Source organism: Cornus florida, unplaced genomic scaffold (genome assembly GCF_030987335.1).
Source record: "Cornus florida cultivar Cherokee Brave unplaced genomic scaffold, ASM3098733v1 CherokeeBrave_3.0.0_Hap2_Chr01, whole genome shotgun sequence".
Classification (NCBI taxonomy): Eukaryota; Viridiplantae; Streptophyta; class Magnoliopsida; order Cornales; family Cornaceae; genus Cornus; species Cornus florida.
Genome location: NW_026775571.1, coordinates 50615218 through 50687306, shown reverse-complemented (window position 1 = coordinate 50687306; position 72089 = coordinate 50615218). Strand labels below are relative to the sequence as shown.

Sequence of the window (72089 nt, the reverse complement as noted above, 5' to 3'; positions counted from 1 at the left end):
ATCACCTGCATTAGATGTGATGGTACAGTTCAAACTGAAGCACTAGTTTAGACCAGGTGCAACCATTTGAATGCACTGGTTCGGACCAGTTACACCCTTTCATGAAACCTATTTAAATAAGGCCAGCTCAAAAAATTAAATTAAGTCCAAACACAGGCCCAAATTCAAAATTCCGTTTAGTAAAAAGAATAACTAAACTTTACAATTAAGCCCAAGCTGGGCGAGGCACGCGTGTGTGTGATAAATGGTTTGAACCCAAGCTTGCCTAAGTCCACCCCGTCTTAAAAACTTGGGTGCCCTTAGGCCTAAACCCAAATCTCAAATTTGGCTTATTTAAACTCTAATTGTTTTTATCATTTTTTCAATGTGGAACAACTATTATGCATACCCATTTAGGCTTATCAAACACCTTATTTTGGAACTAATTTCTCATTCACCCGAAAACGAATTTAAGAAAGTAATATACCACGATCATCTCCTTACGGAAAGGAACGCGTTTATCTATAGATCCATAAATAATTCTTAGCTCGGGACCTACTCAAAATCTCGCCTAAAGTTTCTGTTTTGTATGCTTCGTTTCCAACAATTTTTTGATTACTCAATTAAACGCTTAATTTTGAATCTATTCAGTGTTTATTCAATTAAGTTCTATCAAGTGGGTTAGTAAAAAGCTCTCGCTCCCTCTCTCCACCTCAATTCTATATATTTATCTTGTAATATTAGTAGAAGATTACAATAAATTATTACACAACATGTTATCAGCACGAAGGCTCTAACCAAGTGAGAATATAGATCTTATATACTTTCTTTCTCACATCAAAAAGTAAGAAAATTCAGATTTATTTATTTATGTCTCCAGGCCAAATCTGTTTACTTCTGCTTAGTGGTTGAACTTATGACTAGTATTTATTTATTTATTTGTTGCTATTTAAATAAAAAAAATGACCTATAATTATTAACTTTTACTTTCAGGGCGAACATGGGTGTATTTATTTGCTTCCGCTTTTAGGGTGAATACACAACTACTTTTAGGGCGAATAAAACTGAAAATTAAGCACTAAAAATTTCAAGTACTGAATTTTAAGCACTGAAACTTTAAGTGCTGAATATTGTATTAATTTGAAAACTTGTTTGATAACGTTTTAATTTTAAGCGCGGAATTCATTAAGATTGTTTGTTATACACAAAAACTGAAGTCTGAAAGTTGTACACATTACATTTTTGCCCTCAGTATCTGATACTCATAACAATTTTATATTTATAATACAAAAATATTAATAAAACAACCACATTCAGTCCATGAAATATATCAATTTAACAATGAATATTAATGTCAAATCTAATCATAAAAAAATATAAATTCAAACTTAAATATTTAATATTATTCAAGCAGTACTCATTAAAAATGTGAATGTCTCAAAAATGTTACATTAAAATAAACATATAAAATTTTAAACTCGAGAACTAAACAAGTCATTTGCAATTTAGTTATGCAAATTAATTATAAACACTTGATCGGATTGTGTGGTGTGAATTTAAGAGGATGTCAAATTTTCAACTATATTAGGTGGGTCTCAAATTGCAAATCCTCGGTCTCATATCATTTAAAAAAGTTCATCCTTTACGATAGTTTTTCGAAGGTAATTGTGAAAAGAGTGTTAAGAAAGTACGTGAAAGACAATTCTAGTGTTAAGAAAGTACGTGAAAGACAATTCTTCTCTGAGAATAGAATTCTATTATATAAAGAATTACATAATATTCATGTATGGTATAAAAATGGTGTTAAAAATATTAAAGAAAGTACTTGAAATTGAATAGAATTATGTTATATAAATAATTGTTTTCTGTAGTGAATCAATATGAGTGGTAACCAAAAGGTTATATCCATGTTTAAAATACATCAGGTAGAATTATGTTTTTTATTTTTTTATAATTTGTTCCATGTAATTTATTTTCATTAGCACCAACAAGCAACCAAATATATATTAATCAATTTAAATATAACCAAAAGGATATTGTAGGTAAAATTGTATTTTTCACGAATTTGTTCAATCATGTAAAAGTAACAAAAAATAATAAAAAATTACAACCAACGAAATATATATAGAAGAGTTTTTAAAACGAGAGAACTCACCTTATTTTCAGACGCAGAGAGAAACCCTAAAAGGGAGAACGCGATTATATGATGGTAGAATAGTCATTAAAAAGTTATTTTTAAATCCAACCACTTACTGTCTTCTGTGATAAGCGATAAACAACCTTCCCCGTGCTTAAAAGTTTGGCCTCTTTTAAACGGTATTTATCATGTTAAGCAGTATCCTAAAATTTTATCAAACAAACTTATTTTTAAAAATCATTTACCATATTCTACATTCAGTTCTGAATTAAGAAATTATTGGTTGAGGTTTGCCTTTTTAATGTCAAGTGCTTATCAAAAGGGTTCATGGCTGTTCATTCATTATTGGTATCTGTCACAGGGGTATTTAAGTCATTACACTTTGTGTTAATGAAGTACTCTTCCTAAATACAGGGGTAAGTAATGGTCATTTTTTGGTTTATACTCATACACACAAGTGGCAGCAAATACATCCCTGAAGTGAGGGCATTTCTAGGATTACATTGATAATTCTGGTGCAATAAAGGACTCATAGCATTGTGCCACGTGCACAGTGGTCCTAGAGTGAAAGGACAATGACAGGAAAATGAAATTCTTAGTTGTATATATATTAACATTGTACAATGACAGTATAGGCTGCAGAAAAGGAGTTTTTGGTGAAAAATACTGAGAGAGTACGGGGGTAGTTTAGACCATTCACAGTATATATCATCAGAATATTTCCTATCTAATGATTGGTGGACAATGACTCACACTTATCCACACTAGGGCAGCAAATTCAATGTATAAATATACTGTTATAGAGCAGTAGCAGCTGGGTGTGCACAAGATAAAGCCCTTGGAGGTACATTAGAGCAGCAGTGAGTGAGAGGCTCAAGATCTACAAAGATGAGTGACTTTTAGTGTGATGAATTGAGGTTTTGAATTCTATTTGATCACTAAAATCACCATGGAAGTGCATTGATTCAATGAAGGAAGAAGCAACTTGTGAAACAGATTTTCTGGTAAAAATGGAGGCTGCAGAAGGTGAAATTGTGTTATGGATATATCTGAGGCTGGTTTGAGGTTTAAGCAAGTATATAATGGGTTTTTACATCTGCATAAGGCTTCTACATAACCTAACTTGGGCTGGTATCAATTCTCACCTCTCAAACCAGCTATATATATTTTAATTTTCTAATGCATGGTAGCTGTTTTAAGCTTGATAGTGTGATATCTTGATCTTACATGAATTATGAACTAGTGAGCATGCTTAAAATGATGATTAAATACTGTACAAGCTAATGGTTATGACAGAAAAGTGGTATAAGGTTTTAAGCCTAAATAGGCCAACCATGTGGACTGACTTTGTATTATCTTGCTAGAACTGAGTTAATGATCATCCAAGCAAGCTATACTATGCAAAACAAGGTTGAGGGAAACTTTTACAGACCAGGGTTATCACGAATTTCCAAAATTACCCTTTGACAGTAGGTTTAAACAGAAATTAACACTGAATAGTTTTTGGGGCTGAATTTGATATATGTCTTGATGTGCTTAACACCTGTGCCTCTGTGTGAAGATGAATTGAGTATGTGAGAGTATTGTCCAGGCCTGAAATAGTTCAAAATACCATTTATATCCTTAGAATAGAGGTGTCACAGCTACAACAAATTAGACCCTGTAGTGAGCTGTTTGATTTCAGTAATTAATCTCTATTGCTCTCTATTTGCTTGTATTACTTGATTATGTTACTAAGCAAGTTTCATATACTGAGTTGATGCTGTGGAGCTGTTTGGTTGAAGTGGTTTTGAATTATTTCAGAGAGGTGTTTGGCAAAAGCTGAAATTTAGGGTTTTAACCTTATTACTACTGTTGTGAGCTTATACAAAGCTATACCTTGCTTATTAATTTGTTCTTAATATCTGAGCAAGTGTATTTAACCTATTATAAACTAGGGGAGTGAAGTTTGGGCTGTCCTTGAAGCTACATTACTAGATTACCCTTTGAAGCTACAAAGCTAGGGTTTAATTGGGGTTTTGTCCATTCTGAGATTTTAATGTCATACCTTGTTGTTTTAATTGTTCCTATCAATTGAGCAAGTGTATTTTATATATTGCTCACTGAGGGTGCAAAGGTTGGTGTGCAATTGAGGCTACATTACAGCATTACCATTGAGAGGCTATATTTGGGGTTTTTGAAGGATTCAAGGCTGTTCTATTTCTTCATTGCTACACCTTACTAATTTCATTGAGTTTCTCTCTTAGGCAAGTGTATCTAAGCCTGTGACAGTTGTGGAAGACATTTGCAGACCATTCTAAAGGCTGCATTGTGAAGTGACCACTATAGCCTTGAATTAAGGGTTTTTGCCTTGTGTACTTTTATTGTGATCTACCTCACTTACAAAGTTGTGAAATTTATTCAAGCAAGTGTTATTGGCTATGACAAGGCTGTGGGATCCTAGTATAAGTATCAGTTGAAGCTGCATTGTGTAATTAAAGAAGTATCCATTGATTATAAAAGAAAGTAAGTTAGGATTTCACTTTGTTCTACTTGAGGCTGTGTATTGCATTCCTATATTGTTGTTGCAGCTAAAGTTGTATGTACTTGGTATATTGACACCTTATTATAAATGGTAGTGAGGCTTTAAAGTCCAAGCAAGGTTGCTTAGGACAGGGAGAGTGCATGTGTGCACTGTGGTAAGCTAATGTGTGAGTATTGGTTCTGAAAAATAGTGTCTATTCTTGTACAAGAGAATGTGCAGAGAGTGAGACAGCTGAGTGTGTAACAAAGTACTTGCAACTAGTGGATGGTTTATTGGCTGAGACCAAGAACCAAGGTTTTTCCCTATTGAGAAGGTTTCTATGTATATCTTGTGTTATGTGCCACATATGTGTTTGTTTGTTTTGAATTGATTAACAAGAAAATTGTTAAACAGACCAATTCACCCCCCACTTGGTCTAAGAGAAATCAAACAGGCGTACGAGCTCAAGTCCAAAGCGGACAATATCATACCATGTGGTGGAGTGGGTTGTTATAAATGGTATCAGAGCCTGACTCAGCCGGAAGTGTTTCGACAGGGATGTCAGGCCTCCAAGGGGGGTGAATTATGATGACCATGTGGGTGGATGCGAGACACTGGCAGGCTACCACACTGGCGAGCTACGGGTGCACAATCCCACATTGTTTAGGTAAGAGAAAAATGAAATGTTTATATATAGGTGTGTCACTCCAATTGATACGAGGCCTTTTGGGATAAATCCTAAGTGTTTATTTATTTATTTATACTTGCAGGGCGAAAACACGACTAAGTGTTTATTTATTTATACATTCAGGGCAAAAAAATAGTCAATTGCTTTTATTGATGCAAAAATCCTCGCTACCCAGAACAGCGGCGTTTACTTGCAAAACAATGGAATGGCACCGATGGGGTGCCGACAGAGGACCCTCCGACAATCAAGTTAGTACTTGGAATCATATAACAAAAAAGTAATTATGTATTTAATGTTTAGAAGTTTTTTTTTCCTCATACCTCATTAATTGTCACACGATATATTTATTGTCGTCCTCAGGATCAAGTTGGTTACACAAATGCCAATCAGGAATATTTGAATTAAATGGATCGTGATCTTCATTCACCAGTTGGATGATAGAGTCGTTATCATATTTACCTCATGCATTATATGATTTGAAAAGTTGACTCCACGGTTATCTTAGTTGGTCAACCTCAAATTATTTTATCCTCATCAGATGCCCCTATTTCTTGTTCTGAACGGACAAGTAAATATCAAAGTTATTTATTTTTTTTTTTTAACCTCGGAATACTATTCCCTGGGTGATTTTTTTTTTTTTTTTTTATCTCGAGTTATTATTCCCGACGTTGCCAAACATTATGAAAGGATGTGAGTTCAAATCCTACCTTACACAAATTTTCGTTGAAACACGACATATTTCTTTGAAATCCATATATATATATATATATATAAACTTTGAATTCCACAATTTGTAAGAGGTAACGTGATCCCTCGATTATCTTTGGAATCCAACATTTTTTCACCTTGGTACGTTACGTCCTTACTATTCCCAAGGTGAAAATACGTGACTTTTTTTTTTTTTTTTTCTTACCTCGGGTTACTATTCCCGAGGTATCCAAAAAAATTCACGTGAAAGAGTGTGAGTTAAAATCCCACCATCACATGATTGTTTAATTCTCTTTGAAATCCAATTTTTTTTTGTTACCTGGGTTAGAAATTCCCACGTGATCGCTTTATTCTCTTTGGGAATAATATGTCTATGGTGTCAGTTCTACCTCATGCACTATTCTCGAGGTGAACAATAATATTTTTTTTTTACCTCGGGTAATGTTCCCGAGATGAATAGTTCTACCTCGGCTATTATTCCTGAGGTGAACAACGTTTAAATGGCATGTGTTCAAATCCCACACTCAACAACACCGATGTACGGTGATAGTTGGATTCCCTTTGGCAATCAACACACTATATATATGTGTTTTACGAGTTTCACTTAACACGTCCCTTTAATAAGAGAGTAAAAAAGTATTTCACTCAGCTCATCCCTTTAATAAGGGGAATAAGTTTTACGAGCTTCACTCAGCTCGCCCCTTTGATAAGGGAGTAATAATTACCCAGCCTTTCTTTTAATAAAGGGTTTAATTTTTACTAGTTTCACCCAACTCGCCCCTTTAATAAGGGGTTTAATTTTTATGAGCTTCATCCAGTTCACCCCTTTAATAAGGGAATATTTTGCCCGAGTTTCATGAGCTTGCCCTTTTAATAAGGGAATAAGTTGTTGTTGGCTTTTTTTTTTTTTTTTTTTTTTTTTTTTTCATGAGCTTGCCCTTTAATAAGGGTGTTGTTTGTGCTTAAGGTTGCCTTTGTGAGGTTATAAATTAAATCATGTAAGACCCCAATACAAAATTAATTTCATTAGCATAATTTAATTTTAATTAGACATGATTTATATATGAATATTTTATGGGGTGGGCTATTTTGTGAAGTTTTTGTTTTGTGTTAAAGCTTACTAACTAAACTAGTAGCAGCCAAGTGAATGGAAAAAGAAAAAATAATAATAATAAATAAGCAAAGTTGTTACATGTTGGTATGGGTGATGCCATATGTGGTGGGTTTTTGTTGACTATAAATACTAAAATTGTTATATTTGATGAGTAATTTTAGTATATATTATTATAAAAATACTTTTACATTCAAAGCTTATCTTTTTATGTTGGTGGACTAAAGATGAAGCTATCAGCACAAGACTCACACTTACACAACACGTATACATAAAGATAGATATAACATGTAGATATGCAAAAGTTTTTATATGAAGCTAATTTAGGGGTTGGCTTTGGGGGTGTACACTGATTGAAGAAAAATAAAGGAAAAAAGAAGAAAGAAAGGAAAAAAAAATAAAAATCAGCAGCTTGGGACAACCAGAAAGAAAGGGGAAAGGAGAAAGGAAAAAAGTTTCAAACAAAATTATTGGGTGCAGGCAAGGAGAAGGAGCAGACAACTTTGACAGTACCAAAGGATAAGTGAATAATTTGGGGAGTAGCCAAGGTGGTGTACTCACTGGAAGTTATACACTTGAATGTGCTAATTGAAGGATTGAAAATGTTTATATGAATTGAGGATGCTAATATAATATGAATATATTATATAAGGTCCATACTCTGGCCTAGAAAAAGAGTAATTATTATATAAGGTCCATATTCTGGCCTAGAATGAGAGTATTCTATTATAATGCTTACCAAGCATGAAATTATATAGTAGTGAAGTTTAATTGAAGTTATCAGATAATATTTGTTTATATTAATCTAATATAATAGTGTTGCATTCACTGGACTTTAAGCTCATTCCTTCCATATCTATATTTTTCAGGTACAAGGTTGGGTTGTTACTGCCAAGTCTAGAGTCTTGGGTATGAATAGGAAAGGAACATCACAAAGTCTTTTGTATAAGATGTAATTATTGTAGTAAAATGTGGTAGTATAACTTGTAATTAACAGTTTTGTTTTGTTGGAACTCACATAATGAACTTATAGTTTGTTTTTAATTGTAGACTGTTAAGCAGGCACTTTGATGTATGATGACGTCACATATGGATGAGGTTAATACAGACGGTAGATGCATTCCAATTGTAATTTATTAAACAGTGTAAATTGGGTTGGGGTGTGTCAAATCATCTGTCATGTTTCCCTGGGGTAAAGTAGTAATTATGTCTGACACCAATAGCATGGGTCAAACATGGGCATTGACTTACCTGCAACCAGGGGCGGAGGGGGCGCGTGCCCCCCCTCACTTTGCTCCAACCTACTATACATAGGTAAATATTTCTGGTATATATATATACTTAAATGGTAATTTTAAATAGTGGCCCCCTCAAATTTTCAAATTCTTTTAATTTCCTTTTGAAAAAAAAAAAATTACATATATCCCTTCTTCAAATATACAATATATTTTTCCTTTTCTAATTTTTGTTTCCTTTTTCAAAAAATTTCTTTTTTCACTTCTGTATAATTATGTATTTTTCTTTTTTTTAAAACTTATTTCTTTTTATCGATGACATTTGTGATTGTATTTAATTAAAATATTATTAATTAATATTTTGATTCTTATATTTGTAACTATATTTTTTTTACGGTATTTATTTAACATATTATTTTACAACTAATTTTTTCTTATTTGCCTTTTTGATTTAAAAAAATTATATTGTCATATTTATTTAAAAAAAAATTAACAAGTGCATTGTGCCCCCTCTGAAATAAAATCCTGGCTCCGCCCCTTCCTGCAACTATCTCTGAGATGTTAGTCATACTATTCGACGGGGTCGAGTGCACTTCTCTGCATAATTGACCAATATTAACCTGGTCGAATGGCTTTGCAAGGTTACGGCCTCCCCCAAACTAGCCCTATTCTGAGAACATGTTTTGAAATCTTTTGGCTTTGAGGCTTTGGATTTTCTCATGCCTTGGTCTTGGATGACCAAATCTTGGTGTATCTTAGAAAACCAAGCCTCGGCTGCGTGAGGGATTGGTGACTGGCTTTGTGTACTGAGGTTGATGCACCAGGCTTTTGAACCTTACCATTATATATAGATTGTTATCGTAATTGATTGTTATCACGTGATTTACTGCTCTGCCTTAGTGTGATAAATTGGGGGATCTTGAATTGGGACCCATTTTGTAGGTACACAACTCGGCATCCTAGACGGACGATGGCCTGGTGACCTCTAGATGAGTACCTCGTTGGATGTGGGAATCACCCTAGACTTAGAGAATTCCTTGGGCGTACAGACCACCTTGATGGCACAGATGAACGGAGTAGTGGGACTTCACTGTTGGTAGAAACTTCCTTAGTGGTAGAGGCCTCATTGATTGGTAACAGTCTCTTTGGTGGATAAAGACCTACTTGTTAGTGGAGACGTTGTATTTGGTAGAGGCCTCATTGGCGGTTAGAGATCTTCTTATCTTAGTTAAATCTTGCCGTAGGAGACTTAACGGCTTTGGTGAGAGACATTGTTTGGCCCTTGTGGAAGACCTACTTGGCCCTACCTTAGTGGGAGATGTCGGTACAAGACCTCCTGCTTGACATGACCTTGGGAGACCTGATTCGTTTTGACTTTGTAGGACGACCAAACCTTAGTAGTGAAGGTACCAAGCACCGCCAAGTGGGAGACACCAGACATGTTGGTCTGGTGCCCGGATCCATATGCTAGAATTTTGAGTATTGCCGTCATACACAGGGTGGCATCATGCGACTCATAGTTTTTCCCCCCAGTATGATGGATGGGGGAATCTTGATGTAGAGACCTGTCCTTCTATAAGAGCGGGGAACCCATTATTGCGACACTACGCAACGGATGCTTTTACGATGGTTTCCATGATCGAAAACCTTCGTATTGCCGTTCGAGTTGAATCACGTCAGAATGGCTATTTCTTCATGGAACTAATCATTTCCCACAGACGACGCCAGCTGTTTATGCGAAAATCCTCACTACCCGGAACAACGGTGTTTACCTGCAAAACAATGGAATGACACCGATAAGGTGCCGGAAGATGACCCTTCGACGATCAAGTTAGTACTTGGAATCGTATAACAGAAAAATAATTATGTATTCAATGTTTAGGGATTTTTTCTCATACTTCATTAATTATCACATGATGTATTTATTGTCGTCCTCGGGATCAAGTTGGTTACACAAATGTCAATCAGAAATATATGAATGAAATGGATTGTGATTTTTATTCACCAACTGAATGACAGAATCGTCGTCATATTTACCTCATACATTCTAGAATTTGAAAAACTGACTCCACGGTTATCTTGGTTGGTCAACCTCAAATTATTTTATCCTCATCAGCTTTATTTATTGAGAAAACTACACTTGCATTAAGTTAGGAGATCAAAATAGTCTATTTTAAAATTTTATTTTTCACTTTCAATGAATTAACCAAAATAATTACATATACATTGAAAATCATTATTAAGGTCCAAAATGCCCTTAAACTCTTATTTCAAACTACTAAATTACCCCAAAATATTATAGATCCACCCACTGAAAATTAGTGTACATAACAACTAGTTGTTTGATGTATTGGTTTAGGCTTGATTTGCCAGATTTAGGCTGAAAAACAAAGGGCTGCCTGAAAATTGGACATATTGTGTTAATATTTCTTTGAAACCTCATTATTTAAGGGGAAAAAAAATATTTAGATAATCAATTTTTTGTCTCGTTTGTTATAATATCTACTGCTATGGTAAATCACTGAATATATCCAATGTCATCAAATTAATTTTGCAAATATAAAACCATTTGATTGAAGTCCATAACCAGTTTCTGCTTTTATTTATTATATATATATATATATATATATATATATATATATATATATATTTTAAAGATAGCAATTTACTGATCTTATAGTAGAAAAGGAAAATTATAGTCTGGAATTCATAATTGATCTTCCATTCTCTTCTCACACAGATAAAATGGCAATTCACTCCGAGCAATGCAATATATATATATATATGCACACACATAGAAAAATTGCAACAAGGGTCATTTATCTCACATTGGATCTGGATGAGGGGTTAAAATAGGTGGGTATGCAGTACTACCTAACAACTTGAGTTTTTAGGTAAATGGGCTAGTGCCCACCCATTACAGTTGGTATCAGAGCTAGATCCAGTCCTTGATTAGGTGTTACGCCAAGCGTCTTGTAATGACCCGGTCATTTCCCTTCCTTTTCATTTTCGGCAATTTATTTTTTTCGTCTTTTCCCTATTTCGTCCTTTTGTCGTTTTTCGTTTTTCCTTGCATAATCCCACTTTTTGTGCTCGGATTTGACTCCAGCTTTGCATACATTCATAATATTAGAATTCTAGGATATCTACATTTACATTTTTGTAGAAAAGTATGTTAAATGTTCACTTTCCTTGTAAAGGGCATAAGTGCATAACTTTTGGTAATTTCCTCAAACTTGAGGGGTTTTTGTGTAATTAAGTAAAGTAATTATTTTTTGTCTTAGGGACCATTTTGTAATTTAATTTGGAAGATATTTTCAAAAAGGACTTTTTTGCAATTTTCCAAAAATGTGACAAGTGTCACATTCCTAAGGTGCCACTTGTTGGCTTGGTTGTGAAACCACTTGGAGTCACTATCCCTTAACACATGGAGGGTAGAGATTCACCCATTTGTTGGCCTAAGATTGGAACACATGTTGACTTAGATTCATGACAAGTGTAGGCTAAGGATTTAGTATAGGGAGACAACTTGGATTCATGATAAGTGTAAGCACAAGATTAAGTCTTGCAAGTGTATGTATGAGAGGTGATGCAAGAGCACTTAGTGAGTGGAGAAGCCCACTACCTTATTTAACTTAAGGTTTGTATTTCTTCTTGCATATTTCATATTTTCCTCTCAAACCCTAACTTGACCACCATTAGAGCAAAGCTTGAGTCATGGTTTAAAGCTTCATTTTGGTGCCCTTCCATTTGCCTAGATCATTGAGCTTGGAATACAAAAGTCTTGCCTCATCATCATCTTCATAACCCTAGAAGGAGAACTTGAGTTTCCTTTGCTTTCATTGGATTCAAGAGGGTCAATCCTCTTGTGAGGTAGGGGGTGTTCTAATGTTTATTTTTCAAGTAAATCATTGTCTTTTTAGTGATGTATCAATTGTATGCATGTCTAGTACTGACTTGAGAAATTGAGGGTTTAATTGTAGCTTGCATATAAATCACTTTAAACCTTGTATATGGCATGATCATGACTTGAACCATGATATATATCAAGTTGGCATGATTTGAATAATCTTTTAAATCTAGAGAATTAATTAGTATGAATTGATTTAAATACTACTTAATTGTATCATACTTGAATTCCATCCTAGACTTGAAATATGACATGATCATGACTTATTCATTGCTATATATTTAATTGGAATTATTTGGACAATTCTTGAAATCTAGAGAAATTATTTAGTTGGTCTATTTAATTTCTATCATGTTGATCTTATGATTAAATCATGTAATTCACGGAAATTATTGTGTGTTAATACATATTATGACTTGTTGCTCTATATGTTGATTTTGGGAACTTGGGATATCATCAAGAACTTGACATGGATAGAGCTTGGTTCTAGTACGGGGGATTGTCCTCTTAAACTATAGTGTGCACTAGGGGAAAGGTACCGATGGGTTAATAGCCCTAAAGTGATCTCAAGAGTACGGTTTTAGTCCGGGCGATATCCAAGTATCCACCTTAATTTGATTTCACTCTTTAATCCTTAGACTTGATAATCTTGTGATATTACATTTCAATGTGCCATGTTAAAATCTCAATGTCATTTTAATAGCATGGACCAAATACTATTAAATTACAAACTTTGTAATAAGTTAATCATGTGCATGCTCATCCCCTACGAATAAACTTGTTAGTCTTGTTTATTCACCCCGAAGTTACTGGGTGTTTTGCAGGTAAAGAAGCTTTATTGTGGGATATACAACACTCTTAGACAAGCTAGAGGTCTTGAAGTATTTTTGGTGTCATTGATAAGCACTTGTTAGCATATTATGATCTTTTTGGTGTATTGTATAAAAACTTGTATTTGGTTGTCCTAACTATGTAATGTGTACTTAAGTACACATTTTGCTACTCTATATATGTGTATTGTAATGAGGCCAAGGGCCAAAGATACTTTAAGCCATGTATGCTACTTAATTTTCATACTATGCTTATGAAGTATGTGAAAACTCATCCATTGAAGGGTCAAATTTTGCATATAATATGCCATGAGGCCGTTGGCCATTTTAGTGCGTTTGAATCATCATTTTACACATGCGTGCATGTTCATATCAAAAAAAATACATTGAATCCAACTTTTGAACTATTTTGGAGGAAATTATGAATTTTCATGAAAATCTCATGCATTGAGCATCATTCAAGGTTTTCTTATGAATTAGCATGTAATGGTTGTTCAATTAAGGTCCAATGATGTTTTGAAGCTTGTCTGAATCAATTAGAAAGCATGCATACCCTTAAAAATGATCCTAGCATCTTTCCCCTTGGATTACAGTGAGTATAGCAGACATTTTTAGCAGCAGCAGGTTCCATCGGTCGGCTGATGGCAATCATCAGTCGACTGATGATGGTCTCGTAGCATTCCAGTAGCCATTTTAGAAAAAAAAGAGTTATCAGCCGGTTGATGATTGGGGTTCAGCCGGCTGACGATTGACTTTCGGTCGGCTGATGATGGAGGTTCAGCTGACTGATCCTCCCTAATGCATGGTTCACTCTCAGCATCTCGGACAGAATTCTTGGGTCAACTTCAGAGGGCCATAACTCATTCATTTCTGATCCAAATTAGGTCATTCTTGAGCCTAACCTCAAGATCTTGAAGTCATATTTCCATTAATACCAAGAACACTCAAAAACTCCAACCGTAGTGAAAGTTATTACTATTTTAGTGAGATAGGTTCCTGGAATCTCCAAACCGGAGAATGCTTCTTATTCTAAAATTCATATCTTTTCCGTCCGGATTCTGAATTAGGTGATTCTTGAGTCTAAATTCATTAATTTTTTGTTATGTTTCCAATTGTGTACCTGGTAGCATTCAATTCTATGTGAAATGACCATAATACCCTTGGTCCATTTCTTATAGGATTTTAAAGTCTTTGTTCTCTTCTTACTTCCATTGAGTCTTGGGACTTCTTAGGAAGCTATCTTTGTGTCTTAGGGATGATGTACATCTCTAGAGGCCATATTTCACTTTAGCTTCCGCATTCTTGAATCATTATTTGATTTTTATTTGGTTTGTCATAGGACGCACTGGCCTAAAAACCAGGACCGTCACACGTTCGGCCTTGAAAGAGTCTGGGTAGGTAGGGTGGCCCGAGCCGCAATGAGGGCGTTGCAAGTTTGGGTAGGGGAGAATGTAACAAGGGTCATTTGTTCCACATCGGATCTGGATGAGAAAGTGATTGAGTATAAATGAGTGGGTATGCAGCACTACCCAATAGCTTAAGCTTTTGGACAAATGAATAAGCATCCACCCGTTACAATAATCTTATGAAAAGTATATGTCTATATATAAGGGCAAGGGATTTCAATTAATTAATTACTAGAAAAAATAGGGAAGCATAGTTTGTACCTCGAAGGGTACGAATCGATGCTTCTTATTCGGTATTTTTCTAAATTAAATGATACCAAATTATCTAATTAAATGATACTCAAAGTGGGTTCGATTTCTATGAAGGCCCGAATTTCAAAGAATCCGGTGCTTAAGCGAATAACCCGAAAACTGATCCGATATTGAATCTCAAACGCGGAAGCAATAAAAAGAGAAGGGTTTTCTACAGATGGACTCTACCTCTAAGACTCCAAAGTGACTTCTTAAGAAGTCACGAGACTTGAAAAGAAACAAACGCGGAAGCTAGGGTTTAAAACGGACTAAGAATTGAACTAAGGGTAAAATGGTCATTTTATTCAATGGTAGAGAAATTTTACTCAAAACAATTCAAATGAAGTGTACTCAGTCCAATATAATCAATTCATAACACCCAAGAGGTTCTAAGACCTTTAGTAATGATTTCCCAAAAATATCTCTTCCCGGTCAAGTGATTTCCCGACACTGTCCCACTAAAATAAGAATATCTGTTAATAGGAATGGAATCTGAAAATGGGATTGATACCATTGAAAATTTAACTCAAAATCCTTGAGTTTAGACTTAAGAATGACCTAATTTGGATCTGGGATGAGGGAGATATGACTGTTGCAAAATCGGGTGAAAAATCTGTCCAATGCATGAACAATAACTTTAGATTCTGCCCAAGGACTGAAAGTAGGCTGCTGAAAAGGTTTCGTAAGGTCTAAATTAAATATGCGGTGTTCAAATACACCAAAAAGACCCCTGGATGTCTCGGAGTGGTCGGTACGGTTGTCGAAAAAAAATCAATGAACAGTAACCGTGACCAAAAAAGAAGGGAAAAAAAAAAAAAAAAAAAAACTCAACATTGTGTACATTGTTTCCCCTTGCCCAAAACTGATCCCTAAGGCCTCTAAGGTCAATCCCAAATAAAATGAAGTACGAAATTTGATAAATACATACATATTAAAGTAGCATCAAATGAGAGTATTAAGGTACTTATTACACATCCAAAATTGGAAGTAAGGCGTACTTCTAATTACATTACATATTGTCAACTTCAAAAGACAGCTAAATCATGCCAACACTTGTATGCCAAAAATATACAAAAGATGATTAAAATGTAAATACAAGTCGAGCTATGGATGGTTCGCATCCAAGAAGAGTGTCTCCTTGCCTGAAAAACAAAAATCAACTAGGGTGAGTAATCGAATTACTCAGTAGGATGATGCATATGCATATAAACTAAAGTTTTAAACGTCTTGAAAGTGTAATATAAATGAATACATGCGGATCATACTCCCTAATGTTTAAGTTCAAGGTGAAGCTAAGGGATCATCCTAAAGCTACCTTTAAAACATTTTAAACACAATCTACAATCAGCAAAGAACTTAAACAATATTGGAACCTCCAATGCTAACAACAAGTTACAACTATCTAGTATTGTCAACTTGAAATACAATACGAAATCAAACAATAGGAATATACTTGCAAGAATAACTACCTCAAAGTTAGAAAGATAACAAGGTTTACACCACTCCAAGAACTATAACTCAACCCATACATAGACTCCGCTATGATATAACTCACGCATATGACTCTATGATGCAATATGATGTTATGTCGGAAATCACGTCCGATTAAAATGATTGGTGCACTTCCGCACCCTGCCAAGTGTGACTAGGGATTTTCATCCCTTGGACTTGTTGTCCACTTCTCAAGTTCAGATAGCTTTTATCCTTCAATCATGTCATGCATGTCTTACATTCACAACCTATAATACCATGAACTTCATGAACAAATGATGACCACCATGCTCCTAAGGCCGAAGTGGCACACACACCATGATTCACTCATATTGAAAACATATCAGTAATGTCATAATACTAAAATAATATAGACTACTCCATAGCCACACAATCAAGTCCTTAATTTGTACACACTTATACTAACATCGTGTTATTAACATAAGGGATTAAATCATGTTAGTATTGTGTGCCCTAAACATGCAACTACACAATCCCTACACTAAGTCTTCAAAACTACAATAACATTTATAATACAAGTTCTCAATGAGAATGAAAATACACTAATACAATGTTGCCTATTTTAGGTAATTCATTCATACTAACACAAGGTAAGTCTCAAACCCTTAATTATACAACAATATAGTATCAATTTCACAATTAAATTATTGACAAGATTACACAAGAATTTCATAATTACAACAATTAGAAATCACTAGAATTTAAATCACCTCCAAATGAAATAATATCAATACAAGAGGTAAATCACATACAAGCCTTTAACAATATGAAACCGTAGGTTAGTTGCATACAATATTCATCTATATGCAACCCTAGAATTTAAATAACATGCACACAATGTATATTAACCTCAAAGGACACATTAAAACACTAGAGGTATAAACATAAAACATTCCCTACCTCACTAAAGAATTGTATCTTTAGTTCTCAAAGAAATGGAAGCAAAATGAAAATCCAAGCTAAGGTGTGGTAGACAAGAGTGTGAGGAACCTTTTGTTTTCCAAGTGCAAGACCAAAAGGTGAGGGGAAGAGATTTGAAATCAAGCTATGGATGCTAGGGTTCTAAGGCTTCAATAGTGGCTTAGGTGTGAGAAATGAAGAAGACAACAATTTCTCTAGATTTTCCACTAACCTAAAAGGTTGTAAGTCACACAAACCTACACTAACACCACCTCTCTTACACACACACACACACACACCCCACTCCCTCCACTTGTCACAATCCTAGGCATCCTCACAAGACTTCATCATTAACCTACACTTGTCATCATTCTAAGTTTCCAAGTGTTCCACCCAAAAGTCAACAAATGGCCTAATGGAAGTGTGACACTTGTCACACTTTTCAAAAATTGCAAAATGGCCCTTTTTCAAAATATTCCACAAAATAATTGCAAAAATGTCTTTAAGACAAAATATCTCCAAAAGTTAATTACACAAAGTACCCCGAAAAATGAAAATATTCCGAAGAAACTATGCATTCATACCCCTAGAAAAATAAAATAAAACGAGCATTCTTTTCTACGTAATTAAATCATGCATTGACAGTAAAATAAAATAAAACAAATGCGTGCGGTGCTGGAAACCGATTCCGGACACCAAACCCTACCTCGGGTTCTATAAAACTCTAAGGTAACGCGAAAATGAATAAACAAATAAATAAATAAATAAAATATGCCGAAAAAGGGGGAAAAAAAATAACACGGTTATTACAATTTTTTTTTTTTTGAATTTTTTAAGTGAATGAATTATTTAATTTAAAAAGAGTTGATACTTTAAAATATAAGTTAGGAGAATATTTTGGACTTAAATAATTATTTTAAATTTATATATAATTATTTTACTTAATAAACTTTTAATACAGATTACTTTGTCATTTTAAGTTACCAACTTAATGTGAATGTAGGTTACCTTATTTATAGTACCTTTTCAGTACAAAAATACTTTAATCATTCCACTAATGTTATGTTTAGTGTGATTTTTTTTTTTTACTCATCAGTCAACAAAAGATCATATCTATAACATACATATTGCGGAAGGATCTCAGTAAGAATAAAAATACAATTTAATAAATTGATACAAAAAAAGGTAATTTCATGACATAACAGATGTTTGTTTTTTTTTTTTTCCTTCAGACATGACAGATGTTCGACATGCTCGAACGTTAGGAATTACTCATCTTTTTAAGTGCTGAAGCGGATGAAAGCCGGTCCAGTTAGACTCTCCTTCCCCCTCAGAACCGGTCCGAGAAACAATTCTCTCCCCCATTTGGTCCCACCCAAATCGCAGTCGCTCGGAGTTTATGGGTATCTTCTCTCCGGGTACGTCCTGTATTATTTCCTACTCCCGAGCTAAATGGAGAGCTTCTCCGTGTCTCTATCTGTATATGAAATTTTATCTTGATCTACTTATTTTGGATGTTATGTTCAAATTGTTCTTCTTGGGTTTGTTTTGATTTGATGTGTGATTGTGATTGTTTTCCACTATAGATTGCGTGTGTATATATATATAATATTTATCTTCCAGAATTTGGGTTTTTTTTGGCTCTAGGGTTGAAGTCATGTCTTTACTTGGATTATTATAATTTGTTCATTCACAGTAAAAACAGCAATTCTGGGCTGAGTTAAGTATTTCTTTAGATTGATGGCTAGAATTTGTTGGCTAAATAGATTGGGTTGGGTTTTGGCTTTTGTAGAATTTGACAGCTAATAGATTGGGGTAAAACAATGCCTTAGCTTCTGCCTTTTAATTTTCTAGGTTGATGTGATGAAATTGTGTTGCATTATGATTTATTTGAAGGATTAACACAAAAGTTCAACACCCTCGTTGTGAATATGATATGTTATTATGGAAGAATGAGAGCAATAATTGGTCGAATGTTAGCTGTTAGCATTTGATGAAGGGAAATATAAAAGAATTACAACATAAAAAGATTAGTAACTTCTAAGCAAATTCTGTTTGTAGAACACTTCCTTTTAGTTAAATGAAAAATTGTAGTTTTAATGTCTCGTATGCATGTGAGGTGCACTGCCAAGGAGCCCTATTTAGCACCGAAAGCATCTGTTCTTTAAGAGCCTACATGGTGGTGTTGCTTTCATTATTACTGAATTCCTATTTGGCTCATGCTGGTCTTTAAATGGTGTTTGGAATATGTTGTCATCTGGAGAAGAAGAATATAATATATGGATCAGGAGAATGTGATGATTGAGATCCAGAGAGGACTTCTTTGTTAAATGGACAGGAATTCAGTGAAGGCGGTATGTTTTAGAGACAGTTCTCTTGTTGGTGATCAATGTCCAAATTTACTCTTTACTTCTAAATGATGGGAAGTATCCAAATCTATTTGAAACCGAGCTATCTGAGATTCACACAATATCTACGTGTGCATGTCTTTAGTTAATTTTCAGATTGCACTGAATCGAGTAACAAAGCTAGTTGAATGTTCCATGCATGGTTCCTCCAATTTTCAATATTCAGATGAAGGAAATGATTAATCAGGGAATGGGAATTAATGCTTTTGTATGAACCTATCCAGAAAGTAAATGCTGTAAAAACAACGGGAAGGAGTGGCACCCAAAGACATTTTTGGGTACAGGAATCACGTAGATGTTTTCAGGAAGCTTTCACGTAAGGGTGGTTGTCATTGTGATGAGTAATTGGCCCAAATTGTAGCGGCACTGCTTATCATGTTGCAAATTAATGGAGAAAAAAGGCATGCCATAGATTAGAAAATGCAATTGTACCTCCTTTTAAATTTTGAAACATGTTTGTTAAATAGGAATGAGATGTGGTGGTTAGGAGATGCTAGGTTTTACTTCATTTATTAATTAGATTCATATTCATATAAGTTGTTAGTCTAAATTGGTTGGGTTTAAGAAATCAAATGATTTTTATTTATTTATTTATTTATGTTAAACAAGATAGGTTAGGCTAGAATTTTTTTTTTCCTAGTTGGTACTCAGACACACATGTCCACCGAGGTTCAAACCCCTTACTTCCTTTGGAAAGTAGGGGCCTGGTACCGCTAAGCCAAGGAGGTAACTTACCATATTAGTCGAGCTATGATAGGTTAGAATCATGGGATTTGGCTTTATTTACGCATATGTCTAAGCATAGAATGCGCATTGATTTTATTCACTTTCTATTCTTGTAATATTAATATATAAGTACCAAAGCTGTGAATGAGAGTGAAAGTATTCGTTCAAGCCTTTACATATTTCTATCTTGTATGTTTGCGCACTGTGGTTAGAAAACTTAGTATCTAGGTTAACCTTGTGAATTTTGTAGAGAGTATGTTATTGTAGCATAAAATTGCTTTAAGGTTAATTTCATCCTTGGTAATAGGGGATGCCAAAATTAATCTGGTCAGGTCTCCACAACTCAACATATAATCTTGCTAAATGGGAAGTGTATTACTTTCATGATCCTTTTGTGAGACATCAAATGTTGTCTTTGATTTTTGAGTTTGTTAATACGGTTGGGATGAGTAACAAGTTTTCATTTTTTGAAACATTATTGGAAGTTATTTTCAATCTTTTGCAGTGTGCCAATAAAATAGAGTGAGTTTCACTCTTTTGTACTAGTCAATATGTAATTCAGGTCTGAACTGTTTACACAATTTTAGTGAGTTGCTAGTCATTATGATATAATCTAAACTTGAGCATTGTCTTCAATGGGTGTGTATTCTTCCTCAGTTCTCACTTTTACACAACTAAAATACAGTCGCAAGTTATTATTATGTTTAAACTTTTAGAAGACTGAATTATGTAATTAACTCCATAATTATTTGAATTGTGAATATCAAACTAGGTCAATATTGAATTTGTTGTTTTATATAACCAAAGTTTTGTATCAAAGTTGTAGAATGAGTGCAAAGGACTTCCGACCATTGCATGCTGAATCATCAGTTTGTACTTTTTATCTTTCTTGTTTGCCTACCATTCGGTGGTTGTAGGCTTGTAACTGCCTTATTATGCCATTTTTGCCGGCCTTCTGAGGGTTTAATTATGTTATCTTTCATGCTTGCCTACCATTTGGTGGTTGTTAGCTTGTAACTGCCTTATTATGCCAATTTTGTTGCATTATGAGGGTTTAATTAAGTTGATGTTTAGAAAGCTGGATTACCATGATATATACCGTTCAATGCTACCTCTATTTTATTAATTTGATTATTTTGATATAGAAAACAAATATGTTTTGTGAGGTGGAATGTCAAGTATATGTGCGGATCCCCACTGAAAACCTGGACAGAAATTATTTGGTTCCCCAGAGAACAATTTTATCGTGTCTTTTGAAGAGCATGTTGATATGGAAGGCCACAAAGGAGCATGGTTACTTCCTTGCCGTAACTAAATTGAAGAGCATAGGCAAGGGAGAGTTTGAGGAGTCATCAAGGAGTATCTTCTTCCCGGTAGCTTTCTTCTTTCGCACCTTCTTACCTGCGAATGGAGAGATCATGCATGGAGTCGTAAACGTGGTGCATAGACGCGGGGTGTTCTTAAAATGTGGACCCATTAAATATGTCTATCTCTCGGTTCGAAAGATGCCAAATTACTACTATGTTGGCGGGGAAAATCCACACTTTATCAAAGATGATCTCTCGAGGATAGAGAAAGATGTTGTGATCCTTTTCACGGTATTCGCTGTGAGATGGACAAAGAAAAGAGGGGAAATTGAGAGAGAGTTCATGATTCTTGCTAGTTTAGAAGGCAATGGTCTCGGACCAGTTTCCATGGCAGGATATGAGGAATTGGATTTGTAAAGAAGTCGCGTGGATGTATCGTGGATGGTAAATGTTAGATAAACTTCTGTTTACTTTGTAGTTTTGCTACAGTGTTAATGGATGGTAGGTCATATCATACTTTTGTTTGTTTACTAGACTATTAACTGAAAATATAGTTTTAGATTAACCAAAATGTAAAAGATTGGGTACTATTTTCATGGGTTTATAATTTTATTTTTGTGTTTATCCATGATTCAGTGATTTGGGATTATTGGCTTGGTTATCATGGATCACACTGGATAATATTGGATGAGATGAAAACCTTAAACTGGATATAAGACTCAATATATTAAAATATCAAATTTTACGATATACTCAAAACTATCCAGATGTGTTTATTTTATTTTAACAATTAAAACAAACACAACTTTTCTTTAGGGGGTCAATGCTTCATTTTGATAGTTTGATGGCTTAATTGGTGCATTTTATAATTTAGATTAGGATATGAGGAATTAGATTTGTAAAAGGAGTTATGTGGAATGGTAACTATTAGGTGGTAATGTGATGTTTGCTGTACTGAACTTCTGTTTATGAATAATGGCAAATGGATAGGAGGGTCATAATGGCAAATGGATAGGAGGGTCATATCATACCTTTTGTTTGTTTACTAGACTATTAACTGAAAATATAGTGAACCAAAATGTAAAAGTTTGAGTACTATTTTTATCAGTGATTTGGGATTGCTGACATGGTAATCAAACTATCAAGATGAAAACAAACAAATTGTATCATACACCTCAAATCTATCCAGATGAAATTAAGACGTGTTTGTTTTGTTTTAACAATTAAAACAAACACTGTACCATAGACCTTAAATTATCAAGATGAAACTACTATCAAGATCTGTTTGTTTTATTTTAACAATTAAAACAAACACTATACCATAAATCTCAAACTATCAAGATTTGTTTGTTTTATTTTAACAATTAAAACAAAGACGTGATAATTTCAAATAGGAATGGCAATCGGTAGATATAGATCATCTACCGATCAAATTTGCCTAAATTCGTATCTGTTTAATTATTTAAATTTCACTATCTATATCGCCCCATCTACACTTGTTTTTTGTTATCTATATAAATAAATTGATAAAATCTATAAATTTCATACAAAAAAACATATATAGTACATAATGGTGTGTATATATAAAAATATATGAATTCAATAATGTGCATATATCTATAACACGCAAATAAATATATATATATATATTTAAAAGTAAAGTATATAGGACTGGGTGGGATAGATGTTTCTTAAAACTCGTGTCCGTCCGTCGTAAACGTGGTGCATAGACGGGGTATTCTTAAATTGTGGACGGTGGACCCATTAAATATATCTATCTCTCGGTTCGAAAGATGCCAAATTATTACTATGTTGGCGGGGAAAATCCACACTTTATGAAAGATGATCTCTCGAGGATAGGGAAAGATGATAATGATGTTGGGATCCTTTTCACGGTGTTCGCTGTGGGATGGACAAAGAAAGGAGGGAAAGGGAAAATTGAAAGCGCTAGTTTGGAAGGCAATGGTCTCAGACCAGTTTCAATGGCAGGGTATGAGGAATTGGATTTGTAAAGCGTGGATGGTAAGTGTTAGGTGAGTATGTGATGTTTCATAAACTTCTTTACTTCTGAAAATATAGTTTTAGATTAACCAAAATGTAAAAGATTTGGGTACTATTTTCATCGATTTATAATTTTATATTTTGTATTTATCCATGATTCAGTAATTTTGGGGGGATTGCTGACTTGGTTATGGAGTTATCATGGATAACTGGTGGATAATATTGGATGAGATAAAAACCTTAAACTGGATATAAGACTCAATATATTAAAATATCAAAATTTTGGATATACTCAAACTATCAAAATGTGTTTATTTTATTTTAACAATTAAAACAAACACAACTTTTCTTTTGGGGTTATATGCTTCATTTTGATAGTTTCATGGCTTGGTGCATTTTATAATTTAGATTAGGATATGAGGAATTGGATTTGTAAAAGGAGTTGTGCGGAATGGTAACTGTTAGGTGGTATTGTGTGATTTTTGCTATACTGAACTTCTGTTTATGAACCATGCAAATGGATAGGAGGGTCATATTTGTTTACTAGACTATTAACTGAAAATATAGTGAACCAAAATGTAAAAGATTGAGTACTATTTTTATCGGTTTATAATTTTATATTTTGTGCTTATTCATATTCATGTTTGGGATTAGTGACTTGGTAATCATGGATCAGTATGAGACGAAAACCTTAAACGGGATGTAACGTTCAATATATTAAAATACTGTCAAATTGTACCATACAACTCAAACTAACAAGATAAAATAGGTCAAATTGTATCATAGATCTCAAACTATGAAGATGATATTAAGATGTGTTTGTTTTATTTTAACAATTAAAACAAACATTGTATCATATACCTCAAACTATTGAGATTTAACTATCAACATGTTTGTTTTATTTTAACAATTAAAACAAACATAGCTTTGCTTTAGGGGTTCAATGCTTCATTTTAATAGTTTGAGTACTTGTGAATACCGTGATAATTTCAAATATGTATATAGCACAGGTTTGCCTAAATTCGTATTTGTTTAATTATCAACCAATAGTTTAAATTTCAATATCTATACTGCCCCGTTTACAATTTGTTTTTGTTATCTATATAAATAAATTGATAAAATCTATAAATTTTATAAAATGAAAATACATCGTACATAATGATTGGTATATATATATATATAAATATATATATATATATATATATTTAAAAATAAAGTATAAAGGACTAGGTGGGACATATATTTCTTAAAACCCATGCCCGTCTTGTAACCCAGGACGAATTTAAAATTTAAATCAATACCACTTCTAACAGTACATAAATGATTCTCATACTTAGCACTGGACGGGTATGTACTTTATAATTTATTTTAATATATATATATATATATATATATATATATATATACACACACACCAACCATTATGTATAATGTATTTTCATTGTATGAAATTTACAGATTTTATCAATTTATGTATATGGATAACAAAAACAAATCGTAAATGGGTGGTATAGATAATAAAATTTAAACAAATACGAATTTAGGCAAACCTGCTCCATATCTACCGATTGCCATCCCTATTTGAAATTATCACGGTGTTAATTTTAAAATTCACCAATTAAGCGCTTAAACTATTAAAATGAATCATTGAATCCCAAAAGCTATGTTTGTTTTAATTGTTAAAATAAAACAAACACATCTTGATAGTTTGAGAACTATGATACAATTTGACCTATTTCATCCTGATAGTTTGAGGTGTATGTTACAATTTGACCTATTTCATCTTGATAGTTTGAGCCTCATCTTTAAAAGTTGATTATTGGTGTCGAACTTCAATTAAGCTCAGCAGTAATATGTTTTTATTTATTTCTACTTTATTTTATGTAATCCTCTATTTCTTTTTTCAGGTAAAGTTCAGTAGTAATATGTTAAAGTGATTAAAGTGAGAAGTTGGAAGGATGAAAACCTCTGGGGAGGGGCAACTCGAATATGGGGCTGAAATTTTATCTAGAAGGGATGTGACTGGATTCTACTGGTAGAATTTGTGGTATTTGTTTATGGGATGTGAAAAAACTATCAAGGTTTGGAAGCTATCCCCTTTACTAATTATTATTAACCCTCAACTTCCATAATCTTGGAGGGTGGTAGTCTAAATTGTGTTTGAAATGGAGAATAGAAGACAATTTCATCGTTTGAACACCTAGAATGTCAAATTTGCACGCCTACCAGAATATCGTACCTAACGCCTTCTCCAAGCATAAATAAATTCGACATGAAGCCAGGGACATGAATCTAGTTTTCCCCACCATAGAGACGAGTTCTTGTGGTGTTTGTGCGTAATGCAGATGGTGTAGTGGAGTTGGCTGCTCTTTTTCACCCAAGGTAAGGGATCACCTCATTTTAGTTCATTGGAGGATATTAGAAGATGGATGCATGTCCTGTTTTTCGGAACCTTCAGTGTTTTTTTGTGCCTAGATAATGTAATGAAGTTGCACATAGGGTAGGGTTTTTTTTTTTTTTTTTTTTTAAATTGGGATTTAGGGTTACTAAACCTGTTAAAGAGATGAAATATAACGAAGGCATATCTTTTGGAAAAATAATATTTTAGTGACCAAAATTAAACAATTAGTCTTGATCACGTTCAGTTGACATATTTGCAAATGTTTTCCTTTCCAATTTAAAACTCTGCAATCCTCTAATTATTTTGCTTTCCTGTGTTGCCTGCAAATACTACTTCATCACTTCGGAAAACCTACATTCACAGAGAGCATATTGTGAACCACTATAGAGTTCCCTCATATGTTGATTGAACCATAAGACTTCGTTTTAAGTTACTATCATTTCTCTTCAATTTTCTTCTAACTTGTGGAAAGATAGCGAAGGAGGGATTTTGAGGGTAAGCTCTCTCTCTCTCCAAATCCTTTCATTTCTCTCATTAATAATAAACCAAACATAAAAATCACTATTTTTATTTTTTATTTTTTATTTTTATTAATTCATGATCTGGCATGTACATAATTTTTTTTTTTTTGGGTACTAATTCATGATCTGGCATGTACATAATGAAAACTTTATTTTTAATTCTATGAAAATTTTTATGTAAGCCTTTTGTTTGCTTATCTTCAATAAAAGTTTTATTTTTCTAAAATGTATCTTAATTTTTGGCCTGATGGTCGATTCAACTTCTGATAAAAAAAAAAAATATGAAAAAATTATAATTAAGTGACCATAAAGTAATCAAATTTAAAACTTAAATGCTGTACCAGAGATCATTTGTAATTTATTCCATAAAACACCTTTTTTAATATTTTTTTACAAAAAAAAACTAGGACAAAACTACGCAAATGTATTAAATTTGAGTCAATAGTCTACCCAAATTTCCATCCTTATCTCATCCTGGAAAATTCAGTGACCAAAATGCTTGTCATGAAAATATAAGGTCATGCTATTTTCTTGATCTGAGTGTCCAAACCTGAGTCTGTCATAGCCCTACTGGTATGACCTAGATATCAAGAAAATAGTATTTGCCTTAAGTATTTGGGCTGGTGTCCCTACTCCAATCGGTGGAGGGGACCGAAACTGAACGCGTTGTTTTTATTTTTGACTAAGGCATTGATTTGTTCAACTATAAAATAATTTATTACAACGGCATTAAATAAAAAAAATGGTTACTTTATAGTAATATTATTTAATTTTAGTCACTAAAGTATAATTTTTCTAAAAATTTGTGTTTTTGTTATGAAAATTATTTCTAGAATTTTGTCAAATATCAAATAAATAAAAAATAATACAAATATTTTATTTGAATTTTTTTTAATAACAAACCAGCACCGACCGATGAACTTATTGATTCTGTCAATCAATTGAAACACGTTATATAATTAGAATATTATATAAAATCAGATTTTTTCGGTACTATTTTGATAGGTTTATAATTTTAAATTTTATGATACATATCATAAAATTTTAAAATGAATACGAGACTCAATATATTAAAATAAGTCTTGTACATACATTTCCAACTTGTTTGATGGAGAATCTTGCTTAGTAGTTGCATTTTATAATTGATACATTCAATATTAGCGCAATTCATTACGATATCTATCTTAATGTGTAATATAATATTTTTACACTGGAATTTTCACTAATATATGAGTACCTAAATAATTTTGGAGTATATTTGTACATAAAAATAATCAAACACTATTTGAGTTTAAATTTTAAATATTCGGAGAAATAAAGTTTCCTGGTTGCTGTGGACTAAAAGACTCTGCGTACAATTTCCAAGGTATTCTAGAATTTTGACGCGCCAAAAAGATCGATCAACATAGTGTCAACCCTCGATTGATTGGTCAATCAATTGAAACAGGTGATGCACTTTCGTATTTAGAATATTATGAAACCCCTAATTTTTCAAAAAAAAAAAAAAAACAAAACAAAAAAAAACTCTCTCTATACATATAAAAATGGATTTTATGAGTGCATAATCAAATTACATTTATACCCTCAACTTTGAAGATTACCATTGAGACCGTGGCTGTAACTTCACTTCTGATTCTGTCCTTGGACAGGAGGTAACAAACTTGAACACCAATCAACTATAAAAAATCTAACAAAAATAAAAAAATAAATTTGTTTAGTTCTACTTGATCACGAAATATAATTAACAAGATCTAGGGCATTATAACTCCGAATGCAATTAAATCATATCCGAAAAAAAAAAATTCTAGGCATTATAACTCCGAGCACTTGTCAAAACACAAGTTAACTTTTTTATTATTTTTTTCACTTGGAAGTCAAAACAGAAATATATCTATAATTATATATGTATGCAAGAAATTGTCTGTTTATATTTAAAAGACAGAGATTTCCAGGTCAAATGACTCAAATCACATGATAAAACTAGAACAAGAATTGATTTCTAACCAAATCAAAGAAATTTATATCAGAAATTAGCAGTCTATATATAAAGAACAGAGCTTCCATCACATGATAAAAATAAAAATAAGAATTGATTTCTAACCAAATCCAAGAAATCCAGATCAACATTACGCTTAAACATTATCGTACCTGTTATGTAATTATATGCGTACCTTTTCTGAAACAAGGCCCAGCTTCATTAACATTTTGCACACTTGCCCATCTCTTCAATAATCACAACATATGCTCTCCTTTTGGATTGTGTTCCAAGCATTTTTATAATTACAAGTTTCTTTTTCAGCTAATGAGACCTCCCCTAACATGCCTTTAAATACCCATAAAATGGAAATAACTCTTGCTAAATTACACGAAAGTTAACTAAATCTTAGTATTCTTGTATATATTTCCAACCTCGAGCTTTGAACCCACAGGTGCCAAATTGCTCGAACCTCTGAACACAAATTTGTTTCAGGCTTTTGGTTGAAAGCCTAAGCCTTCCCCACACAACAGACCCCGAAATCACCATTCAGCATTAACTGTCTTTTGCTCAAGAAAGTGTAGGCTGTATGTTGCTCAGGCCATGATGATCCTAAGTTGCATTGCAACCATTTATCGTCCTTCGAATAGCCTGACTAACACAGCCCAGTCAACCACCATTTTTGGGTCGTGCAATTCCCTGATCCTCCCTGGGTTCTTGTCCTTGATCACTGTCATGATCATTCCGGATATCCGATGGCGAAGTCTCAGCATTTGGGTTAGAAACAACCACCACTGAATGTCCTGGAACAACGGTTGTCTCCTTTTGCTTCGAAAGCTCATCCTCATTAGTTGTGTCTACTGAAGCAACATATGATATGCCAAACTTCTGCCCATGACTTAGTCCTGGGCAGAGTCCCTGTGTACATAAAATAAAAGTCTCAGAATGCAATGAAAACATATCCAGTTCCGAAGCTACCGACACAGTTTGAGCATGTAAAAGAAATGCAAATATTGCGAATGGGGTGGAGTCCTATGAAATCACACCGCAAACCTTTAGTTTATTTTCCTCCAAATTACCGTGCGATTAATTTCAGTGGAATTTTCGACTCTACTTCTACTCTGGTGAATCTGATACTGAAGAAGTACATGGTAAGTTTAGCATATACATCCGAGGATTGCTAGTATAGAAAGAAATTTAATAATATCATTCCAGAAATTTTTTTTATGAAAATATACAAGGCTGCAAATTTCTTTGGCAAATTTTGTTTACCTTCTATATAGAAATCATCAAGAAGAAAGGTTTGGAAAATAAGTTGAAGAGAATCTGCAAATGGATTGTTTGGATATTTTAATATACATTTCTATTCATTTCAAATGCTTATTTCAAATTCTCAACATTCTCTTTGAGATCCCCATGTACATTATGTTAGCCCCAAGATTTCAACCCAAGAGAAACTTGGTAATTTTAATGATTACAACCTATTTATGTGTGTATTCAACAGCGTACTCGGGTGTACTGAATTTTAGGAACTATATTCTCTCATAGATGGTGCATCAAGCTATATTCAATTTAGAGAGCATGGATTCGACCGTATGGCTGAACCCATCACGTGGCAATGAAACTGAAACTAAATATACTGAAGATCAACACCATGGGGCATTTGGTGTTGGTGAGTGTTATAATCAATGTACAGTAATGATTATGTTTCTAACTTGCTAGATGATTTTAAGCTCAATTATAGGAGATAATAACCGGACCTAGGCTAAAAGACAAACTGTTTTTTTGGTCCTTAAGGTTATATGACTCAGCTCTTATGATTCAGTTCACATCTTGAAGCAAGAGCAATGAAGTCGTCAAGGGTCATTGTTTGGATTCACTTTAAGGAACCAAATTGCTTTAATTCAAATTAAAGTGAGTCAAAGGAATAAAGACTTGAAGCAAGAGCAATGAAGTCATCTAGGGTCATTGTTTGGTTTTAAAACATTTTACCGATTAGCAAAAACTGTTTCCAAACAGTCTCAAAGTCCTCCAACATCTATTCAAAAGAGACCATTAAAGAAAGCTTTCCTCACTTATTTTAAGCACATAAGCATTAGTTATATCTGATCAAAATCTTTAGATAGCTCTTTGAGAAAAACTAAAAAAGATTTTCAAACTTCATCTTATCCTTTGAAAAAGCTTTCAGGGAAAAAAAAAAAAAAGTATATATATCAATTATCATTGAATATTTGAAGAAGTCCTCAGAAATCACACCCTAGAAGTTGAGCTAGATTACTTGCTACATCCATTCCTGAAGAACTTCAGTGTAAAAGAGCTGATTGTATATCTATCTTTTGACAGAAACATTGTAGTGATGATTTCATTGTATTGTGCTGATGGCACTCCTCATGAAAAAGAGATTGAAGGTGTGTGGGTGCTGCCGCTCAGTAGGAAAAGATTGCCTCTAAGCCTGTAAAAAAGAGAGTTGATCCTGATCCTTTGTTCTTCTTTACCCACTCATTTAGTGAGATTGGGAATCCTCAGAAGGCGCTTCTGAGGCGAGGAGTCAAGGACGTAGACGGGCGCTGAACCTTGTAAAAAATGTTGTGTCTTGTGTGCTTGTGCGTTTGCATCTTTTTCACTCTTAGCTCTCTCTCTCTCTTTTATTTATTTTTTATTTATTATTTTCCTGGCAAACTAGGGGGAGGGGGACTCGAATACGGGCACACCAGCTCAGGGAGCTGGGCGGCCTACCAACTAGACCACTAGGTAATGCCCACTCTTAGCTCTCTGTTTACTATGTTTTTTTGTAAACCCATATGAGTTTATTTAGTTTTCTTTCAGTTAAGCACCACCCAAGACCAAACTGTTTGCCTAAGCTTACACTCGCAGTTCTTCACTCTTATCTGAAAGTGCTAAGCTAGAAAACAGAGCACTCAAACCAACCTTTAGCTAACTATTCCTTGATTTTGAAGTTAGCCTCTGTTCCGCATTTCTTCCTTAGACAGTCTTAGTGCCTTTGCTTCGAAAAGTTAGTAAGCTTGCTTAAAGACCATTCACACCCCCTCCAGCTCCTCTAGAATCATTGTTAGGGCACATTCTCTAGGTTTCAAAGCCAATGCAATGATCCTTTTACAAATGTAATTCATTATTTTTATTTATAGAAGAAGTGGGCCCATTCAAATTCCTCACCATCTCATGGGCCTTCTGAAAGAAAAAATAGCAACTCAGGCCCTCGAAGTGAAACAAAAAGAGGATTGTAATATATTTCTATATGTTTTTCTTGTATTTCAAGGTCCTTGTTTTCTTTTAATGTTTTTTTACATTAACCTCTAAATTAAGTACAATGATTTTTTTTCTTTTAATAAATAAAATATCATTAAAGAGCGCTCTAGAGGAGAGCACATCCCAGACTCAATTGCATAAAATACTGATAAGGCCCATCATACTCTTAAACTATCCTCAATAAGGCCTGTCACAAGTTCGAAACAAGGAAACAACCTCTACCCAAGTGTAGGTAAGGAGGCATACATCTGACCCTCCTTGAGACCCTGCAATGGCAGGAGCATCGTGCACTGGGCTAGCCCTTTATACTCTAAAATTATCCACAAATTCCTTCAAAGATTTATAGTTCCACCCATGAACCTAAAAAAATAAAAACTTAGAATGGAGAAGTTTGGCACCTAAATAGGAATCTCCTCTCCATCAAAGGACCTCCTATTTTTCAAATTCAACCACAAGCAAAGGGAGGTTTCCCTCCAAGCATCTCAAGCTTGATTGCCCACTATACATCCTTTCTAAGCCTCAAGCATGCCCTTCGTGGAATCCAGCATGACACCATGAACACCAAAAATAGTAAGAAAACATTACCCACCTGTCCCTAGCCACTGGACAATGCAAAAGGAGATAATTCACTGACTCCCAATACCTTTTACACACACAACACCAATTAACTACAAATTGAGGCCTCCTTAGATTACCAGATCGTCAAATCCTCCCCAAAGCTATCTTCCACCCCAAAAACAAAAGCCACTTTTAGAGGAGCTTTTGTTTGCCAAACTGCTTTCCAAGGAAAAGAAGGCCGCCAAACATCTAGAAACCCCTAATAAAAAGACTGCACTGAAACCGGCGAGATCCCACCTAAATCCACTCATTGAGGGCCTCCTCATCCACATACTGATGTCACACCAAAGCCAACAACTCTACTGTATCCTCCACCGCCCAATCATGAAGACACCACTCAAGCTGCACAGCTCATGTCACCGTCTTGCTATCAAGATAATAACAACCGACAGCTGAAATCTGCTTGCACTGCAATGCTTTAAAGTCTCGGGAAAGTACATGTAAGAGGCCTATCACCACACCAACAATCAGTCTAAAACCAACCCTGTTTTTTAGGATTTGGCGTGTCAAAGTATCTGCATCCTATTTGTCTGTATCTATGATACTTAGAATATACATATAAATCTTTTTCCATTATATAGTATAACAGTACTTAAAAAGTAAACATAGAAAATACAAATATATGGGTGCACACAAAACAAAATTATAATATAAGAGCTTATATTAGAGGTTCAACCCTAACATACTTTATACTGACTAACCTTAATCAATCCAGTTACAGAAGTGGACTTCTGAAAAGTGGAACCTGATGAAATACTGGTGAAACCCAAACCTCTATAAGATCTACTGCCATTAGTTTCCTGAGAATCCATTCTGATGTCTGGAGTATGGTGTTCCTGTCTCACATTGATGCTTCTACAGTATGCCCCAAGATATGAACAATGTTCACGTACTAGAGATATTTGTGGAGTAGCTGGCAATAGATGCCCTTCGGTGCTGAAGGTGTACCTGCAAATGGAGATTTTCTTTCAAGGAAATTGGTAGAAATGAGAAAAAAATTTGTGTCATCAAAACCAATTTTTTTTCAACTGCTAGATGCATTGAACTTACTCGAAAATGATATAGACAAGAAAATTCATAGTACTTACTTGTATGGCCCATTTTCTACGAGGTTATCTGGACCCGCAGCCAAATCAAAAAGCAGCCACAAATATTTAACCTAAATATGTTGATATGTTATTACTGTCATGCTATATATACAGGATGTGAAAAAAGAAAAGGACGGTTTAAGAAGGAAAACAACACATTCAAACACAGTATATGGCTATATGACAGGAATGCATGAACCTAAACTAATATCATTTAGTAAAAGGGACAACCTACCTTAAATACTTTCTGCACAATCAGCTGTTACCTCTGTCTCCTTGAGTTTCAAAGTAGGAAGGGAACCAACCATACATTGCTATATCCATATGGTATATATGAGGAAACTGTCTACCACCACCTACTAGGTCCAAGAAAGAAAATCTTCTATGAAGTTGAGAAGTCAAACCAACATGATCATGTTGACCTCGTAGAGGGTCATTTTTTTTCCTAATTGGGATACCGCAATAGTTTCGGGCTCATTTTGTGTTTAGGCTAAAACATTAATACACCAGAGTTGAAAGGTCACTCTGGGATACCACATTAAAGCAAAAGATGTTTAGCACATTTCAATGACTTGGTTTGGGCAAACCCAATTCATATCAATGCACATGAGTTGCAGTCTTACTGTTCCTTTCCTCTATCAGAGGTTAGTAGATATGTGCAAATTTCAAGGAATTAGAGTGAGTTACTTCAATATTAGGGCCCTTGACATATTGAGTGCTACTTTTGAGCCACATTTTGCTACAACAGAATGTTTGTTTTCTCAAACTAAAGGGCAAAACTGTAGGGCGACAGAACTGGCAAGATTGCAACTGGAGGTGGTGGCTCCCTCGCCTACCCATCAACGGGGAGGCTACAGCTTGTCGGCAACAAAAGGGTTTTATTTCAAGGTTGAGGAAGGGGGTGTGTGGAAGTGGCAGGACTTCTAGCAATCTTGTCTTGTGGGTAGGTTTGACAGAAAGGTGGGCTCTCCGGAACAAATTGGGGCATGAGCAATGAGAACTTGGAAGGTGGCAAGTGGTATCGGAGTTTCATCTCTGTCAGATTCTCTGTTACTGTTTAGATTACCCTTGTATCAAGAGGCAATTAGGGTTCCAATAGAGGGGAGGATGGGTGTGCCGTTGTTTAGGGTGGGCTGCTCTAGGATTTTGAGGAGAAAGGAACAAAGTGTTCCAGCTTAGGGCTCTTCAATTCATGTATGGTGCCAGGCCCAATTGAAGCCATTGGAGATGCGTGTGGGGGCTTCAAAAAAGTAGGGGAAGATTTGAGTTCCGACGCTGAAAAGTGCTGCTCGTCGTGAAAGATGGTGGTCAAGTTTTTGAGCATGTAACGGTGGAAGATGATATGCTGTGCTATCTAGTGGCACTGGTGGGGGAGAGAATGTCAGAACCCATGTCAAAATTAACCTCACTTGAGGAAGGGACAAGAGTATGTTGATCCTAGACGGTGACTAATGGTGTAGGAAGTGTAATAGCCATTATGACACTGGAACAAGGGTTGTGGTTTAGAGGGGGCAACAAACCGAGTTGCAGAGGGGGAGGGGGAGGGTGTCGAGAGGTAGGGAAGAAGTGATCATAACGTGCGTGGGCCGCATGGAAGGGTGAGGACTAGAGGGGTACATGGGCAGAAATTTTCAAAGGCAGGAATAAGTGGGGTGTAGATGGCTTGCGATGTGGCGATAAGGGACTGGAAAGGAAGGACGGTGGCACGTCACATGATCAAGGGTGGAGGATTTGAACCACAAAGGGCGAGGCTGAAATATTAGAAGGGGGAGTGGGCTGCATCAGTCTAGCTTAAGCGTGCAATATGAGAGGTTAAGGAAATGGAGTAACATCCATCCTCCTAGGCCTGAGCAACGTAAATTAGGCCAAGGCCAGACAAACAAAAACCAATCTCAGGGCAAAAAGTGGGATTGGGCTGCAAAAGAGAAGTGGACTGCTGAGCAAGGGGGTTAATAAATAGGCGCAACTCTTTGTATTAGGGACGCGTTCCCCTTTTGAACACTTTTCTAACCAACTTTTACTTATAAAAAGAAATAAATAAATAGGTGCAACTCATATACTCAGGCCAAGTCCAAGGTAAGAGATTTACATTCAAGACCCAATCAATCTTACTTTTCCTCATCTACATTTAGATTGGTGAGCTGTTGCAATTGAGCGTTGATACAGATGTTGTGCTACATCGAGTAATATTCAATACTGTTAAGAGAAATCTACCAAATTCTCGTTCAAACAGACTAGTGGCATAAATCAATTACTGAAGTGTGCTGAACGTTATAGATAGATCAGTTGATGACTTGGAGATCTTCGAGGGTACTGAAGATTTGGTATTAACTATATCTACAGACCAATTAGGAGTCTGAGGGTACTGAGCTGTGAACTGATTGTACATCTCTTTCTGCATAGTCGATTGATTTGTCAGACTAGGTCACACGACTTTTTAACCCTTGTTAAGAGTTTTCCAAGCTAAAATCTGGTGTGCACTTGACTGCTTTATTATTGTTTTATTATATCTCTGTTTATTTGATTAGCATAATTGGTCTTAAAGAAATTCAACCAGATTAATTGTGAATTTATTAGTTGAATTTAAATTACAAAGAAGATCGACAAGACCTATAACCAACCAAAACACCCCCCCCCCCCCCCCCCCCCCCCAAAAAAAAAAAAAAATAAAATAAAATAATCTCCCCTCCCTGCATTCTAGGTGATCAGGACAATCCTTGCGTATTTTATATTTGATTGTTACTGTACTGTTTCAATCGAATCCTATCAAATAATACTACAGTATTCTGTGAGGTAGGGAAAGACCAATTGAGGTACCTGAGATGTGTTGGTATGGCAGTGTCTGATCTCAAGTTTAACATCAAGAAGAGTGAGTTGGTACCAAAGCTGAAGGTATGAGAAATGGCTCCTGTGGCCAACATTTTGGCGTTTGGCATTGGGGTTTTCTCGAATCTTTTATGGGCTTGCCGTTAGGGGCTCACTCAAAAAGGGTATTTATTCAGGATCCAGTTGTGGAGTGGTTTGAGAGGAGACTTGCGGGTTGGAAAAACAATACCTCTCAAAAGCTAGTGGGTTAACTACTTAACTCTAATGAAAAGCACTCTTTTGGGTTTTCCAACTTAATATTTATCTTTATTCCTGATCCCTTCCTCAGTTGTGAAGAGGATTGAGAAGTTGAAAAGAAACTTTTTACGGGGCGAGATGGGAGATGAATTCAAATTTCATTTAGTGAAGTGGGAAACGGTGTGTAGTCCTATCAAGCTAAGGGGTTTTGGTGTTAGGAGGCTTGATTTGTTCAACAAAGCTCCGTTGGGGAAATGGCTTTGAAGGTTTCAGGTGGAGAGATCCAGATTGTCGAGGAGGGTCATTCCTGGCAAAGTTAGGGAGAGTGGTTGGAGCACGATTGAGGTGAGATCTCCAACAAGAGTGGGAGTTTGGAAATTCATTCAGGAGGGGTGGGATGAGTTTTCAAAATATATTCAATTCAGATTGAGGAGTGGGAGGACAAGCAGATCTTGGTTTGCTAACTGTTATCATCTTGATAATTGAAGGGTGATTTGGGATGTGCAGTCGAAGCAGCATCTTCATGATTGGAAGTTGGAGGATATTGCAAATTTTTTGGCCTTGTTATAACATTGGAGGGTGAGGACCTTGATGAATGGGTGTGGATGGTTCCCATCATGGGAGCTTTCAGGTGAGATCATATTATCAGCGGCTTATCAATGCTTAAGGACCTTCCTTCCCTGAGAAGGAAGTTTGGCGTACAAAAACCTCTCTATAAATGACTTTCTTTGCATGGACGAAAGCCTTGGGAGAATCTTAACAATCAATAATTTGAGAAAGAGGCGCCAGATTGTAGTGAATTGGTACTGCATGTGCAAAATGGATGAGGAGTCAGTGAATCTGCACTATCCAGTGGCTAAGGATGTTTAGGCCATGATCTTTACAAATTTTCTTGTCCATTGGGTTGTTCGGGTTCCACAATATGCATGCTTTGGTTGGGGGGGCATCCCCGTCCTAGTTTAACACTTAAAACTCATTCCCACCCAAAACCGTTTTATCAAAAGACCCCCGCACTCCGTTCCTTTCCCCATTTAAATTCTCCCACCCGCCCCGCCTCATTTAACAATTTTGCTTATTATTATTTTTTTAATAAAACACCAAAAAGGATTTGAGTTTTTGAAATGGTAAAGGGATAAGATACTAGGGTTTTGTGTTTTAATTTGTGAAAGGGTATTTTAGTATCTTAAATATTATATATGGATATTTAAGTAATTATGCAATATAAAAGAGGCAAGGGCACCTATCGCTGTCCCACATCCACGCGGGTTTTTATCCCCTCACCCTGTCCCTTATTAAAGTATTAAACCACCCCAAACCCATCCCAATAGGGGTGGGGTGGGACGGGGCGGGTGCCTTCTGGGTGGGGTAATTTGCCACCTCTATGCTTGAGGCTTGGAGAGGTTCTATAGTGGATAGTCAAGCCTGAGATGTTTGGAGGGCAACCACCCTTTGTTTGACGTGGGAGTTGTGGTAAGAGCAAAATAAGTAGTACTTGAGTGGAGATTCTCATTTGGATGTTAAAACATATGATATTAGGCATTCTATGGCTCCTCTCAAAGTGGCCTTCTTTGCTTGGACATTGGTTTTGGGGAAGATCTTGACCCAGGATAATCTTAAGAGGAGGAGACAGGTTGTGGTCAATTGTTGTTGCATATGTTTGAGAAATGAGGAAACAGTTGATCATTTTCTTTTGCATTGACTAGTAGCTTGGAACTTTTGGGTTCTGATGTTGACTTTGTTCGGGGTTTAGGGGGTTATGCCCAGGTCTTACAAAGGCTTGGTTAAGGCTTGGAGAGGATGTATAGTGGGGGCCCAAGCTCGTAACTTTTAGAGGGTCACGCGGCCACGCCTTTATACGTATGGTCGTGCTTATGGCTTGAAAGAAATAGGCGATCTTTTGAAGGAAAGGAGACCCCTATTGGCGCGCTGAAGTTCTCCATTATTAGTAAACTTTTTCTGTTGGGTTCTTGGGAGAAATTGTAAATTCATAGATGAGTTTGTTGATTTTTTGGACTCTCTGAGAGTTTAGAGGCCCTACTAGGTCTTGTATCTTTTTATGGGATGCGTTCCCCTTTAGAAGGCTTTTTAATACAACTTTACTAAATTAAAAAAAAAAAAAAAAAAAATAGGACTGTATAAAAAAGCGATCAAAAGGGGATTGCATCCCACAAGAACTACACAAGGCCAAATAGGGCCTCTACTCTCTCAAAGAGCCCAAAAAATCAACAATATCCTCTAAAGATCTATAATTTCTCCCTACAACCCAACAAAAAAGAGTGGTAACTTGGCATATGCTAGATGTTGTGGGGTCCACTTGGAGTCTTGAATAATTGGGGATTTTGGGAAGTTGCATCATTTATGAGCTTGGTGGGCATTATGATGCAATTAAGCTGGCTTTTATTTGCTTTTATATATGTTATTAAGTCATGAGTTAAGAATTTGAAGAGTTGAGTCTTATTGATTACCTAAATTATGAGGTAAGTCCAAAAGTCGCAAGTTAACTTCCATTTAAGTCTAAGAGACGACATTGGCAGAATCCTATAGAGGGATAGGGTGTAATATTGGTTGAAGAAATGAATGAATGAACAATTAAATATCTTATGACATTTTGTAAATTATGAGGTAAGTCCAAAAGTCGCAAGTTAACTTCCATTTAAGTCTAAGAGACGACATTGGCAGAATCCTATAGAGGGATAGGGTGTAATATTGGTTGAAGAAATGAATGAATGAACAATTAAATATCTTATGACATTTTGTTGGGAGTGATTCACAAATTATGAGGGTGTGAGACGTTCTCTATGTGTGATGCCTAGACATGTTGGTGTGACTCCAATAGGCTGCTCTTATTCTATTTCTTTTCTCTTTGATTTTTCTACATCTCTACTATCAAACCTCAAACTCCAGCCCAGAGCCACTGCACTCTTTAATTTTCAAGTATTTGAGACTGCTCCTAAAGTCCAACATCATTAAGCCAAGATGATCTCGTGAAAAAAACCCTTTGACTAGCAACCGAACTAAACCCCAAACCACACGGCCAGTGTACTGCCCATTTAAGAAGAAGGCATATTTATGCCCATTTTTGACAATGATAATCCTTTATATCATGATTCTTTCCTTTGGCAAGAAACACATACATCCATTCGTAACCTATGGGGACTTGAACCCTCACCCTTCCACTTCGGGAGGTAGAGGAAATATCATTAGGCTACAGCACTTCATGGTTATTGTGATCATTACTGCTATTGAACTTTAGGTAAGGGCTTGTCCTTTAAATACAACAGAAAGCCAAATTGATGGGTAAAATTTTTAAGACTATTCCTTACCGTCTCTGCTAGAAAAAAGCTCTCCATGTGATCTTCCTGTTTGTGAAACTCAACATCTGAAATATGACAATATCCACATTTACATCGGGCTCTAGATTGCAAGCTGGAAACCATGTCCCGTCCGACGTCAAGATATCTGTATAGAAAGTTTACACAAGGTTTCAATTTGCATGTCAAGAGAGTGCAGACACAACATCATAGCCATGCTAACTTGCACAATGGATCAGACTGTGGAAGTCAGCCACCAGCATAGACATCTTCCGGATTACAAAAAATTAAATCTGTTTCAAATGATATTTTATTGCCCAAAAAAAATTATTTTCTTTGATTCCTCCACTTCATGTTTCAGTTACGGAAGGGGAGTTCAATGCAGAAATGAGTTCAGAAATCTAGCACAGCGTATACGTCTTTGTTATTGAGGGTAATTTTAAAAGCCCTTTCAAATAAAAACGGCTTAAAAGATGTCAAATGAGATTATTAACCTGGAAAAATTACTATGGTCTATCTCATATGTCTTCTTTTTATTTATTTATTTTTTATTTATTCATTGTATGAAACATTAAAATGAAATATTAAAGTTATGAAAACACATTTCAACTAAATGATTGTTTAACTTCTAAACAGAGTTCTGCCTGTTCCTAAAAAAAATGGATTAATTGTTTCCGCAATCGATAGCAAAAGAAGTTTAAATAGAAGTTATTACTCCTCAAGGTTGCTTCCCCAGAACACCTATTTCATAATCAAGCCATTAAAAATCAGTCACAACTATTTATGCTATGATGGGAAATTCATGATTTGATAAGAAAAAGCGTAGGTGTAATATATTATGAAGTAGTCTAACCCAAACTGTTCAGCGACATGTGAAAGTGCCAATTCACAGGTCAAATGGTTTGACTTACCCGTTCAACAGTCTTGATGCAAACTTTAATGATCACATAATAAAACAAGATTACAAGAATAATGTAAATATTGGTTAATATAATAAATCGAGAGAAAATACTTTAAATTGTTTTTTAAACTGAGAGTCACAAAGCCATATTTCATTTCTGCAGCTCATTCCGGATTTCTAGAACTTGGTTGGGTGGGGCTCCCAATTACCCATTTATGCAAAAGAAAAAGTGAATAATCCAAAAATGTTAAGTTCTAGAAGATATGCATGCTTATTCGAAAAACATTATTCACATGCACCACTTTCAGTATGTGGGTGCACAACTAATAGAAGAGTTTTCTCATTTTTTAGTTCAAAGGCTAAAACCGCAGTTTGGTCCTCATGCTTACATAAACAGTTCTTTCATATAAATGTAAATATTTTTCTTCGTCTTTTTGTTTTATGTACTCTGGTTTTGCATATATGGGTAATTTGGGGTCCCTAACTTCACAGTTTAACAGTTTTCCCAGAGAGGCTTCCTTATTCCCAGGAAAAAGAAACAGAAATCCAGTAAAATGAAATGAAATTATTACATACTGATGTAACCAACCTACTATATTGAAAGGTTCTTCCCAGCTCTATGTGTTTTGAGCTATAATGTTTTGCATTATGTATAACAAAACAGAAACAAAGAACAAAACCTTTGGAAATGTGGCCATTGCCGAAAACTTTTAGTGAACTATGTTTATCTTGAACTGTAATGCTTTTAGTTTACATGATACAGCTAACAAAACAAACAGACTGCACTCAGCATCTCAGTTAAATATTATTATCAGCAAGTAACTAATTTAAGTAAAGAAAAACAGAGAAAGAGAGCCAACAAGCAAACTACAAACAAAAGGAGAATTTGAATCTAGTGAAATAGAGAGCCAAAAAGAATTATAGAACCGACCTGGGATCCCTGGTAGCTTTGTAGAGCCAATATGTGCTCTCTATTAATTCTGGACGCAGTGGGTAGCTCTTTTGACCATGCTGAATACAAATGTAGTTGCAGCAATTAAAATATATCCAGTGATACGATAATATGACAAAATAAGAAACCTTTTATCAAATAATACAACACAGCCATTGTTAAAAAAAACCATCATAGGAGTGATTTAAGCCTATGATAGAATATTGATTTGCTAGAGAATATCATTGTAGATCCATGGACCTTGGGCAGCTCAGCCTTGGGTCCCGGTAATAATGTTTCACGCATGTTTTTTTATTAATTTTGAAATCTAAAGTCCATACTTTTCTTTCTACATTCATCATTTGCATTAGCTTGGTGAGCATGACCTCTATTGCTGTGACACTATTATGAAGAGTTCAACACCAATTTCAATGTATTCATCAGAAGATTGATTTGGACGGCTAGTAGCTGAGACTGAATCACTGGTTTGAGAAGTAGATTCGTGTGGAGTACGAAGTATGATGAGGAGATCTATTGAAAAAGAGATTCGGTTTTAATAAGACCAGATTTTATGGGATATGATAGGCGTGTAAATATAGATAGTCGATGACAAAGATTAGGAAATTCTATTAGTGTACAGCTTGTAGTCACAACATGTAGTTTCCTGTTACAGCCTGTAGTTTCCTTTTTTTAGCTCTTTGTATATCCTATTTAACTAAAGCATTGTAAACCATTCTTTGTGTGGCAATATACAGATTCTTTTCAATCTTGAAATTGCCTATTTGGTATCAGAGCATCTTACCGATTCTTCTGGAAAAAAAAAACCCCTAGCCGTCTCTTTTTTCTCTCTCTTCCAAACAACCTTAATCACTATGTCTGATGACGTACCTGAGTCCAAGACCAAGACCTCTGAGTCCCAAGTCCAAAACTCTCAGACACACGGTCCAGATTACCACAATTCGGCTGAACGGTGAAAACTTACTTCGCTGGTCCCGGTCCGTGCGGATGTACATTCGAGGCAGAGGCAAAATCGGCTACCTGACGGGAGAAAAGAAGGAACCGAAACCTGAAGATCCATCCTACTCGACCTGGGATGCAGAGAATTAGATGGTGATGACCTAGTGGGTGAATTCTATGGAGGAGGACATCAATTCTAATTATACGTGTTACCACACAGCAAAAGAACTCTGGGACAATGTCAACCAGATGTATTCAGACCTGGGAAATCAGTCTCAAGTCTATGAACTAACGCTGAAACTCGGAGAGATCCGTCAAGGAGATAACAGTGTTACAAAATATTTCAACTCTCTAAAACGTTTGTGGCAGGATCTTGATTTGTTCAGCGATTATGAGTGGAAATCGCCTGAAGATTGCAACCATTACAAAAAGAAGGTGGAAGACAACCGCATCTTAAAGTTTCTCATTGGACTTAATGTCGAGTTTGATGAAGTGAGAGGCAGAATAATTGGACGACAGCCCCTGCCTTTAATCGGTGAAGTCTTCTTCAAGGTTCGAAGAGAGGAAAGTCGCAGGCTGGTCATGCTTGGAAAAAAGTTATCAAATGGTGCTGTTGAGACCTCTGCCCTGGTCGCATCTGAAGCGGATATTGGTAGGAAGCATGATGAAAAGCCCCGTCTTTGGTGTGACCACTGCAACAAGCCTCGCCATACCTATGAAACTTGCTGGAAAATTCATGGTAAACCAGCGAATTGGAAGAGTAAGCAGGAAGGCAGATTCAACCGAGCCCCATCAGCTCATGTCTTCTTCGAGGTTCAAAGAGAGGAAAGTCGCAGGCTGGTCATGCTTGGAAAAAAGTTATCAAATGGTGCTGTTGAGACCTCTGCCCTGGTCGCATCTGAAGCGAATATTGGCAGGAAACATGATGAAAAGCCCCGTCTTTGTTGGAGTCTCATTTTTGATTTTTTTGGTATTCATTGGGTTATGTCTCGGACATCTTGGGAATTGCTGGATATTTGGAGGGGCCAATGGGTGGGGGCTCAGGCGAGAGTCTTCTGGAGGGTAACCCCCTTTTGTGTTTGGTGGAGCATTTGGAAAAAGCGGAATAGAAGATCTTTTGATGGGAAGGAGTCCTCCATTGGGGTGTTGAAATTTTCTATTATTTGTACTCTTTTTTGTTGGGGTTGGGGGAGAGATTTTTCCTCTGAGGATATTGTGGACTTTTTGGGCTCCTTGAGATCATAGTTTCAGTTTTTTGTATAGCTTGGGACGCGTTCCCCTTTGGAACACCTTCTAATACATTTTACCTATCAAAAAAAAAAAAAAAAAAAAAAGCCCTGTCTTTGGTGTGACCACTGCAACAAGCCTCGCCATACCCGTGAAACCTAATGGAAAATTCATGGTAAACCAGCGAATTGGAAGAGTAAGCAGGAAAGCAGATTCAACCGAGCCCCATCAGCTCATGAAGCCGAGGCACTTCCCTTCAGCAAAGAACAGATGGATCATCTTCTAAAATTGCTGAATTCAATTCCTCATCTAGTACTCCTAATGCTTCTCTTGCTCAAACAGGTAACAACCCGAAGGCCTTATCTTGTCGTTTAAATTCCAGTGTTACCCCATGGATCATTGATTCAGGGGCTTCTGGCCATATGACAAGTTTTTCTCACTTATTTCAAACTTATTCACCCTGTTCTGGCTCTGAAAAAATCAGAATAGCCGATGGTTCTTATTCTCCTATTGCAGGCAAAGGTTTGGTAAAACTTTCAAAAATTATTGATCTTAAGTTTGTCCTTCATGTCCCTAAGCTTGCCTGTAACCTTTTATCAGTTAGTAAATTGTCCAAAGACTCTAATTGTCGTGTTATCTTTTTTGAATCCTATTGTGAATTTCAAGACCAGAGCTTGGGGAAGACGATTGGCAGTGCTAAGATGATAGATGGTCTCTAGTATTTTGAAGATGATATTTCAAGTAATTAAAAGGCTCAAGGTCTGAGTAGTTTTCGTTCTATCCCTGTTAGAGAACAAAAAATGCTATGGCATTTTAGACTAGGGCATCCTAGTTTCCCTTATCTTAAAAATTATGTCTTACTTTGTTTAAAGGATTGGATTGTTCATCTTTTTATTGTGAGAATTGTTTTTTTATCAAAGAGTCATCGTACTACGTATCCTCCCAAACCTTACCAAACATCAAAACCATTTCATTTAGTCCATAGTGATGTTTGGGGCCCTTCTAGGATCACAACTCTCTCCGGAAAAAAATGGTTTATGACTTTTATTGAAGATCATATACGTTTGTGTTGGGTGTATTTAATGAATGAAAAATCTGAGGTTGAAAAATTAATCAATTTCAAACAAAAATTGGCACTCTTCATACTGATAACGACACCGAATACTTTAATGAAGTTTTAGGAAGTTTTTTAACAGAAAAAGGAATTTTTCACCAATCCACTTGTGTTGACACGCCCCAACAAAACGGTATTGCTGAAAGAAAGAATAAACATTTACTTGAAGTTTCTCGTGCCATCATGTTTTCAATGAATGTTCCCAAGTATTTGTGAGGTGAAGCCGTTTTAACAACATATTTGATTAACAGGATGCCTACTCGTGTTCTTAACTATTTTACATCCCTTGAAAGCTTTAAAAAATCTTTTCCTGAAACTCAGATTTATTCCAACCTGCCTTTGAACGTATTTGGGTGCACTGTCTTTGTCCATTTACCTAGTAGACTTCGGTCTAAATTGGATCCTCGGGCTGAAAAATTTGTATTTGTTGGGTATGCTCCGAATAAAAAGGGGTACAAATGCTTCATTCCGAAAAAAAAAAAAAAAAATGTTTATCAGTATGGATGTTTTTTTTCTAGAAAATTATCCTTATTTTCAGAAAACTTTTCTTCTAGGGGAGAAAGAGAGTGAAGAAAAATTTTGGGAAATTTCTACTAATATTCCATTACCTAAAACTATTGTCTCACACTCTATTACTCTAACCACTGATCTTTTTAAACAAGGAAATGATGTTCTAGAATCAGGAAACCCGGGGCCTCCTAGTCCTAATCTGCCGAGCCTTACTGAATCTCCAACAGGGGGAGAAATCCTACCAACGGTTCCAAAAAAACCGAATCTTGAGCTTCTGATTGATAACAGAAAAAAGACTCATCAAAAGAGTAAAGAGTCTACTATTGTACCTGAGCAAGGCCAATCAGAGGTCCCGAGCAATGACTCCCAGAACACTCAAGGTACTCTAAATCCTAACTTGTCTGCAGTTGTCCCTACTATTTCTGATCGTACAGAGTCACCTAGCCAAGTTCCTGTAGACCTTGATATCCCAATAGCTGTTAGAAAAAGAATCCGAACCTGTACCCAGCATCCCATTGCCAAATACTTGTCTTATGATAAACTTTCCATAAACATAGGGCCTTTACTTCAAATATTTCTCACTTGTTTGTTCCAAGAAACATTCAGGAAGCACTAGATGATCCGAATTGGAAATCAGCAGTGTTAGAGGAGATGAATGCTCTTAAAAGGAGTGGAATGTGGGAGATAATTGACTTGCCCAAAGGAAAGAAAACTGTTGGGGTGTCAATGGATTTTCACTATTAAGTGTAAAGCTGATGGTAGTGTGGAAAGGTACAAGGCAAGACTTGTGGCGAAAGGTTTTACGAAAACGTACGGCATTGATTACCAAGAGACGTTTGCTCCTGTAGCAAAAATAAATTCTATCCAAGTCTTATTGCTGTTGGCAGTCAATTCTAACTGGCCATTACATTAGTTGGACATAAAAAATGCCTTTTTAAATGGAGACTTGGAAGAAGAAGTGTTTATGAGCTTGCCACCTGGGTTCGAAGGAAAACACGGTCAGAGCAAAGTCTGCAAACTCAAAAAATCCCTGTACGGTTTGAAACAGTCTCCAAGAGCGTTGTTTGAACGCTTTGGAAAGGCTATGAAGAGTCATGGGTATCATCAGAGTCAGGCAGACCATACCATGTTCTACAAACACGGTGAGGAAGGGAAAATTGCCGTTTTAATTGTGTATGTGGGTGATATAATTTTGACAGGTGATGACATTGAAGAGTTGACCAGACTGAAGAAGAAACTTGCTAAAGATTTTGAAGTCAAAGATCTGGGAGCATTAAAATACTTCCTTGGAATGGAATTTGCCAGGTCAAGAGAAGGAATTTTCGTGAATCAACGAAAATATGTACTTGATTTGCTTAATGAGACAGGACTACTCGGGTGTAAAGCTGCTGACACTCCAATTGAAGTTAACCTGAAGTTAGAAGCTGCCGAACCCGAGAAAATGGTTGATCGTGAAAGATATCAAAGATTGGTGGGAAGACTAATTTACTTATCTCACACACGCCCAGATATAACATTTGCAGTCAGTATGGTGAGTCAGTTCATGCACTCTCCTGGACAGGAACACTTTGAAGCAGTGTACAGGATTCTGAGGTACTTAAAGGGCTCACCAGGTAAAGGACTTATGTTCAAGAACCAAGGTCATTTGCAAGTGGAGGTGCACACAGATGCTGATTGGGCAGGCAGTATAGTTGATAGACGATCTACCTCAGGATATTGCACCTTCGTTGGAGGAAACTTAGTCACGTGGCGAAGCAAGAAACAAAATATAGTAACGAGGAGTAGTGCAGAAGCCGAGTTTAGAGCACTCGCCCATGGGATTTGCGAAGCTATGTGGTTAAAAAGACTCCTTGAAGATTTGAAGGTTACTGTTTCTCCTCCAATGAGAGTCTACTGTGACAACAAGGCTGCCATTTCAATTGCTCATAATCCAGTCCTCCACGACAGAACCAAACATGTGGACGGTTACAAACACTTTATCAAGGAAAAGCTTGACTGTGGTATGATTTGCATTCCTTATGTCTCTACTACTGAACAAGCTGCAGACATCCTTACCAAAGGACTACACAAGAGACTGTTTGAAGTTTTAAGAAGCAAGCTAGCTATGAAAGACATCTACAAGCCAGCTTGAGGGGGAGTGTTGAAACAGAGATATTCGGTTTTAATAAGACCAGATTTTAGGGGATATGATAGGCGTGTAAATATAGATAGTCAATGACTAAGATTAGGAAATTATGTTAGTGTAAAACCTGTAGTCACAGCCTGTAGTTTCCTGTTACAGCCTGTAGTCACAACCTGTAGTTTCCTTTTTTTAGCTCCTTGTATTTCCTATTTAACTAAAGCATTGTAAACCATTCTTTGTGCGCCAATATACAGATTCTTTTCAATCTTGAAATCGCCTATTAGATCTATGCTTTCTTACGTGTAATGATGGTAATTCTCAACCCACCATTGGCTTCTCATTAGAGGAAAAGGCCCTATAAGCGTTCTAAACTACCAGAACATCACCAATCACAACTTGGAGATTGAAGAAAACATTATAATAATCTTAAATCTGTTCCAAAACACCACAAGTTCAGAGTCTACTAGAACTTCAGCAACCACAATGACAAATGGACTATACTTCAGATCATGGGTTCATTTGTAAGAGGCCCATATGTCTTCACATAGAAGACCTAAATATAAATTTATAGAAAAATTAATAAAAGAATCATCCAAGACTTAGATTAACTCTATAATAGCCATTTTAGATACCTGAACACTTAGTGTCGCAAGATTAAAACCCTCTGGAGTGAAGCCATATCTTTTCCAGACACTAAAGAAGGCTGTATGTGTTCGAATTGCAGGATCGATGTCCCCTGCTAAAACCTTAGAAATAAAATGCAATCAGTTTCAGTTACACTCTAAACAATAAAAAATTTAATTGACTATGAATCAATTTCATATTTTGTAACAAATTTTGTAGTAGATAAAAAGATATAATTAAATTACCTGAAGACCAGGCCAGAATGCCTGTAAACTGTTAAATAATGGCCAGACGAGGGCAGCCGAATTCATATTTACCTCCACATACCTAAAATATTAAGAAAATAATAACCCATTACAGGGGTTCAAACTTAAAAGATAAAATATGAAACAAAAAATAAAATAAAATACGGCTATAACAAGGATGAGGAATTTAGTGGCATAATGGCCACAATCTTTTACCAAGGATCATTGAAAAGATAGTGCATTGCGGCCCCATAAGCTTCTTGAAAGATGAATAAGTATTCTTCATCTCCAAATAATAAATAAGCCTGAAGCAATATCATAAATTGTCAAAGGCAGGTCAGCATGCAATTCATTACTTCATGCTGAGAGAGAGAAAGAGAGAGAGAACAACAAACAAAATTTTTAAGTGGAGACAAGTGGCAGCACCCTTTGAAATTAATATAAGAGGTATGGGAAAGGGTGCTTCCATGGCACAAGCTTTGATTTGGCACAAGTTAGATGATGTGGGACCAAGTACCAACTTGAGACCTTGCATAATTATGGTTGAATCTTGCAAAGTTGTATTAATGCATATTTTATCTTTATATGCTGCTGGTTGAGTTTTATGCAAGTTTTGGCAATCAAAAGTTTTTTTGAAGTTTAAGTTTTCTAGACTTTTTTTTTTTTTTGATAAGTAAGAATTGTATAAAAACGCTCAAGAGGGGAGCGCATCCCAAAGGACCAGCAAAAAACAAAAACCACTAAGCCTTCAAAGAGGCCAAAAAATCTACAATGTCCTCTATAGATCTATAATCTCTACCCGTAACCCAACAAAAAAGAGTGGAAACAATGGAGAATTTTAGAACAGAAATAGGCGACTCTTTTCCCTCAAAGTATCTCCTGTTTCTCTCAAGCCAAATGCACCACCAAATACAAAGAGGCGCAGCCCTCCATGCCTCTCGAATGTGAGCCCCCACAGAACAGCCTTTCCAAGCCTCAATCAAACCTCTAGAAGAGCCAGGCATGACCCACAGAAAGCCAAACAGGCCAAGCATCAAATCCCAACATTCCTTGGCCAAAGGACAATGCAAAAGAAGATGATCCACTGACTCTTCATCCCGAAGGCACATTTAACACTGATAAACCACCATCTGCAATTGGGATTCATGGTTCTTAATATCCATTAGACCTATGCACCCTCATCTAGGTCTAATAGGAGATTGTAAAACAAACAAAAGAACTACATATTATTTCATTGATTTGGACAAGGTATGATAGAGTGCCAAGAGATAATTTGGTGGGCTTTACAAAGAAAATGGGCTCTTTAAAACTTATAAAGATTATTCAGAATATGTATAACATGACAAAGACTAGAGCTTGTACCATATGTGGAGAAACTAATGATTCTTTTTATAAAAGTAAGGTTACAACAGGAATAGTGCAAAGCCCATATTCATTCATAGTATTAGATTTAGATAATGAAAGATGTATAGAAGACATCTCATGGTGCGTGTTATTTGTTGATGATATAGTACTATTGGATACTTCGAAAGAAGCCCTAAGAACAAATTTGGAAATATTGAGTCACTGAAGTTCTTCATTCTTAGCACTCTTTTTTGTTGGGTTCTAGGGAGAAATTGTACATCCTTGGATGAGCTTGTAGAGTTTTTGGATTTGTTGAGGGTTTAGAGGCCCTATTTGGCCTTGTGTTGTTTTAGAGGGATGCGTTCCCCTTTTGATCACTTTTAATGAATTCTTACTATTTAATGATGATGTAACTAGTTGAATTAGATGGAGACAAGCAAGTGGTATTCAAAGTGATAAAAATTGCAGAATAAATTAGAAAAGAAAATCTATAGGACGGTTACTACGTGAGTAATATTATACGGAGCTAAGTGCTAAGGCACTAAAAAAAGAAACAAGAGCAAAAGAAAAGATAAGATTGACAATGAAAATATGAAAAAGAGATTAGGAGTAGCGCCAATTAGTGAAAAATAAGACAAAGCAGGTTTAGATGTTATGGACACATACAACGTAGGTCCATAAACATATCACTAAGAAAGGAAAAAATTACTTTGCATAGAAGGTAAGGGACAAAGAGGCTACCTAAAACATACTTTGGATGAAATAATCGGAATTGACATTAACAGGTAATATAAGAGGTGATATGGCTTCTAATAGAATTAATGGAGAGAAAATTTCATGTGGTCAACCTCCTTTGTATCAGATAAAGGCAAGGAAGAGAACAATTATGAATAATAATCATAGAGCAATAGGGGGCTTCACGATTCCAACTCAAAAGAACTAACCTTTAACAGATACTCATAGAAAGAGTCAATACTGGTCCCTATTCCAGCATCCTGCAAAGAAACAAATAATGTAATTGTTGCGAACTTCATACAAACAAATTAGAAACTTCCATATAACATAGAGTTCATTCATGTGAGTTATTAGCAAGTGAACAAAATATAGAAAAACGTAATGATAAATGTCAGGAATCAGTAAATAAAGAAAAATCTACCCACTGTTGTTTTGATCAAGTATATTAATTTCCTCTTAGCAGTGTGTCCCAGTAAGTAGAAAATCATGTAAGATGTTTATGGTTATTATCCAGATCTGAGCAAAAACATATCAAATAACATGCAAAAAATTGCAAATAAACTTTATTAGAAAGAAAAAATAATTATTTGAATAACAAGTATATATATGATAAGAGATTGAAAATTTCTAGACTAGATAACAGCACTGACCAATCTTTAAAAAAATTTATAGTATCAAAATAACCATATCCCATTTAGTGAATAGATGGAAACCTATGAAAGCACACTTCAAATGTATGTAACTACAAAATTCCGGCAAAAACTTTATTAGAAGGAAAAAATAATCATTTGAATAACAAGTATATATATGATAAGAGATTGAAAATTTCTAGACTAGATAACCAATCTTTAAAAAAGTTTATGGTATCAAAATAACCATATCCCATTTAACGAATAGATAGAAACCTATGAAAGCACACTTCAAATATATGTAACTATAAAATTCCCACAAACCATACAAAATTTGTCCATCACCACATGGCATCACATCTTTTCTGATAAACATAGCCTATAATGGGACGGAGGGAGTACTCAATATGCTCCAAATTCAGAAACTAGTAATTTCATCTCACATGTCCTATGACAATATAACTAGGTTAGAGAGACTGCTACCTTTTGTGTCCATTCACCTGTAAAAACATCAATATGAGCGCCAACTAGGTTAATCTTTGAACGCCGGGCCCATATTCCACGCACTGCATTCTTCGCAACTTGCTCAAAAACTGCATTTCAATGACGATGGATAAAATAGTATACAGAAAAGGAAAAAACCATTTCTACAATAAGTACAAAGGTTCCAACCTCACCACCACCACCCCCCTCAAAAAAACATAAAGAAAAAAAATATATGTAGAGAATTTTTTTTGGTTTTTTTCTTTTTTTAATCCACATCACCTTTTCTTTTCTTTTTTTAATAATAAAAATCACAAAATAATTGAAATTCCAATTCAAAATAAAATTGTACTGGGTAAATAATCATTGAAATTTCTCAGTTTTCTTGTTCAAACATCAAATTTGAACAGAAATAAAAAATAGAAAATGACTTGAACCAAAAGGATAACTTTTTTCTAAAAGCACAAACTGTTTGCAGGCCTTTTTGTTTGGGTGGTCTTGGGTTTAGGAGGTTGGACCCTTTCAATAGGGCGCTCCTTGGTAAGTGGTTGTGGAGATTCCGTAGCAAAAGACATCGTTTGTGGAGAAGGGTTATTTCGTGCCGTTTTGGGGAGGAGAGAAGGGGATGGTTCTCGAGGCTGGTCAGATCTGCTTTCAGCGTGAGGGTGTGGAAATCTATTCAGAAGGGCTGGGATGAGTTCTCTAAGCACATTAGATTCAGAGTTTGGGAGGGAAGGGACGTCCGGTTTTGGGCGGATGCTTGGTGTAGTGATCGACTGTTGTCTTGTTTGTTCCCAAGACTTTTACATGCTTTGGTAGCAAACTATTATCGGCTTGATAGCGGTAGGCTTACTTGGGACGTGCATTTTCGGCGAGCTTTTCAAGATTGGGAGTTGGACGATGTCTCTGTCCTGCTGGACCTTTTGTATAGACGGGAGGTGGATGATACAGGTTCGGATTCCTTGACTTGGGTGCCTTCTCCTTAGGGGAGGTTTGAGGTTCGTTAATTGTTCCTATGTCTTTCCGGGTTTCATGGTTCCAACTTCTTGTGGAAGATGGTTTGCCGCTCGAAGGCTCCTCTCAGGGTGGCTTTTTTTGGTTTGGACTGTAGTTTGGGGCAAGATTCTGACTTTGGACAATCTAAGAAAGAGAAAACGGATCACAGCCAACTGGTGTTGTCTATGTAAAAATGATGGAGAGTCCATGGATCACCTTCTTTTGCATTGCCCCGTGGCTCATGACTATTGGAGTCTTATTTTTGGTCTGTTCAGTATTCATTGGGTTATGCCTCGGTCTTCGAAGGATTTGATTGATAGTTGGAGAGACTACAGTAAGGGCCTATGCCCTTGATTGGTGGTGCATTTGGAAAGAGTGGAATAGAAGATCTTTTGATGGGGAGGAATCCTCCATTGGGGTGCTGAAATTTTCTATTATTAGTTCTCTTTTTAGTTGTTGGGTGATGGGGAGAAATTATATATCTCTTGATGAAATCGTGGATCTTTTGGGTTCCTTGGGTCCATAGGACCCTCTCTTTGGCTTTGGCCCTTGTATAGCTCTTGGGATACGTTCCCCTTTTGAACGCTTTTTATTACACTTTTACTTGTCAAAAAAAAAAAAAAAAAAGTCGGGAGAAAAAGGAGTGCAAGCCAAAACCCACTACATCAAATCAGATTGCAAGTATAACTGGTTTTATAACCATTCCTGAGATTGAGATCATTACAAAATTGCATCTATGTATAATATAATAACATCCTGCAGATGAATTATGTCCATAACAGGCACAAGAATATGTTTTCTATCAAAAAGAATGAATGCAAACAGCATATTTTCCCAGAGAAAAAGAATCAATTGCAGTCCTACCAGACAGAAAATAGTAAAACTTACTAGGATCGTTGGTTAAGCGGCTAAGTATTCCAAATTCTAATGTCAAAGTCCCACCACCAGCTGTTGATGTTATCTATGTAAAACAAAAATGGTAACTTTACAATTTTTATAAATAAGAGAGAAAGACAAATAGAAAATGTAAACTTTGAGTAACTAAGAAAAAACAAATGTAAAGTTTGAGTGAAACAGTTATGCATTAGAAGTACTCATGTCATGGTTAAAGTTTTGCACCTTCATTTGTTGATTCTTCATGACTTGTATGATTATTACATGTGGTTAGGTATGCATGTTTTGTTTGGGCATTTGCCTAGGTGCTTATGAGTATATTCCTAAGCTTAAGGATTTGGGGCAAGGTTGAACCCTTAAGGTTTCATTTTAATTTCTGCTATACCCTTGAGGGCAATACAGAAGGTTCAAAAGAGGGGTTGGTTGTTAGAGGGAGACCGAATCAGAAGGGAGGGTCTGGCAGCAGAGGTCGTTCTAGGTCTAAGAACAAAACAAAGGTGCTGAGAAGCTACACCTGTCACAAGGATGGACACTTCAAATTAGACTGTCCGGAGCATAAGAAGGGGAAGGGAAAAGAAAAATCCTCTGAAGCTGGTGACATGGCTATTGCAAAGGGTAATGATTTAAATGGAGAAAACGTTGTCACAATTTATGTTAGCGGCTCTAGTGTTGAGCAGATTCTTGATTCGGGTAGCTTGTATCACATTTGTCCAAAGATGGACTGGTCTACCTCTTATTGGTCTACTGATGGGAGGTTATAATGGGGAACAATGTGTCGTGCAAGGTTGTAGGTATTGGTAGAGTTCAATTCATCATGTAAGATTGCATAGTGAGGACATTAACTGATGTCAGGCATGTAAGAACTTGATTTCCCTAGGTACACTAGATTCCATCAAGTGCATTTACAAGGCTGGAGGTGGAGTCATTCGGGTTTCAAATGTGCCCTTGTGGTGATGAAGGGACTAAAGAATCACGGTTTATATCTGCTGCAGGGTAGCATAGTCACAGGTTCAGCTGCATTATCATCCTCATATTTGGATTCAGATACTACCAGATTTTAGCATATGAATGAGGGGAGACATTTTGAGTAAGTAGGGTCTGTTTGGTGCTCAGAAAACTGGGAAGCTGGATTTTTGTAAGCATTGTGTCTTCGGGAAACAATGTAGAGTGAAGTTCAGTACAAAAATCCAAAGGACCAAGGATATGTTGGATTATATCCATTCTGATCTTTAGGGTCCCTCCCGGGTTACTTCATGCGGTGGTGGTAGTTATATAATTATATGATGATGCTAATTGACTACTTTTCTCAAAAAGTTTGGGTTTATACACTAAAGCACAAGAATGGGGCTTTTGTCACATTCAAGAAGTGGAAGACCTTGGTTGAGATGCAGACTGAAAAGCAGGTCAAGCGCTTGAGGACAAACAACATCTTGGAATTCTGTAACGAAAAATTTAAGGAGTTCTACAAGGATCGCGGGATTATGAGACGCCACAAAGTGAGGAAAACTCTGCAGCAAAATGGAGTTACAGAGTGGATGAACAGAACACTGTGGAGAGAGCACGGTATATGATGTCCAATGCTGGGTTAGGCAAAGTGTTGGGTTGAAGTAGTTAGCATAGCTTGTTACTTGGTGAACCGGTCTCCAATGACAGTAAGACTCCAGAGGAGGTATGGTCTACCTGCTAGTTACAACAATCTAAGAATATTTGGCTGTCCTGAGTATGGTCCTATTAATGAGGGGAAGCTTGAACCAAGGGCTAAAAAATGAATATTTCTTAATTATGAGGCCGAGGTCAAGGGATACAGATTGTGGTGCCCAAATACTATAGGAAGAAGCTAATTGTTAGCGTGGATGTGACCTTTCATGAGTGTGATGCTTATTCCGCGAAAGGAGGTAGTTGATTCAGCGAGAATTTATGGAGTTAGTAAGTAGGTGGAGCATGTAGAGGTTTGGTTAGAGGATGTTCTTTATCGGTCAAATGATGAGAAGGTGCAGTTTAGAACTGAGAAAGAAGACGCATAGTTGCAGAGCTACAGCGTAGCTAGAGACAGGTTGAGGAAGGAGGTTGGGCCACCTAGCAGTATTGGTTTTCATATATTGATTCGGTTGCTTATGCACTTCGTGTGGCAGAGAGTATTGATGGGCAGGTACCTCATATTAATATGAGGCCATCACGGGTGGAGAATCAGCACAATAGTTTGTTGCCATAAGTGAGGAGATCGAGTCTTGGAGCTATTTGAGAAGCCCAAGGGCCAGAAGATTGTAAGCAGTCAATAGGTATTCAAGAAGAAGGAAGAAACCCAGGAATGGAAGATGCAAAGGTTTAAGGCAAGCTTTTTGGCAAGGGCTATACAAAGAGGGGAAGGGGTAGACTTCAATGAAGTTTTTTCTCCTGTGAAGAAACATAGCTCAATCAGAGTGTTACTTGCTATGGTTGCTCTGCATGATTTGGAGCTTGAGCAGCTTGACATCAAGACTGCATTCTTGTATGGTGAGTTGGAAGAGCATATTTATATGCATCATCGCGAGGGGTTTGAGATTCTAGGAAAAGAAGACCGTGTTTGCCTACTGAAGAAGTCCTTGTATGGGCTGAAGCAGTTCTCTTAGATGGTGGTAGAAGCAACTTGATACCTTTATGATAGCGGCTAATATAAAAGTGAGTTAGACAATTGTGTGTATCCCAGGAGGCTCTCAAATGGTTCGTTTGGGTACTTGTTGCTCTATGTTGATGACATATTGATAGCTTGCAGGAACATGTCGGAAATCAACATGTTGAAGGCTTAGCTTAGTGGTGAATTTGAGACGAAAGATCTTCATGCCACAGAGAGGATTTTGGGTATGAAAATTCACAGGGATAGAGGAGCGGGCAGATTGTATTTTTCCCAGAAGAAATACATTGAAAAGGTGTTGGAGCGCTTCGTTATGCAAGCATCAAAACCAGTTAGTACTCCAGGCCCACTTTAGACTTTCGGCAAAATTGTCACCATAGACAGAGGAGGAGGTGGAGCACACGTCTCTCATTCCTTATGCTAGTGTAGTTGGTAGCATCATGTATGCTACTTTTCACATTCGGTTAGTATAGTGAGCAGATACATGAATAGACCTGAGAATGTTCATTGGCAGGTTGTGAAATGGATTTTTCAGTACTTGCAAAGCACTCAGATATTGGTTTAGTCTATGACAGAGGCAACGACACATGTGAGAGTGTTGTTGGATATGTTGATTCGGATTATGCTGGAGATCTTGATAGGAGGAGGTCCTTGACACAGTATGTCTTCACTCTTTGTGAGAGTGACGAGTTGGAAAGTGACTTCGCAGTTTACGGTTGCATTGTCTGCATAGTTGTTAAAGGTGCACCGGGCACACGCCTGAGGTGCAAGGCGCTACCACAGCGCCTTTACATGGCCAGACAAAGCGAGTTAAAGGAGTCGCGCGCCTTTGATATCAGGCGCTCCCGGCCCAAGGCGCCATAGAGGAAGTGAAAGAAGCTATATGGATGAAAGGCTTGGCCATGATTTGTGCTTTGCGACAGCTAGAGTGCCATACATCAGACTAAAAATCAAATATTCCTTGAACGAGGAGCAAGATGTGGTTGCAAAGGGTGTTATTGCAGTGAGAAAGATTGGGATAGCTGAAAATCCGGCGGATATGATGATTGAGGTCATTCTGTCAAGTTTAGACACTGTCTGGACTTGATTGGTGTTTGCAGTTACTAAGGCCCTTAGAGGCATGTGAAGAGGCAAAAGGAGTAGTTGGAATTGTGGAGCTTGGCAGAATTAGAGCCAATGTGGAGATTTGTGATGTTGTGACCCGAATTTTGTTTTGGCTATTTTTGACCTGAAAAATGGGCTGTGTGGGCCCAAGCCCACCAAAGCCACCCGTTTTTTGATTGCGCGTCTTGGACCCTATTTAGAATAGCCATTTAGGGTTTGGAGTGTGATAACTAGAGAACACTTAAAATTGAAAGAACAAGAGTGAGAGAGAGCTAGGGCTTGGGGGCTAAAACTTGTAATCTCCTATTTTTCGCATAGTGAAATCTTTCACCGGATCTTCACCGTGGACTAGGCTTACACGAACCACATAAATCTTTGTCTTCTTTGTGTGTGGCGTGTTTATTTTTTTGTCGTGATTCTTGTTTTGTTCCTAGTTTGTTGCATATGCCATAACAGGCTTCAATGTTTTTAAAATATTGTGTCTTTGCTTTATTTTATTTTTTAAGTGATTGCAATTGAGATACTTGATCAAACTAATTAATTGACTTTTAAACAATGATCAACGGTAATTCAAAAGTTTTAGATAGTAGAGAAATAGCTCCATAAGACCTATCCACACCCCTCTAGGTCTAAGTCACCGCTCACAGCCGCACACTCTAACCTATCATCGCCCCTCTAGGTCTGGTCCTTGCGATTCATCAAGATGAAATGCATTAGGGTTTTCAGTTGTGTAACAAATTTTGAATGGCTTTGGTTACAGTTTAGAATGAATTCGTAGTTAAAGTTGTGGCAACTAAATTCTGAGATGGATAGAGAAGCGAGTGTTCCACACTCCCATGAAAGAGGGAGAGAAATGGTGTCTCAAGGCATGAAGATGGAGAGGGAATAAAAAAGTAGAGTGTAAATTAACAAAAGTAGCCCTCACTTTAAATTTTAGTAAGAAAGAGGGGCTTTCATAGTCAAGTTCATGTGGGACAAGCTTACCCGAGTACTTCAAATTTATAAATTGTCCGTGAAAGAAAGATTATATTATATGTGTTGACTAGCCATAGAACATCATTGGTTAAGGGTCAATACGAAGGATGACATCATGTGGATGTCAAATTACAATATCAATTATATAACAGGGAAAAAGATGTGGTGGGTCCGTGTGAAACAAGAGCTCGAATATTATATAAAAAAGCATGTGCCTCACAAAAATAATAATAATAATAATAATAATAAATAACAAATAAATAAATCTAAGAGGCATGCATGCATGGGCCATTCTTTTATAGGTCAAGATTTTGGGGCAATCAACTGTCTATGATATCAGAACTTTGGATCTAGCAGGTACAGGGTTCGTCTCTGTTTGCAAATGTTACCCCCTCTTTTTGTCTATATCTACTTTGTTGTTTTGCAGTTTCACAACATGTGAGAGAGAGTGTGAGGGATTGATATATATACACACACAAATACACATACACATACTTGGTTCATTCCTGAATCGCTTTCAGCAATTGATTGTTGAACAATTTTAAAACAAAACAAACTTTAAAGTTAAAGAGGGCAAGAAAATACAGAGTCTTTGCCTTGCTTTCATTTTCATCAACTCCATGCAGTAGATTGACAGATCCAAATGGAATTCCTGCAGCACGGATAGCTTATAAGTGTCATAATATGATTGATGTGGGATTTAATGAAGAAAAGTTAAATTTAGTATTTGAAAAAAACATCTAAACTTTACTTGAAAGTGAATGAAATAAACATGTACTCATAAGCCATTAGAAAACAACAACTTGAAGCTTCGCCGGTGTGTTTTTGAGCTGAAAGCAAGTTTCATTTGCTAAACACTAACCAGAAAGGGCTGAAGGAAGCACTTATTGAGCCTACTGCACAAACTGATTCTTAAAGTTCAACTGCTGCTGTCTGCAGAACCAAGAAGCTGCTCTACTGTTTTAAATTCTGTGCGCACTAAGCATAACTCCTATTCTTGTGTATTTTGTGCTCTGAATCATATTTCATTCTTGTGAATTGAGTGTTTGTATTGGTGAGAAGGGTGTAGTGAACAGGGGGAGGTTCACAAAACAGTGTGGTGGCTGCAGAGTGTCAGACACTGCCAAGAGTGTGTTTTGTACTGATTTCTCAACATAGTGTGTGAGGATCACCATGTAAATCCTGGTGTTTGATCTTTGTGTGTGTTATTTACACATTTTGCTCTTTATTTAGTTTACCAAGTGTTTGAGAAACTAAAAAACAGTAAACAAGAACCAATTCACCCCTCCCCTCTTGGTTCTTCAGAAAACTGGTATGAAAATATCTCATATATTGTTTGCAGACAATCTCTTTATTGTGCTTAATGCTGAGTTGGGGAATGCCCATACAATTAGAAGACTTTTGGACCACTTTGCAAAGATATCTAGCTTGGCTGTTAGCTTTCCAAAATCTGCTGTGTTCTTCTCTAGATCAATCAGGTGGAGTGCCCTTCTTAGAGTTCTGGCTTGTAGAGTGGGGTCTTTCCCCATGACCTATCTGGGCCTTCCTTTCAAAAACAAAGGGATTAGAGTTGCTGATTGCAATATTGATGGATGAAGTCTCAAGTAAATTAATGCTTGGCAGGGTCTCAAGCTCTCCATGGCTAGTAGGATTGAGTTGGCTAGGACTGTGCGAACCTCTCTTGTGTACTACTAGTGTTCAGTCCTCCCACTTCCAAGAGTCGTCATAAATTCGATTGAGCAGAAGATTAGGAAACTTTATTTGGGATTCCTCTGATAGAAAACAGATCCCTTAAGCTGGAATAGGGTCTGTAGCCCAAAGAAAGAAGTAAAGGTTTGGTTTGAGGAGAATCAAGCATATTGATTCTGCTTTGACGTGTTTATTGTTGTGATAATACATTAGAAGTAAGTGAGAAACTTAGTTGCAGTGTTGGCAAATTTTGGTGTCAAAACGTGATTAATCGAGTTGCATTTTTATGATTGTCTTGAGTCTCAATTCTAGAAGCTCAACAAGTGATCCAAATGAGCTCCGTACCAGTTGACAAGCATTGAACATCATTTAGGACAAGCAAGTGAGTACGTGTGAGTACACTTGTTTTTTAATATTGGATTGAGTGCAGGATTCTGGAAATGGGCTGTGTCAAATAGAATGCTATTTAACCAGTTGGTCATTTTCCCCTACCGTTTGTGCTTGGTTCTGTTGAATTAGTGGTCATTCTAGAATACTCTTAAAATGGTTGATCATTTTTTTCCAACCAGTTGAATGTGGTTCTGCAGTAACTGAATTCTATTCTAGAAAGCTACTGGACCGGTTGGTGATTTTCCCCAATCGGTTGTATTTGTTACTAGATTTATTACTTTTAGTCCAGTGACCTACTCAACCGGCCAAAACCACAACCGGTTGAATGCATTTTCCAAAGGTTCAAAAAATAAAAAATATATATTATAGGATTTTGAGTCCAACTTCAACCCAAACTCAAAGAGATGTCCTCTAGTGTTTTTTTACTTCTTTCTCAATGCTTTTAATACCGCCCTACATTATAAATACTCAGCTTTTGAAAAGATTTTGAAAAGAGCGAATACCAAATATCATATTGAGTATTTTGTGAGATTTTGACAGAAAAATCAAGCTGAGATTTTTCTAAATTTATTTCTTTTATGATGAGAGCACACATGTTCATCTTGTGTGTATACTGAGACGTTCATCATCTAGTCAACAGAATTGGAGTATCATATGTTATTTGTATCTTTACACAGTTAGTGAAAGATAAGGCAAGTTCAATCACTAAAAAAAGCGGATCATTGTGAGGTATTACATTGGCATGGATCAGTGTTGCTGGTGGTTCCGAAGGCACTGGGATCAGAGAACATTGAGCATCAGAGGTAAAGCAACAGTAGGTGATTCCAAAGAATCATAGACTTGTGGAGAGCAGTTCCTAAGGCACTGGGACTCGTTGTGCCCTTTCTCTGATTAGTGGATTGTTCCACCACAGGCAACTACAGCTCTATAGGTTTTCCTCACAGAGGTTTTCCACTTTAAAAATCCTGGTGTCACTCTCTTACTTTTCTGTCTTTATTTTTATTGCTGGTGTATTGATTGATTTATCGCGCAAAATTGGCTAAAATTGAAAAGAATCTACAAAAAACAATCGAATGAGCAAACTAGACCTATTCACCCCTCTTAGGTCTTCCTACTGAGATTAAACTTGCACAACACTTCTGCACAGCGCAACTCACAAAGATAGACTTTAGGTGGGTTGGTTTAAACATAAGTACAATAGACAGTTTAGTTTTTGGTATTGTACTGCAACCTTTATCAAATTCAATAGTGTGGAGGAGTATGACTGCTAAGAGGGAGTTTATGAAAGCTCATGTGCATTTCAGAATTGGTCATGGTTCCACATTTAGGATATTATGAACAAATGATTGTTTATTTTTTTTTAATTGTTTATTGTTTTTTTTATTTTTATTTTTTTAATTTTCGAAAAATATTTTTGGATCCTTGGTTGATGGGCAGTCTTTGGTGAGAGGTTTGGTCACAGAATTGTGAGAGCATTGCGAGAACATCCCTTTGAATAAGTATGATAAGGTGCAAGTTTTGATTAGGAGTGGGACTTGGAACATTTCTTTTTTCAAATCTGAAAATTTTCAGATTTTTGAACGTATCAGAAATAATCAGCTTGGTTGTAGGGTTGATCAGATTGTGTGGAAATATGGTACATGCTCATTGAAGTCCATTTGAACTAAATACAGGAGTGCTGGAGCCGAGGTTTCTTGGTATAACCTATGTTGGAATGGTGGAAGGCTTAGGTGGTCTGCTTTGGCAGCCTTGGTCATTCTAGACAAAGTCTTGAGCTTCGCTAATCTGCAAAAGAGAGGGCTGGTAGTGGTTCCTATTTTTCACAAATGTTTTCATTCCTCAGATTCAACAAACCATTTGTTTGTGCAGTGTCCTTTGGCTAATGAGATATGGCACTGGTTTGCGGATATGATTAATGGAATTTACACTTCCTGCTCTTCAGTTCTGGAGTTCACGGATTGGTTCTTGAGCAGTTTTAAGGGTCCTAACTTGCTGGCTAAAATCTCTAGACTGGTTTTCGCAGCTGCTCTCTACCCTATTTGGACTGAAAGAAATAGAAGAGTGCAACAGGAGGCTTCCAAAGATCTAGCCGAACTATGCAGATCCATTTTGTGCTAGGCTCTTCATGTAGTTGGGAGAACTCTATCAGATGTCATGGAGCTTTTGCAATAGTTCTTTCTTCTTATTTCCATTTGCCTTGTGTGCTGAGTTTATTGTCTCTCATGTTTAATTATTACTTTGATTGTACAGCAAGGGTATACCATTACTTATGGCCATGTACACTTATGTTTTATTTGTATAATATTCCATGTTTATTTAGGGAAAGAAAAATAGTATTCCACTAGTGATACCTGTGGGAGTATCAAATGCAGGTAATAGTCGGCGGGCCAGATCTTCAGCTAAATGAAGTAATTCATCATCGTAGGATGGAACTTTCATGCCCTGTGAATTAAAAAATATATATATCCAATGAATACATGAAGAATAGAGCCAACACTATCACACTCCACCATTGTAGAAATAAAAGTTAGAAGGAACAACAAACCTCTCTACAAATTTTCTTTTTACATAGCAGAACAAAGTTCCAGTTGAAATTTGGCTTTATATTGTTGTATAACTTTGTAATTAATTTTCTAGATGCAGATATCCTCAACTGTTTACTCGTTTTTTTATATGGTAAGTGAAAAGGCTAGACTCACATTCAGAGGCCAATATCTGGTTGGATGTGCATGCATAGGAGTATGATCTATCTAATCAACAAATAAAGGGACAAAACTTTTTGGTTATACATGTCAATAGTGTAGTTCACTCATCTTTAAATGTCCATGTAACCACTCTTTGGTTACACGTCAATAGAATAGTTCACTCATCTTTAAATGTCCATGTAACAAAGGAATTGGTTAGGTCCGCTCTAACAAATTGAATGCTTTCCTCTTGTCCCTTTTTGTCAAACATATATACAGGTATAAATGATGTAGTAAGTTTGTCCAACGAGAAATGCTTCACACACACTGAATTTTCCATGCAACATAACTGATCATCCAATAATCATTTTCTCCACTAAGAAAACGGGGGTGCCTGGTGTGAGGGCATACGGGCTTGCAGATTAAATGCCTCTATAAAAAAGAATTAAATTAAGAAGAAGAAGAAGAAAACTTTTTGCACATGCAAATTAAATAGTTGTAATTTAATAGTTCAAGCAGCGCACATTTCCCATTGGCTGTTTTACAAACATAAAACTTTTTTTCTTTTCTTTTGGTTGCCATCAAAGCTGATGTCATATGCACTATGGAAAATGAGATTATTTTCATGGGTAAAAAATTGAAAATGAGAAGATTGTAGTAAAAATACTAACAAGTTAAATTTATATAAAGAATACCGTAGCATAATCACTGGCAATAAGATGAGCAGAAAGTAAACCTCCAAGGATACGTATCGTAGTCTCAAACACAGATACTGTCTTGTTCTGCAAATTTGATCCAAAAAACAAAAAGGAAAAAAGGAAAGAAATTAGTTTGACTAATTCTACTGACAGGAATCAAAGCACTGTGTCTAGCCACTTTAAAGTTTAAACTGGCCTCAAAAGATATATAAATGACTAACTCAATAACAACCAAAAATTCAGAACACTAACAAGGCAGTAAACCATATTCCAATAAGAAAAAAGAAAAAGAAAAGTCAAATAAAAGTAATTAACAGCTTAAGCAAAACATTAATTTTTAGGGTATATTAGTTTTTGAAAAATCACTCTGACACCCCTTGTCAAAGTGAGGACTGTTAACTCTGTTATCATTCATTGTAAAAGTACTAAAATACCCTTTGCTTTTAATAAAGATTTGATCACCTCATTGCGGATGTAATAAAAAACTAAATTACAATTTTACAATTGGGGGTGTATGCATATATAATAGACATGTATACATATATATTATATACAATATATACCTAAATTGAACATGGATACAAAAATAAATAAAGATATATTTGACCACAGGAGGAGAGAAATTGTCGATGGTGAGCTTGGCAAAGGGATTGAGGGTGAAGAGAGAGAGAGAGTACGATTGCGATGGGGTGACGGACTTGAAGAACCCATTTGTAATGGGGATGACGGAGTAAGTGAAGATGGTGGCGGATTGGTGGTCGGAGGAAGAAGTGAGGTAGTGGAAGAAGTTGGGTGATAATAGAGATGCATATGTCATCAATCCAAGTGATGTAGGTGTACAAACAAAGCTTTGTGTGTGTGTGTGTGTGTGTGTGTGTGTGTGCGCGCGCAAACCCACGAATCGAAAATTGGGGTGATCTAACTCACAAAACTTTCCAAAATATGTGAAGGAGGTTATGGGTTATGGAAAGAGAGAGGTAATCAAAAGAGAAGAGAGGGTGTTGAGACAGTAGAAGTGCACGAACACAAAGATCCAATGAAAGCCAACAAAAGAATCACAAACAAACACAAGATATAACGTGGTTTGGGCCAACCCGACCTACATCCACAGATAAGAAGAGATTCTACTATGATTCGTAGAGATATTACAACAGTAGGGTACCAACACCGCGTACATGCCTTTTCACCATGTACCCACTCCATGAACCTATCTCCTCGCCACTAGTGCCGCTAGTGTTTTTCCTACTCTACCAGCCCATAAACTAACTCTACCCATCAACTCCCTCATGATACTACATCTCTCAATCTTATAAGTCTCAACCCATAACCTAGATACCTATTTATAGAGTGGTAGACCCAAACAAGGATTACAATTCCTTGGAGCCCAATACTTGTCTAAAAAGAAATTACCTAATAAAATACAACTCTAAATTAGAAACCTAATTAAAATAGGAAGTTGAGACACAATTTGCAACAGAGGGGATGCAAGAAAGTATAGATGTGGGTCTTTTTAGAAGAACGTTTTAGAGGGGAAGGGAGAGAGGGAAGAGACTTTTTAGAGCGTGAGTTGAGTTAAAGAGAAAAGTGAGAGTTATGGAGAGAGAAATAGAGGGAGTTAAAGAAGAGGGAAGTGTTGGTGGCCGGAGATAGAGAGGGAGAGAACCCATCGCAAAGGAGGAAGACAAAGAATAAAGTTTCAGTCAATCCTATTCATTGAAAGGAAAATTTGGTATTTCATTTATTGGTATGACGGCATTAACACTTCATTAACAGTAGTGAGGTTGACTGTGATTTTGTAAAACCTCGAGGGAGGTTGACCATATTTTTTTCAAAACTTTCATCTGAGAGTGACTTGGGCAAACCTCAAGGGGGTCTCAGAGTAATTTACCATAAATTTTAATAAGAATATCATATCTGACAGAATATTGCAAATGATTACTTTACACATCCATACAGCATACATGATGCATGAAAATTCTCAAAGAGATGAATCAGAATTATTTTAATCAGTTAAGGAAATACCAAGCACACAAGAGAGAAGTTTTTGGTTCACAGGGTTGTTTGAAGCAGAAGTTTAAAGTTTTATTTAATGAATAAGAATGGAAATAATTTTAACAACAGATACTGGAGAAATATGGAATTTTTTTTTTTTTTTTTTTTTTTTTGACTAAAGAATTAGACTATTAAAAATGCTAAAGTGGCCACAACCCAGGCATATGCAAGATACATAGGAGTGGATAGAAAGAAACTCCTGGCAGAGATAAATAAATATGCAAAGGAATAAATAGAATTAGAGAACTTCCCTTACAATAAAAATTGTAAAGAAGAAAGAAAGAAACAGTACAAAGCACACTTTCAGAAGTTCAACAAAGCATTAAGGAAACCATCTTCTTTTTCTTGAATCCACAAGCAAATAAAAGCATCTATTTTTGTTATTTTCGTCAACCATGATAGCAAAACCCATGCATTTATAAAATAAATCCTTTTTCAAGAAGGCACAATATCAATATACTTCTATACGTTCTTCTGGTGAATTAAGATAGAACATTATAGGTACCCAAATGAGTTCCAAACATGAGTGTCGTGTCAAATGTGTTTGACACGCTAATTGCCAATAGGAAGAAATGTCTTACAACATCATAGTAAAAAGTGAATTATAATCTGATAGTTATATGTTAAGCACTTAGGCTTGAGAAACATGATATGCAGGAGAACTCCACTCTCCACAAGTAACAAGACATTCTAGGATGGCTAATTGGAACTATTAACATGATCAACTAGGCAACAATTTTTTATTTTTTTTGATAAATTGTATTTTATTAGCAAAATACCCTCGGAAATAACAAATTGCACTATATATTTAAACCAAGTGTCATGTATTTGACAATAATGGGAGAACTGTAAGGATAACTGTTTGAATATCTGCATAGCTTATTATCTAAAAGGAGTAGTAAACAAAATTTTGAGTTAGTTTGTCAAACTAAAATGAATGAGAATCATGCTTATAAACAGACAGTTTCAATTAAAAACAAGTCAGGACTTTTGATTCATTATTACAAGATAAGAATGCAATGCCATCAAATAAAGCACAAAAAATGTCCCAACATGGTAAGCGTGTAACATTAACATAAAAAAGAAAAAAATGCAATACTCACTATATCAAACTGAAGGTTTTTACCAATCCATTCAACAGATGAAGAGAAGCGCTCCCGGTCACCAAGCAAAGCCAAAGTGTCTAAGGAGTCAATCTGTGACCACAACGTTAAATAGAAGTAACATTTAAGAAGATAAATGAAACCACATTTTCTAATATGAAAAAGAAAAATGAATAAAATAAATAAACTGTTGTTACCAGAGTTAAGGCATAACCACCAAGAGTGTCTTCTCCTTCGCATGATAGAGGTTTTAGTTCATCAAGAGGGAAAGCATGATCCATATACCCATTAAATGCATGATAGAACATATCATGCACCTGTGTCATAAAAGAAATATACCATCAACAAATTTAAATCCATTTAGCTTCAATTGAAAGTTTCATACAACAACTATCCTGAAAATCCCCTTTAAAAATTGTAAAGGCAATGCACTTATAGCTGCCGGGTTGTGTTGCAGTCATAGACATAACCTTTTTTCCTTCATTTTTTTTTCCTCATCACCGAGTAAGTCTATAAGAACAACAATATTTAGTTGGTGACTAAGAAACTATAAAGTAATGCCTTTTCGTTACACTCCTACCTTCAAATGATGAATACTCACTGCATCAAAAGTTGGATGTGGGTATAGAATCACTACCCGGATGTGGGTATCAAATCACTACAGTGGTTTCTTCTTACATTTGATAAAGCAAATTTGATACAAATGAAACAGCTTTTTGTTCATCTCAATTGCTTCAATTTAGATGGTTCAATGATTTTTGTTCATATAGCTTTCTATTGTACTAAGAAAAATCACCAACTGGGAGTTAATTTAGTAGTTCCTCTAAGGCTGAGTTTCACACTAAATTGAATTTGCTCTACCCAGTTCCTATATAACAATCTTCAATCAGAAATCAAATCAAGACTGTAACAGTAATGGTATCAGTTGAGAACAGTGGGATTGATGAGGCAAACCAATCAATGTAAGATTCAAGATTCAGCTTATTTATTAGCTATAGGTTATATAGATACTTTATATCTGTATTGAAATTATAAGAAAAAAATGGTTACCTCATCTCTGAGCTGTTTGGCTTCTTCGGTAGTAACGCCCTCTGCTACAATTTTGTAGATGAAAATATCCGAAAATATAAAGAATAAGAAAAAAATCGATGGTTTGAGAAATTCCATTCTCTCTGCGCATATATAGGCAAACACACACGTATATATATGTGTGAGACTATATCACAATCTGCTTTTGTTTTAGTTTTGTTGGCTTTCTCTCGTTAATGGTTTACATGAGCACGCACTTATGCCCGTGGGTTCTGCAAAGGAGGGGGAAGAACCTATTTTTTGGAACTACAACAAAATATTCACCCAGATTTCTATTTTGAGTAAAATGCAATAAATAAATAAAACAAAATTCTCTTTTTTGCAAATGACTCGGGAAACAAATGAAATTACTATTTTACCCTAATGTGCAAACTACATTTCATATATAATTTTCAAATTCTTATAAATATGATATTAAAGTAGATATTAATACAAGCGCAGAGATGAGATGAATGAGAGAAATTGTAAAGATGAGGGGGAGAGAGAAAACTGTAAACATGATTTTCACACTTTCTATTGTATACAGATAACCTAGTTACAGGCATCTTGGACGTGGGCAGCGAGCTGCTTACATAAGCTGCTCTGCCATTCAAAAGATTCAATCTATATATGTATCATTACAAGTGAACCCCACACCAACATATATATATATATATATATATATATAACACTCTTTCTTGGAATCCACTGTATTACACTAAGAATATGTTTCGTTAAAATCTTGCTAAGAAAAACCCAGTGGGACAAAACCCTAGCGAAGGAAAAAAAGTACAATATTCTTGTATTTCTAAAAATGGTATTGCATAAGTTAAAATTGTCTCATTAAAACCTTGTTAAGAAAAACTCAGTGGGATAAAAACCTGGACCAAAGAAAAAGAGTACAGTATGTCAATATCTTTTCAACCAATTTCTCCCCCTAATTAATTCAACTCTGAAGATCATTTAGTTAACGCATTCCCATGTTGTGTACCAACTTCTTGAATGTTGTAGTTGAAACTGTTTTAGCGAATAGATCTGCTAGATTTTCACATGAACGTATCTTCTGATTATCAGTACCACCCTTTTTCTGGCGTTCATGTGCATAAAAGAATTTTGGTGAGATGCGTTTGGTCATGTCACTTTTAATATACCCTTCTTTCATCTGTGCAATGCATGTCACATTATCTTCATATAATACTGTTAGGCTATCTTTTATTGATGTGAGACCACATGTTGTTTGAATATGTTGGATCATCGACCTCAACCAAATGCATTCCCTACTTGCCTCATGAATTACGAGTATCTCAGAATGATTTGAAGAAGTTGCAATCATTATCTGTTTCATAAATCGCCATGATATAGCAGTGCCACCATAAGTAAACACATATCATGTTTGTAAATAAGCTTTATATGGGTCAGAGAGATAGCCAGCATTTGCATATCCAATTAATTGAGAATTTGTGTTTTTGAATAAAACAATCCCATATCAATTGTATCACGAAGATATCGCAATATGTGTTTGATTCCATTCCAATGTCTACGGATTGGTGCAGAACTGTACCTTACTGATAAATTGACTGGAAAAATTATGTCAGGTCTTGTGCAATTTGCAATATACAAAAGAGCACCAATCACACTGAGATATGGCACTTCAGGACCAAGGAGTTCTTCATTATCCTCTCGAGGACGAAAATGATCAATCTTAATGTCAAGTGATCGAACAACCATTGGAGAGCTCAATGGATGGGCTTTATCCATATAAAAACGTTTCAGAACCTTTTCTGTATATGTTGATTGATGGATGAGAATACCGCTCGAAAAATGTTCAACCTACAGGCCAAGGCAGAATCTTGTCTTTCCGAGATCTTTCATTTGAAATTCTTTCTTTAAATAAGTGGCCGTCTTTTCAATCTCATCCAATGTTCCCACAAGATTCAGATCATCAACATACACTACAACAATAATAAAACCAGATTCTGATTTGTTAATAAAAATGCATGGACAAAGATGATTGTTCACATACCCTTCTTTAAGTAAGTAATCGCTAAGGCGATTGTACCCTATTCGTCCAGATTGCTTCAATCCATATAAGGATCGTTGTAATTTTATCGAGTACATACTACGTAGTTTTGTTTCAGACATTTTAAATCCTTCTGGGATTTTCATATAAATATCATTATCTAGTGAATTATATAAATATGTTGTAACCACGTCCATTAAATGCATATGCAGTCTTTCTGTGACTGCTAAATGTATTATGAATCTAAATATGGTGCACCAATCACAAGGGAGTATGTTTCCTCCTAATCAATCCCAGGTCTCTGTGAGAAACCTTAAGCTACCAATTGGGCTTTGTATCTTATGATTTCATTTTTCTCATTACGTTTTCGTACAAATACCCATTTGTACCCAACAGGATTAACACTCTCAAGTGTTTGGACTACAGGTCCAAATACTTCACGTTTAGCTAATGAATTTAGCTATACTTATATCGCTTCTTTCCATTTTGGCCAATCATTTCTTCGTCGACACTCTTCGACGTTTTGAGGTTCCGGGTCCTCATTATCAATATTAAGAGCAACGACATATGAGAATATGTTGTCGACAACAATTTCATTTCTATTCTATCTCATTCTATAATTTAGCGAGATCTCATCATTTTCAGGTACCTTTGCCTCATCAATATTTATTATTTCATTATTTTTAGGTACCTGGGCCTCATCAAGAGCCTCTGCCTTATCAAAGGCTATAATCTCAGATTGGTCAATAATATCTGTTACTCCTTTTGTGGCCTCTTCAGGAGTGCCAATTTTTCTTTGTGATTTCCTCTTACACAGAGCAGTATCTTTTGCACCGACTAGTCTGCCACGCTTCAGACGTGTTTTAGATGCATTTGATGCATTACTGACAGAAGGTCCCTCAAGGACAGCAATTCATGTTGGAACATTTGCAGCTGGTATATGTGATTTTATTACTTTCTTTATATCAGTAAATGCATCAGGCAATTGATTTGCAACATTTTGCAAGTGAATGATCCTCTGAACTTCTCGTTCACATTGATTTGTGCGAGGATTAAAATGAGACAATTCCAGGGTATTCCAAGTAATATCACGTTGCTGCTGTGCCTTTTCTCCCCCTAATGGTGGGAACACAGGCTCATCAAAATGACAGTCAACAAATTGTGCTTTAAAGACATCACCTGTCAGGGGTTCAAGATATCTAATAATAGTTGGAGAATCAAAACCAATATAAATTCCAAGTCTACGTTGAGGACCCATTTTAATGCATTGGGGTGTTACAAGTGGAACATATACAGTACAACCAAAAACTCGTATGTGAGAGATATTTGGTTGTTGACCAAAAACAAGTTGCAATGGTGAGTACTTACGATAAACAGTTGGTCGTATACGAACTAATGATGCAGCATGTAATATGGCATGTCCCAGGCAGAAACAGGTAATTTTGTTCGCATAAGTAAATGACGACCAATTAATTAAAGTCTTTTAATAAAAGATTCGGCCATACCGTTTGAGTATGAGTGTATGCGACAGGATGTTCAACATTAATTCCAACTGACATGTAATAGTCATCAAAAGCTTGAGAAGAAAATTCAGCGGCATTATCAAGACGGATTGTCTTAATTGGGTAATCAGGAAAGTGTGTCCGTGATTTGATAATTTGAGCAAGAAGTCTAACAAATGCAACATTACGAGTAGAAAGCAGACAAACATATGACCATTATGTTGAGACATCAATTAAGACCATAAAATAGCGAAATGGTCCACAGGGTGGATGAATCGGCCCACATATATCCCCATTAATTCGTTGTAAAAATGGTAGAGATTCAACAATGACTTTTGAAAAGGATGGTCTAATAATCAACTTACTTTGTGAGCAAGCGGTGCATAGATGATTAGTTGGTAAGATGATTTTTTGATCCTTTAGTGGGTGTCCATGTGAATTTTCAATAATTCGACGCATTATTATACTCCCCGGGTGACCAAGTCGATCATACTAAAGCATAAAAAGTTTTGGGTCACAAGATTTTTTATGTATCACAGCATTGGACTCAATTGTCCGTATGGTTGTATAGTATAACCCAGAAGA

The 72089-nt window shown here is 36.0% G+C and overlaps 2 protein-coding genes across 2 annotated transcripts; one reads left to right on the top strand and one right to left on the bottom strand.

The window, feature by feature from the left end:
• The first annotated feature begins 18425 nt into the window (after positions 1 to 18425).
• On the top strand, positions 18426 to 22279 carry LOC132296563 (DNA-directed RNA polymerase V subunit 7-like). The gene is made up of 2 exons (XM_059794754.1): positions 18426 to 18628; positions 21490 to 22279. Exon 2 carries the CDS (start codon positions 21499 to 21501, stop codon positions 22066 to 22068), a length of 570 nt encoding a protein of 189 aa, XP_059650737.1. The 5' UTR covers positions 18426 to 18628; positions 21490 to 21498; the 3' UTR covers positions 22069 to 22279.
• A 6360-nt stretch (positions 22280 to 28639) lies between these two features.
• On the bottom strand, positions 28640 to 68276 carry LOC132296556 (alpha-mannosidase I MNS4). The gene is made up of 17 exons (XM_059794748.1): positions 67965 to 68276; positions 67112 to 67231; positions 66915 to 67007; positions 63757 to 63843; positions 62729 to 62819; positions 58895 to 58950; positions 53603 to 53675; positions 51719 to 51828; positions 50816 to 50866; positions 48744 to 48832; positions 48528 to 48609; positions 48291 to 48404; positions 41729 to 41808; positions 39909 to 40044; positions 33523 to 33593; positions 33136 to 33382; positions 28640 to 29467 (listed from the first exon to the last, which is right to left on the bottom strand). Exons 1-17 carry the CDS (start codon positions 68079 to 68081, stop codon positions 29219 to 29221), a joined length of 1866 nt encoding a protein of 621 aa, XP_059650731.1. The 5' UTR covers positions 68082 to 68276; the 3' UTR covers positions 28640 to 29218.
• Between the last annotated feature and the right edge of the window lie 3813 nt (positions 68277 to 72089).

Excerpts from the sequence above, each read along its gene's own strand:
- LOC132296563 (XM_059794754.1), top strand. The coding sequence starts at position 21,499 with ATGTTTTGTGAGGTGGAATGTCAAGTATATGTGCGGATCCCCACTGAA.
- LOC132296556 (XM_059794748.1), bottom strand. The coding sequence starts at position 68,081 with ATGGAATTTCTCAAACCATCGATTTTTTTCTTATTCTTTATATTTTCG. Across the intron at positions 53,676-58,894 it reads TTGATGAAAATGAAAGCAAG|ATAACATCAACAGCTGGTGG; the intron begins GCAAAGACTCTG and ends TGTTTTACATAG. Across the intron at positions 48,405-48,527 it reads CATTCTGGCCTGGTCTTCAG|GTTTTAGCAGGGGACATCGA; the intron begins GTAATTTAATTA and ends TTTATTTCTAAG.